We start from the raw sequence: 72089 nt of genomic DNA, 5'->3' as shown, positions 1-72089 counted from the left end.
TTGGGCTCTAAAGTGTGCCTGTACACTGCCTTAATCTTCTACTTCCTACTGATTTTGTAATACAGACTTGTTAAAGCTGTAAAAAAGAGAAATATAGGGTCGTTGTCCCTTATCCAAAATGGTAGAGAAAAAAGCATTCCAATTTCAGATTTTCTCTGATTCTGAAATATTTTCATAAATATAATGATATATCTTGGGGAAGGAACCCAAGTCTAAACATGAAATTCGTTATGTTTCATATACACCTTATACACATAGCCTGAAGGAAATTTTTTACAATAGTTTTGGTGTATCTGCATTTTGACTGTGACCTGTCTTATAAGTTAGGTGTGGAATTTTCCACTTGTGGTATTCTTGTCAGCACTCAAAAGAGTTTCAGAGCCAGATGTGGTGGCGCACGCTTGTAATCCCCACGCTTGGGAGGCTGAGACAGGAGGATCGTGCAGGTTCGAAGCCAGCCTCAGCTACTTAGTAAGGCTCTCAGCAACTCAGTGAGACCCTGTTTCCAAATAAAGTATAAAACAGGTTTGGGAGCATAGCTCGGAGGTCGAAAACCCCTGGGTTCCACCCCCAGTACCACCAAAAAAAAAAAAGTTTCAGATTTTTAAACATTTCAAATTTCAGATATTCAGATTAAAGATGTTCAAACTGTAATATGGAGAAGGCCCTTTTACTGAAAGACAAGATAATGTTAACATAAATATATAAAAACTGACAATGGTCACATTACATCCCAGAGACCATTCAGCCAGGTTTCTGCAAATACTACCTGGAAGACTATTTTTTTTAGAGGCAAAGAGTAGGAAGTTGGTTAAATTTTGACACCCTCCACCCTGATTCAGAATTCACATTTCCATAGCATTATACCAGCACTATACAAACGGAATATTTGATATTCCTCTATGATTTTTAAATGTATTTGTATGTTTCAAGCCATACAGTTGGGAGTTTCCTTAATTAGCTTTTCTTTAACTAAAGATCGAATCCAGGGACATTCTACCTCCGAGCTACATTCCCAGCCCTTTTTTTTTAAACAGGGTCTCTCTAGGTTGTTGAGACTGGTCTAGATCCGGTGATCTTCCTGTCTCAGACTCCCAAGTACTGGGATTAGAGGCATGCACCACTAGGCTCAGCATAATTAGTTCTTAAAGAAACCTAACGTTCCAGGAGGCCTATGTATTTTTTCTAGTGCTCGGAAGTGAATCTCTTGACAATCACTATGAGAGACAGGCAACCATCTTCAGGATGAGGAAACCACAGCACAGAGAAGCTAGATGGTATGTTCAAAGCCTCACCCTGAACATGGAGTGGGGACTCAGCTCCAGACTCTGACGCCCTACAGACCCCTACCTTTATTAACATCATTCATGAGTTATAGGCCTCTACGATATCTGAGTCCTCTTCTTTTCAAATCAAAAAGTGAATTCTGTTTTCCTGTAATTATTTTAATTCTCGGGTCCCACTGTACCTTTTTTATTATTATTATTATTTAGAGAAGTGGCCTGGTGGAAATGCATTGTAACTTTTTTTTTTTTTTTTTGGTGGCACTGGGGTTCCTGGAAGCCCTTCTACCTCCGGGCTACACTCCCAGACCTATTTTTACATTTTTATTTGGAAACAGGGTCTCCTAAGCCATCGCGCGCGGCTGGCTTCGAACCTGCGCGATCCTCCTGTCTCTGCCTCCCAAGCGCAGGGATTACAAGCGTGCACCACCACGCCCGGCTTGCACTGTAACTTTGATAAGAATAAAAAAATATTTACCACGCTGGGCATAGTGGCACACGCTATAATCCCAGCATTTAGGAGGCTGAGATAGAAGGATCGAGGTTCGCACACAACCTGAGGTACTTAGTGAGGCCCTTTGCAACTCAGTGAGACCCTGTTTCAAAATAAAGAATAAAAAAAAAAAAAAATAGGTCTGGAGGTGTAGCTTAGAGGTAGAATGTCCCTGGGTTCCATCCCCAGTACCGATATATATATATATATATATATATATATATATATATATATATATATATATTTACCATTATGTTTCCAATGCCCAATAAGATGATATTTTATGGCAGCAGCTATAATAGGTTACCGTGACTTTGAAGTCCTTAATCCCATATATAACCAAGAATCTAAAACCTAAAAATTTTGACTTTTTTTAAGAAATAAACAAAGAGAGGCTGAGCATGGTAGTGCCCACCTGCAATCCCAATACTTGGGAGGCTGAGACAGGAGGATGGGAGGTTCCACGCCAGCCTAAGTAACTCAGCAAAACCCTCAGCAACTTAGGGCAACTTGGTTTCAAAATAAAAAATAAAAAAGGACAGGGTGTAGCTCAGAGATGCCACAGGTATGTAGTTCAGAGTGTGCCCAGGTTCAATCCCAAGTACCACACAAAAAATAAATAAATAAATAAAAGAGAACTACTAAAGGATCCTTTAAAGAGAAAAGTAGTATTTCAAAAATACCTATCAGGAAGTATGATGGAGCGAACCAAAGCTAGAAATGAAAGTGTCAAGTAGGTCGGCTAGAAAATTACCGTCCAAATAAATGGGTTGAGATGATGGCAATGAACTTTTTCAAAGACTTACCAAAGAGCCCAATATTTCATTAACCCACACCCTTTTTAAAAAACATACTTTGGATGATAACATATGAACTGCCACAACACTATCAGTAATTCTGACAGAAGGCATAATTGTATTGCTTAACTGGCAACCAGACACACGCCTTCTTATTAGAACTTGGCAGTTTCAGGAAGTAGCCAAATATTCAACCCAAATCTGAAGCTTTCTTGTTGAGCTTAAACTCAGTCCAACTAATAACTGTGAGACGCACCCTACTTTAATAGGTACAGATTAGTTTAAAATAATCTCCCCAGGGGCAGGCTAAATCGGGGGTTAGCATTATTAAAATCTGTGTGAACAACCGGGTGCAGGTGTTCACATTACCAACAGGAGAGTTCACTCTTAACCCATCTATTAACAAGTGCAGCAGGGGTTTTGTGAGCTACTGGGGGTGTTTGTTTGTTTGTTTGTTTTAAGGGTTACATATTTATGGGGACACTAATGATTAAAACAGTAACATCATTACTGTTTAAAATTGTTTTTCAGCCGGGCGTGGTGGCGCACGCTTGTAATCCCGGCGCCTGGGAGGGAGAGACAGGAGGATCGCGCAGGTTCGAAGCCAGCAGCGCACACTGGCTTAGGAGACCCTGTTTCCAAATAAAAATGTAAAAATAGGTCTGGGAGTGTAGCCCGGAGGTAGAAGGGCTTCCAGGAACCCCAGTGCCACCATAAATAAATAAATAAATAAATAAATAAATAAATAAATAAATAAATAAAATTGTTTTTCAAACTGGTTGAAAAATAATTTGTTCTCCTTTATAAAAAGAAAGTGCCTTTGATCATTCATCAGAGAAGCCACAGTCAAAAGTCAAATAACTACTATGTTGCAAGCCACACCATGCTACCTATCCTACTGTTCCAGAATATAATCTCTCAGAGGAAAATCAAGACTGGGTGCTAAGAATTAAGTAATCAATAAATTAGAGACAACACTCTAGCTCTGAACAAACACAAGTGGCACATATCTGTTCAATGTGTCCCTTCATTTTGCATAAAAACTAAAAGGCAAATCATGCTGCAACATCTCATAAAAAGACATTCAGTTTAAATAGTAATTATCATTACATTGGTTTGTGACTTGCCTTAAGATGAATGTTTAGAAAGTTTAAGTCTATTTTGGCAGATTTTTCTGCAATAAAACATTAAGTTTGTGTGTAAGGAAAAAAACCTTAACATCAAGCAGGACACATGCTTATAATCCCAGCTACTCTAGAGACTGAGGCAGGAAGATTACAAGTTCAAGGCCACCCTGGGCAACTTTCCAATACTGTCTCAACATGAAATAAAAGGGGAGTGGGGCTAGAGCTCAGTGGTAGAGCACTTGCCTCGCATGCTCCAGGCCCTCAGTTCAATCTCCAGTACAAAATAAAAAACAAAAAAACAAAAAAGAAAATGAGCACTATAGTGATCCTGTCTTTTCTTTCTTTCCTTTCTTTCTTTCTTTCTTTTTTTTCCCCCCTCTTGCAGTGCTAAAGATCAAACCTAAGGTCTTTTTTTGGTGGTACTGGGGGTGGAACCCAGAGGCTTTCTACCTCTGGGCTATACTCCCAGACCTATTTTATATTTTATTTGGAAACAGGGTCTCACTAAGTTGCTGACAGCCTCACTCAGTAGCTGAGTCTGGCTTCCAACCTGTGCGATCTCCTGTCTCAGCCTCCCAAGCACGAGGATTTCAAGCGTGCGCCACCACGCCCAGCTAAACCTAGGGTCTTGAGCATGCTAGACAAACAAGTCCTCTACCACTGAGCTATACCCGTAGCCCAAAGTTCTACTTTTATTTTTTTAGGCACTGTGTCTCACTATGCTGCCCAGGTTGAACTCTTGCGCTCAAGGGATCCTCTGTCCTGGCCTCCCATTATACCTGGGATTACAGGCCTGGGCCATCACATCACCTCTTGACCTTTTTAAATAATTTCACCAGCTACTGTAAGAGAGAGGGAGAGGAAAATTCTTTGCAATAACCAAAAGTTAGTTTGAACAAATATGTTATCCCCAAGCCAAACAAACAATATCCCAGGAGAACTGCCACAGGAAGTGAAATTCAAAGTTTAAGATGCTCAACTGAGACTAGCTCCATTCCTCAGGGAGTTCAAACCCAGACACAGAATATTCTCAAACACAACTGCCTGCAAGATAGCAGCACGGAGTTCACAAAAGGTTCACCAAAAGCTACATGAGGAGCTGCCTTAGAAAATCCAATGTGCTGGAAATGAATGAGCAGCTGGGAACAGCACTGTATGAAACAAAACGGGAAACATAATCTTTTTTTTTTTTTTTGCGGGAAATGTAATCTTTTTTTTTTTTTTTGTGGTACTGTGAATTGAACACTGAGGCATTCTGTCTCTGAGCTACACCCAAGCCTGATTTTTTTTTATTCTTTATTTTGAAACAGGGTCTCACTAAGTTGCAGGTCTCATGAAGTAGCTGAGGCTAGCCGTGAACCCACGATCCTCCTGTCTCAGCCTCCCCAGTACCGGGATTTCAAATGTGTGCCACCACACCCAGCTATTTTACTTATTTTGAAGCAGCTTCTCTCACTAAATTGTGAGGGCCTTGATAAATTGCTGAGGCTGGCCAAACACTGTTGGCAAGGCCATAGAATCCCAGTATTTGGAAGGCTGGGCAGGAGGATGGTAGGATCCAGACTAGACTCAGCAACCTAGCAAAATCCTGTTTCCAAACAAACAAAGGCTGGAGGTAGAGCTTAGAGGTAGAACGCCCAGGTTCCATCTCCAGTACCCTCCCCACCCACCACACACACTGCTGACACTGGCTCCAAACCTGTGATCCTCCTCTCTGAAATTACAGGCTTGCACCACCCGCCCAGCTAGCCTTTCATTTTTTAGCCACAACAACTTTCATAGCTTAAATCAAATATTTAAAGATGGCAGAATACAAATTTATATTCTTAAAATAAGCTTTCCGTTTTATAACTTGAGATTTCAAGATGAGTGCTGTTGGATCAAGTGAAAAAATAAACTCTTAACGTAATACCACTTTCTTTTTTAAATGAGGAGGTGAAATCAACTTAGTAAAACTATTTGCCCATAAAAATATGTCCAGAAGCTGAAAAGATACTTCAGAGGTACAGAGAGCCTGTCTACAGACGCTCCAAGACCTGGGTTCAATTCCCAACACACTAAAGAAGTTCATATTTACACACTGTATCAGCAATAACCATGCTTGTGTATAAAATTGTGCATACTACTTAGGTCCACTTAAAAGTATTCACAGTTCATAATGTATGTACATATATATATGTATATTTTCCCAGAGGAATGACAAAAGGAATATCCTTTGTACCATTATGACAATGGATACATGGCTGACAACTGGCTCCAACACTCAAATACATTTCCTGAAATTCAACTGGCCCATAAACACAGCCCTCCAAACACTGACTGTAACATGTTTATATTCTCTTCCACAAATGGAATGTTTATATGAAAACTTAGTACATTTGTTAATAAAATAATTCCACTGAGCTGGGCGTGGTGGCGGGACGCTTATAATCCCAGCATTTGATAGGCTGAAACAGGAGGATGGAGGTTCACAGACAGCCTCAGCTACTTAGTGAGGCCCTTCTCGACTCAGTGAGACCCTGTTTCAAAATAAACAATAAAAAGAGGACTGGGGGTGTAGCTCAGGAGGTGGAATACGCCTGGGTTCCATCCCTAGTACCATAAAAAAAGATAATGCCACTGATATCAATAGCCACAGGCAATTTCCTGAGCTTACCATGTCATATAAACTAAGGACATGACATGACCACAGGATTGCAAGATTACATTATGGTGAAAAACCTTGAAGCATTTCAACCAGATATCTCAGCCTTGGCCCTGGAGACATTTGGGGGCAGGTGACTTGACTGCAGGTACTATCCTTTGTATTACAGAACAGAGCATCTCTGGTCCCTAGCCACTATAAGCCCTCCCTAGGTGTGAGAAGCATGAATGTCTCCAGACACGTCAAATGTCCCCTGGGGGTTGGAGGGGGGGGGCAAATGCTGGTCTAGGCGTCTAAACAACTTAGGACAGAATTTCTGTTGTCAAAAGAGAATGTTTTGCAACACCAGGGAGTTTCAACAAAACTTCAAGGATTCCAAATGGCTACTTGAGATGAAACTTTGCTGGATGCCACAAAGTAACTGAAACCTTGTTCCTGTGCATGGCTAATTCTTCCACATGTACATGATTAAACAACTCTGGTGATGATGAATCTGGGACAGGCTGGGACAGGAGCCAACCGTGACTAGGTTTTATAGTTTCGATGAATTACACCTTCTTTTAACCCTTCAATGGACTAACCATCCCTGCCAGAGTAACTCTTCAGAAACCATTTTTCTCTGGGCGATGCCTTCTCCCTTCAGAAACCACCTCTCACTACTCTTCTCTCACCCAAGGGTTCCCGACACCTTCCCCTACCAGGCCAGCCTGTCCTAGCCACGTACCCTCGGGGACCCCTGGCGTCATCTTGGCATCCCCCGGCCCGGGACAGCTCTTGACCTTTGACCCCGGCCTGACCCCGCCACCTCCCTCCCCCGCCCCCAAGGAGGTACCTGAAGTAGTAGACATCGCTCTTGCCGGCACTGAGCCCAGATTTTCGGATCACTTCCTCCTTCTTCCATCCGGGGGGGAGGGCCGGGCAGTCCATCCTCTTCCCGCTCTCCGTCGCCCGGGGTCCCCTGGGCCCCGGCCCCGCGCTCCCCGACGGGAAAGGGACCGGCTCCCGCCGGGGGGCGCCGCCGCCACCGCCGCCGCCGCCGCAGCCGCCGCTGCCGCCGCCGTCGCCGCCAAGGCCGCTGCCGCCGCTCGGGGGACGGCCGCGGCCCCGGCCCCGGCCCCGGCCCCGTCCCCGGCCACGGCCCCGGCCCCGGCCACGGCCACAGACGCCGCCGCCCCGGCCCACCTGCTTCCACCGCCCCCGGCCACGGCCGCCGCCCCGAGCGCCTTCCCTGCGCACGCCGCTCACCGGGGACGGGGCGAGCGCGCTGCCCTGGCCCCCCTGCTCTATGGCGGAGTCGCCGCCAGCGCCGCTGCCGCCCGCCGCGCTCTCCCCCTCCTCCTGCTCCGGGCAGCAGCGGCCTCCCCCCGGGTGCGCGCGCATCCAGCCCCCTCCCCAGCCGGCGCTGCGCTTCTTCCGTAACCGAGCCCTTGGAATCCCGGAGACCCGCCCCGCCCGCAGCGCGGCGCGCGGGGGACGCGCGCAAGCATCATAGAGCGGGCGCGCGCAGAGCGGCCCTCCCGCCGGGGCGTGGCCCGGCCGCCGCCTCTTAGGTCCTCCAAGCGCGCGGGGCGGCCATCTTGGCCCCGCCTCCAGGGCCACGCCCCGGGCACGCCCCCGACGTCGCCACGCCCCTTTCTCCGCCGCGCCCTTCCGGCCCCGCCCCGCCGACCTCAGAGCCCGGAAGATCCGCGGGCCAGTGACGCAGTGACCGAGTGAGGGCGGTGACTTGGCTTCCAACCGGGTCAGCCTCCCCTCCCCCCCGGTGTTTGATAGGACCTGAGTTTGCTGCCCAAATGAACAACAAGCAAAGCAGATCTCATGGTCATTAAGTCATTTTTTCATTCGACGGGATAGTAGATGACCCCTTTTTTGCCCCAACGCCAGGGCCTCTCAGGGAGATCCGATGGGAGGAATGAGATAAAGTGCCCCATGACATGAAAATCTGCGTCCTGCAGGGCTTGGCTCAGGGCCTTGGACTAAGGGAAATAACTTGTAATATTCCCTCCAATACTATGGGAGGTTGACTCTAGATTCTTATTAGAATCACTGGAATCTGCAGTAGTGGCGCACACCTGTAATCCTAGGACTCGAGAAAGGAGGAATGCAGGTTTGAAGCAGCGTCAGAAATCAGACTCGGAGCCAGTCGTGGTGGCGCACGCTTGTAATCCCAGCATTCGGGAGGCTGAGACCAGAGGATCACGGTTTGCGGACAGCCTCAGCTACTTAGTGAGGCCCTCTGCAACTCAGTGAGACCTGGTTTCAAAATAAAGAATAAAAAATAGGGCAGGGGGTGTAGCTCGGAGGTCCAATGCCCCTGGGTTCCATCCATTTACCCGCAAAAAAAGAAAAAAGAAAAAATCAGACTTGGGGTGTAGCTTGGGGTAATATGTTCCTGGTTCCTCAGTACTACAAAGAAAAGAGAAAAACAAGAATGACTAGATCTCCTGGGCCCATTAAGGATTTTACGAAATTTCATGGTTTTGGGGGTGAGGGTTTGTTGGGGTGGTTTTGTTTGTTTGTTGTACTGAGGGCTGTACCCAGAAGCACTTCTACTTCTGAGCTATAGTTCCAAGCCTTTTATGTTTGTGTTTCCAACAGGTTGGCACCAAGTTGCTGAAGGCCTTGCTAAATTGTTGAGGCTGTCCTGTGATCCTCCTGTCTCAGCCTTCCAAGTAGTGGAATTACAGGCATGCACCACCATGCTGGCTTCATGGGATCTAAACTTCCTTGTCTAAAAAGCAATGGCCTTTGACTTGCTAAATACTCCCTTAGGTTGAAAGTTCAGCCTAAGCTGCTATCTCAAGCCTTAAGAATCTGTGGAACTCCTCAGTGTCCAACTCACTCCAGAGTAATTTGAGAACATAATGGCAAATTGATTAAAGAAACTACATTTTAGAGAAGAACTTTAAAATTTTATAAGTGTTTAGTATTTATGGAAATGTATTGTTGAGATTCAGGATGATATGAACTATGGAAGACTGAAAAGTATAAAGCACATCGTATCAGATTAATGATGACGAGAGTTTCAGTACACCTAGGGATCAAAATTGAACACCAAGTTTAATGAAGAGAAAAATTTGAGTAATATGATAGAATGGGGAATTGAAATTTTATTTGTCTCAATGTGTAAACATTAATTCATAAACACAAACTGTCTCAGAGCAAGGACATTCTTTTCATGTATTTGATTAGAGATATACTGGGTTGGAGACATAGCTCAGTGGCTTGTATCAGAGTTAATGGGCAGATCCACACCTATGTGGAGTCGGGAAGACTATTGGTTAAGCAAGATGGAAGATAATAAATCTTTATAAAAACTGTCCTATATTCAAAACCTCAGTGTCTCACCTTCAAGACACTCCACTACATCCCTCTGATGTAGTGCTTTAATGCTCTGTCCCTTCTTTCTATCTTTGTAATAATAAAAATTGCTTAAGCTTATAGCAGAATAGTTCTGGCTATTTTTTTTTCTAAAATTACTAGAACAAGAACCCACGACTCCTCCATCTCATACCGTTACACTTATTAGAAATATACTAAGTTATGCCGGGCGTGGTGGCGCACGCTTGCAATCCCCGCGCTTGGAAGGCTGAGGCAGGAGGATTGCGCAGGTTCGAAGCTAGCCTCTGCTACTTAGTGAGGCTCTCAGCAACTTAGTGAGACCCTGTTTCCAAATAAAATATAATGATGATAATAATAATAATAATAATAATAAGAAGAAGAAGAAGAAGAAGAAGAAGAAGTCGTCTGGGAGTATAGCCCGGAGGTAGAATGCCTCTGGGTTCTACCCTCAGTACCACCAAAAAAAAGAAAAAAGAAAGAGATATACTAAGTTAGAGCTTCCTACAAGAAATTTATCTAGAAATTTTGCCAGCAAAGAGTTGGATGTTCAAGTCAAATTCTCAGAGAAAGATTAGTACTGGAAATGTGTGCATTTAGAAGTCATGTGTGAAAATGAAAACTGTAGGGAAACCTTGCAAGTAATATCTCCAAGGAAGAGCTCACATGGCTAGTAAGAAAAAGAGGAGTAAAAAACGGAATTTAAAGAATACCACCATTCAAAGCTCAAGTGAAGAAGTAAAGTCAAAGGAAAGGATATCAAAGATTGGGTGAGACTCTATAGCCATGTTTCTCATTTCACACCTAATTAAAATGATAGGATAGCTGGCTGTGGTGGCGCATGCCTATAACCCCAGTATTTGGGAGGCTGAGACAAGAGGATTGCAGGTTCAAGACCAGCCAGAGCCACTTAGTGAGACCCTGTTTCAAAATAAAAAAGGCTAGGGGTGTGGCTCAGGAGCAGAATGGCCCCAGGTTCAATCTCCAGCACCACACATGCGCGCGTGCACGCACACACACACACACACACACAAAAACAGGATGAACGTGAACAAAAAATCAGTAGAAACAGTAGTTGAGACAACAGATAGGAAAAGACCTATTTTTAAGCCAGATGTTATGTTACCCTTTTGTATTTCCAGGACTTGGGAGACTGAAACAGAAGTATCACAGGATAAGGGCCAGCCTCAACTACTTAGTGAGCCTCTTAGCCACTTAGTGAGACCCTGTTTCAAAATAAAAAATAAAAATTAGGTCTGGAGGTATAGCTCAGAGGTAGAAGGTCCCTCAGTCCATCCCCAGTTCCTTAAAAATATATATAAATTTTTGAAAATTTTTGCCTTTCTGGGTTATATCTAACCAGGCTTTATGTCAAATATAGAACAATATAAAAGCATACTTAAAGGAATGTCACATAAGCTTAAAGTTATCGTTTTGACTTCTACTTGCTAAATCCAGTACACAAAGTTTAGTGTCCTTTTATTAAGAAAAATCTTATTTAGGCATTTCAAAAGCTGTTTGGTCACACTTAAATTTTTCAGCTACAATATAATGTGGCGCAAAGTACAATTTTTTAAAAGGCACTCATTTATTCTCCCATTAGAGAGGGGGAAAAAAACATGTCAATTAAAGAAACAAAATAAATTCCCATAAGGATAGATTGAGACCCTGAAACTATTGAGAATAGACACTAAATACCTAAGAGACAGAACTTTTTGTTTCCCTTAAAATAAACAAATCTTTTATAGTTCTCGGAAAAATGGATTTTTATATCACTCCTCGAAAAGGCAGAACAACATTGTAAAGTTGCAGCCAAATTTTTTCAACTTTACCTCACTTCCATGGAAAAGTTCTTGCTGGCTCATTTTATGGGAAAAAAAAAAATGAAAGACAAAAACAAGTCAGGATTATGCATGCAATCTGGTCCTCTCCGTGAACAATAGAGATTTAACCTGATCGCTCCTCCCAGACAGAAAGACAGGTGCAAAACACCAACTGTCACCCCAGAAGGCTATCCATTCTTTCAGATATTTTCCCCTTATCATTCACCACAAAAAGCTGAGATTAAAGTATTAACCAAAAAAAGCAGCTTTCAAGAAAAACTGGCGTTAATTCGGATTTTTATTGTGAAATATAGAAAAGATTCAGGGAATAAAACTTAAAAACATTTAGGAGGCATTGACTGCTCTTGAGATCTGTACGTTTTATTTTATTATTTTTTAATTTTTATTTTTTATTATTTATTTATTTAGTGGTCCTAGGGATGGAACCCAGGGGCATTGCCTATCTCTGAGCTACATCCCCAGCTCTATTTTTTTATTCTTTATTTTGAAACAGGGTCTCATTGAGTTGCAAAGGACCTCACTAAATAGCTGAGGTTGTCCTCGAGCCGCGATCCTCCTGTCTCAGCTTCCCAAATGCTGGGATTATAAGCGTGCGACACCACGCCCGGCTCTGTAGCTTTTATTGACAAATGAACCTAGATTTGAATCGGAGCATTATTAAATATTCCATCAAAGAACCTGTAAAGAGAATATGATGTCTAGGTTTTAGAGCCCAGAGATACCACTTCATATGCTAAACAGTGCTTTTAAAACATAATCCTGCCTCCCAAAACCCCAGAATACTAAGACACATGATCTGAGAGAATAAGGGCTGATTCTGGCTGCTGTGCACAGCTGGGAGGAGGTGAATGAGAAAATCAGGAAGCACTTCTCACCATGGAGACTTTTGTTACCTATCCGTGACTTTATCAACGCCTCGGTGTCTCACAAGGGGCAGGACTCAGTCCAGAACCATCTCCTGATCCCAAGTGCAGAACTGTATTTGCTGGGCTGCTTGAAACTGACTAACTTTCTTTGGTTTCTTCACCCTCATAAGTCCAGCCACCTGTAATAAAGTTTGACGGTTTCAAGCCCACCCATCCCAGCACCCTTCATTTGCATAATTCCTACTTCTATCATTCTACCATTTCTCCTTAGACATTCCCATCCAAGGAACCTTTGCTAAACTCCCAGGCCCCTCACTCCGGGACCAACAATGGGTATATTTGTGGCACACTACTGTTAGGTATTTCTGCCATCCATTTTTTTTGTTTTATTTTGTTTTGTTTTGGGTGGTACTGGAGTTCCTGGAAGCCCTTCTACCTCCGGGCTACATTCCCAGACCTATTTTTACATTTTTATTTGGAAACAGGGTCTCCTAAGCCAGCGCATGAGGCTGGCTTCGAACCTGCACAATCCTCCTGTCTCCGCCTCCCAAATGCGGGGATTACAAGCGTGCGCCACCATGCCCAGCTATTATACTTTGGTATCATCATTTATCTTTTTTCCCCTTCCAGCCCACAAGACCCTTCTTGGTTTTGTTTTTGTTTTTGTTTTGCTTTGTTTTGTTTTGTTTTGCAGTACTAGGGATGGAACCCAGGGACATTCTACCTTCAAGCTACACTCCTAACCCTATTTTTTTTTTTTATTCTTTATTGTGAAACAGGGTCTCACTGAGTTGCTAAAGTCCTCACTAAGTAGCTGAGGCTGTCCTCAAACTGTTATCCTCCTGTCTAAGCCTCCCAAATGCTGGGATTACAAGCATGTGCCACCATACCCGGCTCCCCAGGCACCTATTTTAAATATCACAAATTTTCTGTGCAGTTGAGAGACCTGTCTTCTGAGCCCAGTGTGGTGGCATAGGCCTGTAATCCCAAGCTGAGATGGTAGGATTGCAAGTTTGAGGCCAGGTTAGCAATTTAGTGAGGCCCTTGGCAACTTAGTGAGACCCTGTTTCAAAATAAAAAATAAAATAAGGCTGTGGTTGTAGCCCAAAGGCAGAATTTCCCTAGGTTCAATCCCTAGTCCAAAAAATAAATAAATAAAAATCTGTCCTCTGAGGTGAAAGATGGACACGACAGTGATTCAGCAACTTCCGTCTGCAGCAGACGAGATAGATTGGCACAACCCAGTACCCACTGCCAGTCTGTTTCCTTTGTCTCCTCCCCCACTACAGAGTCTAGCAAATAGGAATACTCTCCCAGCTAGCGTTGATAAGAACAGAGGAGTGTCAGAGATGAGAATACAAAAGCATTAGGTTAGTTTTAGATTTCTCAAAAAAAAAGAAAGAAAGAAAGGCCTGATTGACACTATCTTCTACCTTCCTTTGAGCCTAACGAAACATGGACTTGATCTCTGAAAGCTGTGACAATCATCTTGCCACTATGAAATAAAGAATACAAAGATAAAGCCGGGCGTGGTGGCGCACGCTTGTAATCCCCGCGCTTGGGAGGCGGAGACAGGAGGATCGCGCAGGTTCGAAGCCAGCCGCGCTGACTTAAGAGACCCTGTTTCCAAATAAAAAGTAAAGTGTAGCCCCAAGATAGAAGGGTTCAATCCTCAGTACCACCAAAAAAAAAAAAAAAAATACCAAGATAAAGGTCGCTGGACGTGGTAGCACTTGCAGTACTTGGGAGGGTGAGACAGGATGATCACAGGTTTGAGGACAAACTCTGCAAATAGACTTTTATCAACCTAGGGAGACCCTGTTTCAAAATAAAAATAAAAAATGTGGCTAGAGGTGTAGCTTAGAGATAGAATGCCTTTGAGTTCAATCCCCAGAACCAAATACACACACACAGACACACACACACACACACAGACACACACACACACACACACACACACACACACACACACACATCAACATCCTAAGCATAGCAAAGGCCAGAGAGGAAGAGACTGTATGACATTATTGTGCACAACTGAACAGAGTCTTGTAACCATTTATCTCCAGACGTCTTATTAGATGAGAAAATAGACTGCGAATTAAATCACTGGTGGGTTTTTTGTACACTTGCAGCAGAAAGCCTTTGCTGAGATACAGTTCTTTCCCTCATTGAATTCTATCACTCTTGCTCAAATTCTGGCAGCTGTCTAGCTGGAGACCCCCGTGTGAGAGAGGGCAGAGTAAAGCAGGAAGCGAGGAAACAGAGGTGGACGAGGGCTTTCCCCTGGCAGTAGCTGTCCTAGGAGAGGTCTCCCTTCCAAGAGACCACCTCTGTGTGCACTCTAATCCCCTCGCTTGGCAGGTCAATGGTCCAGCTCCAAAGAGCATGGTCCAAGAAATTATCTTTAGCTTGATGGTTTCACAACATCTTCTTTGAGTGATAGATATGGGGAAAGAGAATGTTGGTCATTGTTCCTACAACTGAGATACACGGATGTGTTCAGTTTGCTAATTCTCTACCCCAAAACTAAGAGGAAATTTTCATTTCAGTGATCATCATCATCATCCGATTTTGTTCCACAGCCCTAACACAAGCACATAATGGACTGTCTGCCTTACCATCTGCTGTCTGACTCATGCCACCTGATTTCACCGCCCAGTTTGCTCTGGTTAATAACAAACTGTGCTACGTTAAATGATATTGACACATGACAAAGGAATAGATACCAATATAATATGTAAATAAGAAAGTTGGGCCATGTGAAGCTCAAAAACCTTTAAGGCACATTGAACGAAGGTTTTGCAATGACTCGATCACAGAAAGGTAGTGGGAAAATGTATACCTGTAGAGTTCAGCAGAATCTACAAGCCGGAACCCACTATCTGATTACTGGCAATTTGTAACACATTCACCTTGGGATCAATAATTTGGTATCTAGGGTATAGGAGGAGGACGCCTTCATAATATAAAATCTATTTAATTTGAGTACTATTTGATAATTTTATTTGTACTTGGGAATTTGTTCAGCCTTTGTAACTACATAAAAGCCATAACCATAATGAGATTAAAACCAGTGTTATGTTTTCATATACTTAAGTAACATCAGAACAATCATTTAGCTCAGTACTGGGATACAGAGATTGTATATATACATATTTTGTATATATATTATACATATATTTTGTGATGCTGGGTGCAATGGTGCACACCTATAATCCCACAGTGCCACAGTAGGGTGATCTCACCAATGCTGCCTAAGCCATGTTGTCACTGGAAGGCTGGAGCCAGTTCTACAGCTAGAGCTGGTGAGGAGGTGATATCGCTCAGGAATTACAGAAAAATGAGAAGGCAAGAGCCGTAAAGATGGAGCTTGGGCCGGCATCCTCAGCTGATGAACTATCCCAGAAAGACGGTATACCAAAGACAGCAAAAAGGAATGGAGAGCCGGGCATGGTGGCACACACTTGTAATCCCAGCATTTGGGAGGCTGAGACAGGAGGATCCCGGTTCGCAGACAACGTCAGCTACTTAGTGAGGCCCTCTGCAACTCAGTGAGACCCTGTTTCAAAACAAAGAATAAAAAAAAGGGCTGGGGGTGTAGCTTGGAGGTAGAATGTCCCTGGGTTCCTTCCCTAGTACTGCAAAATAAAAAAGAAGAAAGGAAGGAAGGGAGGGAGGGAGGGAGGGAGGGAAGGAGGGAGGGAGACATCCAAAATAACTCCCAGGTAATCCCGGCATTCGGGAGGCAGAGACCGGAGGGCCACGGTTTGCAGACAGCCTCAGCTACTTAGCGAGGCCCTTTGCAACTCAGTGAGATCCTGTTTCAAAAATTGTAAACTCTAAAAAATAGGACCGGGGGTAGAGCTCCGAGGTAGATGCCCTTGGGTTCCATCCCCAGTACCGAAAAAAATAAATAAATAAATAAAATAACAAAATAACTTTCTCATCATTGAGAAAGGCTAGGTTAGAGGATGTAAGAGAGATCTGAAACAGTTAGTCATTAAATTTATATATATATGTATATTATATATGCATGTATATAGAGAATAAGTATATGTGTATATACATATAACAATACATGTTATTTTTTATTTACTTATTTATTGCTATGGGAGAATGGTACTGAGATTAAATCCAGGGACATATTGCCGCTAAGCTAAATTCCCCATCCTATTTATTTATTTATTTATTTATTTTGTTTTGAAATAGGTCTCACTAAGTTATTGCGAATCTTGGCAAATGGCCGAGACTGTCCTGGATCCTGGGATCCTCCCATCTCAGCCTCCCAAGTGCTAGGATTATAGGATGTTCCACCACGCCTGATATATATATATATATATATATATATATATATATATAGCTAACCTGAGTTTGAGAGACTGTTCTCAGCTATAACTCTAAATTTAAGGACAAAAAAAACCTTCTGAGCACAGAATAATAGCCTTAAATTGTTCACGATACTGAATTATAAGTCTGATGGGTAGGGAAAAGAAAAGTGCTAGTCAAAAAAGGTGACAGATGACTTTTAGCTTCTGTAGGCTCAGTGACTAATAAGCCGAGCATTAGATCTGCAGCTTCAGAAGAGAGAGAACAAAGCATACTTTTTTTAGCAAGAATCACGCCCTCGTTCCTTTCCCATGCTCATTTTCTCCCTTTAATAATCAGGGAATAATTTTTTCAGTAGAGAAGTTTTAGGAGGATAACAATAAATGAAAAGAATAATATCTAAAAATTTCATGGAAAGCATTTTTTCTTTAAAAGACAAATAAACAAGCTGGGCATGGTGGCACACACCTGTAATTCCAGGACTTGGGAAACACGGACAGGAGGATCAAAGTTCCTAGGCCAGTCTCAGCAATTTAGGAAGACCTTGTTTAAAAATAAAAAGGGCAGCCAGGCTTGGTGGCGCACGCTTGTAATCCCTGCTCATGGGAGGCGGAGACAGGAGGATCCTGCTGGTTTGGAGCCAGCCTCGCTGGCTTAAGAGACCCTGTTTCCAAATAAAAAATATAAAAATAGTGTAGCCCAGAGGTAGAAGGGCTTCCAGGAACTCCAGTACCACCAAAAAAAAAAAAAAAAAAAAAAAAAAGCCGGGCGTGGTGGCGCATGCTTGTAATCCCCGTGCTTGGGAGGCTGAGACAGGAGGATTGCATGGGTTCGAAGCCAGCCTCAGCTACTTAGTGAGACTTTCAGCAACTTAGTGAGACCGTTTCCAAATAAAATATAAAAAAGGTCTGGGAGTATAGCCCGGAGGTAGAAAGCCTCTGGGTTCCACCCCCAGTGCCACCAAAAATAAATAAATAAATAAATAAATAAATAAATAAATAAATAAATAAATAAAAAGGGCTAGGGGTATAGCTTTTTAGCAAAATACCCCTGGGTTCAATACCTGATACCAAACAGTAAAGAAAAAAGACATCCAATCACAAATGTTTACAAATGTTTACAAACATTTAATTTGTCTATAATGATTATGTGTGTGTATGTATGAATAAAATACTTTTAAGAAGCCAGGCGTGGTGGCGCACGCTTGTAATCCCAGCATTTGGGAGGCTGAGACAGGACGATCGCGCTTCCCTGACAGCCTCAGCTACTTAGTGAGGCCCTCCGCAATTTAGTGAGACCCTGTTTCAAAATAAAGAATAAAGGTGGTGCACGCTTGTAATCCCCGTGCTTGGGAGGCTGAGACAGGAGGATTGCACAGGTTCGAAGCCAGCCTCAGCTACTTAGTGAGGCTCTCAGCAACTTAGTGAGACCCTGTTTCCAAATAAAATATAAAAAAGGTCTGGGAGTATAGCCCGGAGGTAGAAAGCTTCTGGGTTCCACCCCCAGTACCACCAAAATAAATAAATAAATAAATAAATAAATAAATAAATAAATAAATAAATAACAGGGCAGGGGGTGTAGCTCAGAGGTCAAATGCCCCTGGGTTCTATCCCCAGATCCGCAAAAACAAAAAACAAAAAACAAAAACACCTTTTAAGAATATCATATGATACAAATAAATTAGGATTATAAACTGAAGTTTTAACATCTAAATTATATCAAGAAGAAATGGTTTCAAATTATATTTTTATAGTTTACACTAAAGTAACATTGGTATATGATAGATTTGCTACTAACCCTTATGACTTGTAGAATACTGTAATTAATAAATAGCATTGAAGAATGCAGAGGAACCAGGCATGGTAGGGCACGCCTGTAATCGCAGTACTTGGGAGGCTGAGACAGGAGGATTGCAGTTCATGGCCAGCCACGCCATGGCTATTTAGACCCTTCACAACTTAGTGAGACCCTGTTTCAAAATAAAGAATAAAATCGAGCTGGGGATATAGCTCAAAGATAATATGCCCCTGGGTTCAGGTCCCCAGTAACACACACACACACACACACACACACACACACACACACACACACGAATGCGGAGGAAAAATATTAAACTAATTTTAGACAGAAATGTAGAATTAATGGATGCGTGAAATTATATAGAAAAGAGTAATTTGTACTTTTTAGCAAATATTTTCTGCAAACATTTTTTTGGAACTAGAGGTTAAATCCAGAAACATTCTACCTCTGAGCTATACCCCCAGCCCCTTTTATTTTTGTTTTTGAAAGAGTGTCTCAGTAGGTTGCCGACAGTCTTTTTGCTAAGGCTATATGCTTGAACCTGAGAGCCTCCTGTCTTCTTCTCTCAAGTACTATAATTACAGGCTAGCACTAGCATACTCAGCTTCTGGAAACTTTTAAAAGCATGATTATCCAAATCAAAATCTGTTACAAAAGAAAAAGTAAATGATTAGTGAAACCCAAAATTTAAAATGATAAATTTTAAGCCAGGTGTGGTGGCACACGCTTGTAATCCCCGCGCTTGGGAGGCTGAGACAGGAGGATCACACAGGTTTGAAGCCAGCCTCAGCTACTTAGTGAGGCTCTCAGCAACTTAGTAAGACTCTGTTTCCAAATAAAGTATAAAATAGGTCTGGGAGTATAGCCCAGAGGTAGAATGCCCCTGGGTTCCACCCTCAGCACCACACACACAGAAAAAGACGAATTTTTAGTTTTCAAATGGAAATGAAAAAATTATAATTGCCATATAAATAAGATAAATTTCTTTGCATTGCCATATATTATGAGAAAAAGAAAAAGCAGAGACTTTGATAACAGTGCATCATGGAAATTACTTTAGAAGTTTCCCAAATGCATAATTTTTTTAAAGCCCAAGCTTTCACTTTTGCTTATTTTATTTTATTATTTTATTTTTATTTTTTGCAGTAGTGGGGATTGAACCTAGAGGCATTCTGCCTCCAAGATATACCTCCAGCCTATTTTTATTCTTTATTTTTGAAACAGGGTCGGTACTGTGGAGGGTGGCCTCACTAAGTCCTTGAGACTGGCCATGAACCTTACGATCTTTCTGTCTCAGACTCCCAAGCACTGGGATCACAAGCACACACCACCACTCCCAGCAGTTATTGCTTATTTTTTTTATTTTAAAACAATCTCAAACTTCCAAAAAGATTGCAAGAGCACCCTTTTCTTTACCATTTTATTATTTGCGCGCGCGCGTGCGTGCGTGCGTGCGTGCGTGCGCGCGTGTGTGTGTGTGTGTGTGTGTGTGATACTGGCGGGTGGAACCCAGGGGCTTTCTACCTCTGGGCTATATCCTCAGCCCTATTTTATAATTTTTTTGGAAACAGGATCTCACTAAGCCTAAGTAGCTGAGGCTGGCTTCGAACCTGTGCGAGCCTCCTGTCTCAGCCTCCCAAGCGCTGAGATTACAAGCGTGCACCACCAGGCCCAGTCCTTCTTTACCGTTTTAAAATGAAATTGCCAACATGATGTTTTATACCTACAAATACTTTAATATGTAATTCTTACAAGGACAATCTCCCATTTGTGGTGGAATTATTATATAGCTCTCAAAATCAAGAAATTCACATTGATGTATACCACAAACCTCAGACCTCATTCAGGTTCTGCCGACTGCCCCAGCAATGTCCTTTATAGCAAAAGATGCTAGTTTAGAACCAGACAGTAGCCAGGCGTGGTGGCGCACGCTTGTAATCCCCGCGCTTGGGAGGCTGAGACAGGAGGATCACACAGGTTCGAAGCCAGCCTTGGCTACTTAGTAAGACCCTGTTTCCAAATAAAATATAAAATAGGTCTGGGAGTGTAGCCCAGAGGTAGAAAGGCTCTGTGTTCCACCCCTAGTACCACCAAAAAAAAAAAAAAAAAAAAAAAAATATATATATATATATATATATATATATATATATATATAACCAGACAGTACATTTAGTTGTCTTGTCTTTCAGTCCACATTAATTATGAAACAGATTTGTTTGTTGGTTGGTTGGTTGGTTTTGTATGTGGTACTGTGTTGAACCCAGGGGGATTCTACCTCTGAGCTATACCCCCAGCCTTTTTATTTATTTATTTATTTATTTATTTATTTATTTATTTACTTATTTGCAGTACTGGGGACTGAACCTAGAGGCGTTCTACCTCCAAGGAAGCCCCAGCCCTATTTTTTATTCTTTATTTGGAAACAGAGTCTCACTGAGTTGCAAAGGGCTTCAATAGCTGAGGCTGGACGTAGACTGCAATCCTCCTGTCTCAGCCTCCTAATTCCTGGGATTACAAGTGTGCACCACCACGCCTGGCTTATTTTTTATGCAAAGGGCCTCACTAAGTAGCTGAAGTTGGCCACAAACCTTTGACCTCCCATCTCAGCCTCCCAAGTACTCGGATTACAAGCCCGCGTAGCTGTGGAACAGTTTTTAAGTGTTTTCTTGCCTTTCATGTCCTTCAAATTTTCAAGAGATTATAGGTGGATTATCCTGTACAGTGTTCTTCAATCCGGGTTCTCCTGATGTCTCTTTGTGATTATTGGCAGATAATATACATTTTTGACAGGAACAACACAGAAGCAATACTGGTTTTCTTTCATTTAATACATTATTTTAATTCTTTCCATTACTGATGATGTTAACACTGTTTTTGTTTTTGTGGTAGTGGGGATTGGACCCTGGGGCACTCTACTGTTGAGATACACCCCCAGCACTTTTTTTTTAAATTTTGAGACGGGGCTGGTTTCACTAAATTACCAAGGCTGGTAATCTTCCTCTCTCTGTCTCCTAAGTACTAGAATTACAGGTGTGTACCACCATGCCCGGCCACCAGTGACGTTAACTTTGATCAACTGATCCAGGTAGTGTCTGACAAGTGTAACCGTAATGTTACATTTGTCACCTCTGAAATGCATTAGTATTTATATTCTTTTAAGAAGAGAAGTGATTAAAAATACATAAAAGTATGCTTAAAAGTATAAATCAACTCTTAAGCCATTTGATGCTGCAGGTTTGACCATGTTTGCATAGAGCCTAGCAAGCAGTTTGTTATTTTCCTCAGATTCCTAGTGTTTAATGTTGAATGGCTCTCTTTATTGTTCTTTTCTCTATCTGGCCGGAATTTCAGAGAATGCGCTCAGCTATCATTCTGAGCTTAAAGAAATTTTAACTCTCAGTGATGACCCTGCACCAGTCGCAGTGTTCACTTGCCTGGGAAGAGAACATCTGTGTTAGTTTTCTATTGTTGGATAACAAACTGCCACCACTTAAAGCAGCGCACAGATTTATTATCACGCAATTTCTATGAGCCAGGAGTGTGGGAGTGGCTTAGTTGGGTCCCTCGCTAAGGGTCTCACTTCTGGGTCTTCTGCTCTCCGGTATATTCAAGGTATTGATGGTGCCAGAATCTCTTCTGAGACTCAGGGTCCTCTAAGTTCATGAGGTTGTTATCACTATTCGTTACTGGTCTCATGGTAGACTCTTGGTAGTTTATTTCTTCAAGACTGGCAAGAGAGTCTCTGGTTTTTTATAGATATTTTATTATTATTATTATTATTATTATTATTAATTATTTATTTATTTTGGTGGTACTAGAGGTGGAACCCAGGGGCTTTCTATCTCTGGGCTACCCTCCCAGGCCTATTTTATATTTTATTTGGAAACAGGGTCTCACTAAGTTGCTGAGAGCCTCACTAGGTAGCTGAGGCTGGCTTCGAACCCGTGCGATCCTCCTGTCTCAGCCTCCCAAGTGTGGGGATTACAAGCGTGCGCCACCACATCCAGCTTATTTCATTTTTTGTACTGGGGATTGAACTCAGGAGCATTCTATTACTGAGCTACCACTCCAACATACATTTATTTATTTATTTATTTATTTATTTATTTATTATTGCAGAGTGAACCCAGGGGCATTCTTCTTTTGAGCTATAATGCCCAACTCACTTTATTTATTTGTTTGTTTGTTTGTTTTTGCAGGTCTGGGGATGTAACCCCAGGGCCATTCAACCTTCGAGCTACACCCCCTGCCCTATTTTTTAATCTTTATTTTGAAACAGAGTCTCTCTAAGTTGCAGAGGGCCTCACTAAATAGCTGAGGGCTCTCCACAAACCATGATCCTCCGGCCTCAGCCTCCCAAATGCTGGGATTACAAGCGTGTGCCACCACGCCCGGCTTCTCTTTATTTTTTATTTTGAAACAGAGTCTCACTAAGTTGCTGAGGAGCTCACTAAATTGCTGATGCTGGCCTCGAACCTGTGATCCTTCTGTCTCAGTCTCCCAAAGTACTGGGACTACAAACTGGAGCCACTGCACCCAGCTTCTATCGACTCTTAAATAGGTCATTCGGTTCAGTTAGGCTCATTAAGAATAACCTTTATTTTGGTTAAATTAACTAATCAGAACCTTAATTATATCTGCACCTTTACCATCTGATATAACAAAATTACCCAAGTGATTGCCCATATCCTTTGCTTTATTCTACTGATTAAAAGTATTCTAGATCCGGGTGTAGTGGCACACACTTGTAATCCCAGCATTCAGGAGACTGAGACCAGAGGATCGCAGTTTGCAGACAGTCTCAGCTACTTAGGTCCTTTGTAACTCAGTGAAAGCCTGTTTCAAAAATAAAAAGACTAGAAAATAGGGTTGGGGGTGTAGCTAGGAGTTACAATATCCCTGGGTTCCACCCCTAGTATCGCAAAAAAAAAAAAAAAAAAAGTATTTTTCCCCTATTCAAAGGGGGAATCATACAGCCGGGCATGGTGGTGCACGCTTGCAATCCCCACGCTTTAGGAGGTTGAGACAGGAGGATCGCATGGGTTCGAAGCCAGCCTCAGGTACTTAGTGAGGCTCTCAGCAACCTAGTGAGACCCTGTTTCTATAAAAAAAAAAAGGGTCTGGGAGTATAGCCCAGAGGTAGAAAGCCTCTGGGTTCCACCCCCAGTACCACCAAAGGGGGAATCATACAATGTCATAGATCTTAAGAGGTCATGTTATAGATTCTGACTACTACAACTTTTCTGCCAGCTGGCTTAGTATAGTCAAACTTCTTTCCCACCCCCCCCTCCTCCTTCTCCTCCTTCCAGCTACACCCCAGGCCTACTTTTATTTTTATTTGGAAGCAGGATCTCAATGCAAATAAAAAAAGGTGGTATCACATCCAAAATACTAGTGGCTATTTCTTTTTCCAGTGACTGTGGGCAGAGGCCGGGAGAGGAGGGAGCATCAGACTCCTGCTCGTTAACATTTTAACAACAAAGGGGAATTCTGCTTTCTTTTTTTCTCCCGGGTGCTACCTCATCACTGACTTTCTTTCCCTGTCTCCACCTGCTCTTTGTTCTTCCCCCAAGGCAGGAACAGATATTTGTTTAAAGAGTGAGAAGAGGAGCGCAGGGCAATCAAGAGGCAGGCGGTGTGGGTTAAAGGCGCTGTGGCCTCCAGAATCCTCCCTGCCCGGCCTCCCCCAGGGCACACCCGCTCTCATCGGGAGCTGGCAGGTGTGCTTAGCCTCCCGCAGGCCCCAACAGGTCTCGGTTCTCTGGAGGCTACTTCTTACCCACTGCTGGCTGGGAAAGGCAGGCTGGCTGTTCACGAGGGCTATTTATATTCAATTCACAGTGGGCAGGGCTGGGAGGGAACAAGAGAGGGAAGAGGCCTCCAGAGAGTGTTTCATTTCCCGCCCGATAACTTTGACTGCTAATAAAGTTGCGAATCAAATATCTTCTATTTCCTTGGATTTGGAAAGGGATTTGCAATTTTAAAAAATTATTATTATTATTATTATTATTGTTGTTATTATTTTGCGGTACTGGGGATCAAACCCAGGGGCATTCTACCCCCAAGCTACACTCCCAGCCCTATTTTTACTCTATCTTGAAACAGGGACTCTCTTTGAGTCGCAAAGGGCCTCACTAAGTAGCTGAGGCTGTTCATGAACTATGATCCTCCTGTCTCAGCTTCCTACATTCTGGGATTACAAGCTTGCGCCATCATGCCCAGCTCTTATTTTTTTCTTTAATTACTTAATTTATTTATTTATTGCGGGTCTGGGGATGGAACCCAGGGGCATTTGACCTCTGAACTACATCCCCTGCCCTATTTTCTATTCTTTATTTTGAAATCAGGCCTCACTGAGTTGCAGAGGGCCTCACTAAGTAGCTGAGGCTGTCCGCGAACTGTGATCCTCAGGTCTCAACCTCCTGAATGCTGGGATTACAAGCCTGCGTCACCACGCCCGGCTTTTATTTCAAAATAGGGTCATGGAGGTTTGTAATACCCCCCACACCCCCCCACCCCCACTTGGGAGGCGGAGACAGGAGGATTGCCCAGGTTCAAAGCTTAAGAGACCCTGTTCCCAAAATTAAAAAAGCATAAAATAGGTCTGGGAGTGTAGCCCAAGGTAGAAGGGCTTCCAGGAACCCCAGTACCACCACCAAAAAATACATTAAAAAAAAAATAATAAATAAATAAATAAATAAATAAATAAATAAATAAAAACAGGGTCTCACTAAATTGCTGAGGCTGCCCTTGAAGCTGTGATCCTCCTGTCTCAGCCTCCCAAGTACTGGGGTTACAGGTGTGTATTTTTGAATCTTGAGATTTTAAGTTTGTGATTTTTTTTTTTTTAATCCCCAAAGCAAAGTTAAGGTTGAGATGTACAAGCAGAAACTTCATTCTGTTTTCTTTGTGGAAACGCTGTCCAGCTCAGAAGAAACATGGCTAGGGTTTTTGCCCCACCCTTGCTGTACAAGCCTTCCAGCCCAGCCTCCCTTCTCTTCCTTCCAATACCTAAGTATTGAAATACCTTGGAAAAAGCGGGGTGTTCCAGGAGCCTTTTCTGAGACCTTTAAGAATCAGAAGAAGGCATATGTAAATGGGACAGTACAATTCAAGGTAGAAAGGGCAGATTCAAAAGCAGTAGTATTACTACTGTCTCAGGACATGGTGCTAACGTGAGAAGCTGCCTCAGCTCTTTCCCCGAAAAACTGATGAAGGTGACCAGGAGCCGTATTAGAGCAGGGTTGTTTCACAAAACAGATGACCTCTACTTTTATCTACTGAGTTAAAAACACAATACTTAGCCAGTGTGGTGACACTGTCATTGTCATCCGAGCGTTTGGGAGGCTGAGAGAGGAGGATTGCAGTTCGTGGACAGCCTCAGCTACTTAGTGAGTCTCTTTGCAATTCAGTGAGACCCTGTTTCAAAATAAAGAATAAAAAATAGGGCTAGGGGTGTAGCTCAGAGGTTGAATGACCCTGGGTTCAATCCCCGGTACCACAAAAATACAAAAACAAACAAACAAAAAAACCTTTTTTGTTTTGTCTGGGATTACAGGCATGCACCACCACACCCAGTTAAAAACAAAATACTTATAGGAAATGCATTTTAATCTTAAATCTGGATTTTATGGGGTGTGATGATAATCTTAACCATAGTAATTTTGCTAACCATATGTTTAGGAATATAACATCTAATCAATGAAGAATTATTATATTACTTTTACACTTGAAAGAAAAGTTACTAAATAGAAATAAAAAATCAAATGTTCTGACTGAAAATTACAATCTTCAGATCATATTGCTTCTTTAATAAAAGTTGCCTTGGATATCTGTAAACAAATTCACATCCATCTAAAACTGAGTTTTCTTCATGTTTAAAATTTCATATTTGGGCTGAGCATGTGGCATACCCCTGTAATCCCAGTACTTGGGAGGCTGAGACAAAATAATCTGAGGTTGAAGGCCAGCCTCAGCAACTTAACAAGAATCTTAGCAACTTATTGAGACCCTGTTTCAAAAATAAAAATAAGGCCGGGCGTGGTGGTGCACGCTTGTAATCCCCGCGCTTGGGAGGCAGAGACAGGAGGATCGCTCAGGTTCGAAGCCAGCCGCGCGCTGGCTTAGGAGACCCTGTTTCCAAATAAAAATGTAAAAATAGGTCTGGGAGTGTAGCCCAGAGGTAGAAGGGCTTCCAGGAACCCCAGTGGCACCAAAAAAATAAAAATAAAAATAAAAATAAGGCGTGCATGCTTGTAATCCCATTTGGGAAGCTGAGACAGGGGGATCACAGTTCGTGTACAGCCTCAGCTACTTCCTGAGAGCTTCTGCAACTTAGTGAGACCCTGTTTCCAAATAAAGAATAAAAAATGGGCCTGCGAGTGTAGCTCGGAGGTAGAATGCCCCTGGGTTCCATCTCCAGTACCAAAAAATAAAAAATAAAAATAAGGCTAGGGGTGTAGTTCAGAGGTGGAATGCCCCTGGATTCAATTTCCAGGGCCCAAAATATGTATGTACATGTGTGTATGTATATATATATATATATATATATATATATATATATACACACACACACACACACACACACACACATACATACATACAATTCAATGACTGGTCAGATAACGGTGTAAACTGAGATAAGGCTATCTGGAAGCTCAATAATCTGTAGTTTAATCATAAATGGATCTGGCCATTCAAACCTTCACTGAGGCCCATAGGCTAGCTCTGATTATGAAGGTCCTAAAATTGGCAGAACTTCAGAAACCAGTTTCATTCTATTGTTTTAGGATAACTGCCCTAAACTTTGTAGACTATAATCTTTTCTCTATTTCAAATCTAATAGTATGTCCTCATATAATTCCCTTGATCCAAAAGTTTGAATCAAACAGGGTACACAGTGAAGATTTTGATATCAGAACAGTTGCAAAACCTTTTTTTAAATCTGTCAGGTCTGAGCCAGGTGTGGTGGCCCATGCCTGTAGTCTCAGTTCTTGGGAGGCTGAAACGGGAGGAAGGCAGGTTTGAGGCCTACCTTGACAACTTAGTGAGCTCCCCCATTTCAAAATAGAGACTAAAATAGGCCTAGCAGTGTAGCTCAGAGGTAGAATGCGCCTGGGCTCAATCCCAGTATCCAGAAAAAAAAAAAAGAGTGCATTCCAAGCTTTGCCAATCTTTTTTCCTTCTTGTGTTTCAACAGTGACTTGTCTGATGAATAGCTTCTAACTGATAAAGGGGGCATTCTTCTAACTCCCCACATTATAGACCAATGAATTTGTTGCTTACTTACTTGAAGATATCTTCTTTGTGAATTGCAAGTCTTAATTTTCAGATCAATACTGAATTGGACTTTAGGTAGGATGGTTCCACTATTGACCTGTTACATCATTTTTACATCTCAAAATTAAAATAGTTGAATGATAAGATTATTGGCAATTTTTATTGGCCATTTCTTGACCTTGCACTAGGAGCTCATCGAAAGAAGCTTGATACAGATCCTGGCTGCTGACACTTTTACAAAATCTGGTAACCAGGTGTGGTGGCCCATGACTATAATCCCAATACTTGGGAGATTGCATATTTAAAGACAGCCTTAGCGATTTAGCAAGTCTCTCAGCAACTCAGCAAGACCCTGTTTCAAAATAAGATAGTGTCAGGGATGTGGCTCTGAGGTAGAATGCCCCTGGGTTCCATACCTAGTGAAAAAAAAAAATCATACCTGGGTGGGCAAGAATGATTTCCTGACAGTTTTCAATAATGTCAATGCTAGCCAGGTGTGGTGGCGCACGCTTGTAATCCCCACGCTTGCGAGGCTGAGACAGGAGGGTCGTACAAGTTCGAAGCCAGCCTCAGCTACTTAGTGAGGCTCTCAGCAACTTAGTGAGACCCTGTTTCCAAATAAAATATAAAAAAGGTCTGGGAGTATAGCCCGGAGGTATAAAGCCTCTGGGTTCCACTCCCAGTACCACCACCAAATAAATAAATAAAATAATAATAATGTCAATGCTATTCTAAATCATTCAAAATCTTTCAGTCCTGTGCATTCTCTTTACATTGTTTACATCTTCTAAATTTTTATATTTATTCAGGTTCTGCACAGTTGCCTCTTGTGACGGCGTTGCTCCCAGCACCATACTGTGACTTGGGAAAATAAATTTGAAAAATGTGAGAGAAGCCGTCTCTGTCTAGGAGGACAGTGTGCTGAGGCTAAGAATGCGCTGATCTAGGAGCCAGGAAACCTGGCTCCGCCAAATGGTTCAGTGACCGCGAACAAATAATTTAATCTTTCTGGTTTTTAGTTACCCTGTCTGTAAAATAACCCAGCTAGACTGGAAATCTGTGATCCTTTTTACTCTGTGAATACTTGAATTTCTACTGTTTCTAAATACTTTGGCATTGGTTATAAAGCCCTTTCACAAGTGCTTTTTAATTTTATCCTTATAAGAATCCCCAAACTAGAAAAGGCATAACTTTAGAGGATAGATAAGTTATATATCATTTTAGACATGGTTACCCAGTTGAGGGGAGATTAAGTGATTGGCAAAGATTATCTGATAAATAGCAGAACTGGACTGTGAACTCAGGACTTCTCCTCCCCCTCCTCCCCCTCCTCCCCCTCCTCCCCCTCCCCCCCTCCTCCTGTATCAGAGTTTGAACACAGCAACATTCTACCTCTGAGCTACACCTCCAGCCCTATTTTATTTTTTTGTTTGGAAACAGGGTCTCACTAGGTTGTGGAGGGCCTTGCTAAGTTGTTGAGGCTGGCCTTGAACCTGAGATCCTCTGGAATCAGCCCTCTAAGCACTGGGATTACAAATGTGTGTGTCACCAGCCCTATTTTATTTTATTTTTTTTATTTTATGACATTGGAGATTGAACCCAGGGGCATTCTACCTCTGACCTACAACTCTAGCCTTTTTGAATTTTTATTTTGAAATAGGGTTTCGCTAACTCTGGTCTTCTGACAAGAGCAAATCCATGTGTAAACTACAGAGACACACACAAGAGGAAACATAATTGTTTGGAATAATTAGCTATATGCAGGGATTACTTTTGCTAGTGATTCTTCCCTTAGTTACTCAAACCACACTAAACTCAAACTCAAAGTAAAAAAACAGAAATAAAAATGATGAAATGAGCTGGGCGTGGTGGCACATGCTTGTAATCCCCGCGCTTGGGAGGCGGAGACAGGAGGATCGTGCAGGTTCGAAGCCTGCCGTGCTGGCTTAAGAGACCCTGTTTCCAAATAAAATATAAAATATAGGTCTGGGAGTGTAGCCCGGAGGTGAAAGGGTTCCAATCCCAGTACCACCAAAAAAAAAAAAAAAAAAAAATCATGAAATGACGAGCGCTCTATTGTAACACATATAAGGGGGTAACTATAAAGAATTGATATGTAACACAAATAAGGGGGTAACTATAAAGAATTGATAAATAACAGCTGAGCACAATTTTGTTTTAAATTGGAAGGCTCAATGTGGAACAAAGTTATAGCTCAGTTATGGTCCCTCCTTATCAGAATTATAGAGATAAGATATGAGGAGGGGTGGAAAAAGAAAGCTTCCTCCATGATGATAAAGGAGGAGTTGGGATAAATCAAAGGAAAAACTCATAGCTGAAACATACTTTGAAAAGCAGTAGCATATGAAAAGCTTATTACTGTCAACTGTGTTGGAGAAAAATTGAGACTGGCAAAGAATAGCAACTTGCTGTTTAGATTGCAATTTCTTGGCTGGGCATGGCGGCACACACCTGGAATCTCAGTACGTGGGAAGCTGAGACAGGAGGTTCTCAGGCCAGCCCCAGCAATTTAGAGAGATTGTTTCAAGATAAAAAATAAAATAGGTCTGGGGGTGTAGCTCAAAGGTAGAATGCCCCTGAGATCAATCCCCAGTACTGCAAAAATAAATAAATAGCTGTTTATGTATTTATGTATTAATTAATTTATTTACTCTTTTTTTGGCACTGGAGATCCAACCCAGGGGTATTCTACCTCTGAGCTACAACCCCAGCCCTATTTTATTTTATTCTTTTTAATCTTGTGGCATTGGGGATCAAACCCAGGGGCATTCTACCTCTGAGCTGTAACTCTAACCTTTTTGATTTTTTATTTTGAAATAGGGTTTTGCTAAATTGCTGGCCTAGGGTCTCATTATAAATTGCAGAGGCTGGTTTCAAACCTGTGATTCTCCTGTCTCAGCTGCCCAAGCACTGCAATTACAGGCATGTACCACCATGTCCAGTTTTATTTTGTATTTTGAAACAGTGTCTTTGTACTGGTATTGGGAAGAGAGTTTAAAAAGTATTAATGTATCAGTCCTGGGAAAGATGTCCAACCTTGAAACATATCGTCTTTACTAAGAAAGCCAGGGTTAGCCAACATGTCCTTGCATTCCTAAGAACAATTTAACACATTGTGGGGGAAAAGACGAAATGTAAAAGCCTGTGTTTGAAGACAGAGATGCCTCCCCCTCCGGCCATAAATCTGGGTCTGTGTTTGAAGATAGAGATGTTTCCCCCTTTCAGGCCATAAACCCAGCTGGAGAGATAACAGAAGCAGAGCAGGGGCTGGCGATAAGGTGTAACATGATCTCCAAAAATCAATGGGACCTGCTGGACTTAAACAGGATAAAAATTCAGTGAACTGGAGTTCGTTGGCATTTTCGTTCGAATTGCCCCCCTGTGCCTGCTCCGGCACAGGGCTGTAACTATCTCTATATTTCTATCTTTTTAATAAACCTCTTTAAATCTGCAGCAGCTGTCCAAGCGATGAATACTTATTCTTAGCTTAGGACAAGAATCCACGGTTTTTCTGTTTGTCTCTGTGTGTCTGGTGGTAGGGGGGGATTATTTCACACCACACACCTTTCCCCCCCCCCCCAACTTATCCCCCGCAACATCTTGCTGAGTTCTTGAGGATCTTGCCAAATTGCTGAGGTTGGCCTTGAATCTGCATCCTTCTGTCTTTGCCTCCTAAATACATGAAAGAAAATTCATTTTCCCAACTTCAAACATGTTTCATTTCTGCTGCTGAATCAACCTCTTTCCTTCTCTCTCTCTCTCTCTCTCTCTCTCTCTCTCTCTCTCTCTCTCTCTCTCTCTCCTCCTCCTCCTCCTCCTCCTCCTCCTCCTCCTCTCCTCTCCTCTCCTTTTTTGGTATTGGGGCTTGAACCCAGTATGTATTGCGTGGGGGTGTGTGTCCTCTGAGCTACACCCCCAGCCCTATTTTTATTCTTTACTTTGAAACCGAGTCTAAGTTGTAGAAGGCCTCATTAAGTAGCTGAGCTGGCCATGAACCTGCCATTCTCCTGTTTCAGCCTCTGAAGTACTAAGATCACAAGCATGTGCCACCATGCCCAGCTTTTAATTTGTATTTTTAAACAGAGTCTAAGTTGCTGAAGGTCTCACAAAATGGCTGAGGCTGAGCCGGGCATGGTGGCACATGTTTGTAATCCCCGCGCTTGGGAGGCTGAGACAGGAGGATGGCACAGATTCGAAGCCAGCCTCAGCTACTTAGTGAGGCTCCCAGCAACTTAGTGAGACCCTGTTTCCAAATAAAGTATAAAATAGATCTTATAGTCCGGAGGTAGAAAAGCTCCTGGATTCCACCCCCAGTACCAAAATCAATCAATCAATCAATCAATGGCTGAGGCTGGCCTCTGAATCTAAATGGAGAAAGGGAATAGATATTCTTGCCATTCATAATACTGCAAAGGGTATGCAGTGAATTCAAGCATTTACCCAACTTGGTGTCCAGTTTTTCAATATGCACATCTTTCCCCCAAGGATTTAGGAACAATTTTCTGCAAGACCAGTAAAAAATGGGAGAGGTGTGGCTGTGGATGAAGCCAAGCTGCTGGCTTAGCTATAGAATATAGAACAAGCCAAAGACCCTGAGGGTAAGTGTTCACTAGTGTTAAGGGAAAATCAGAATATTCAGTTGAGGCCGGGTGTGATGGCGCATGCTTGTAATCCCAGCATTCAGGAGGCTGAGACTGGAAGATCGCAGTTCGCAGACAGCCTCAACTGCTTAGTGAGGCCCTTTCCCACTCAGTGAGACTCTGTTGCAAAATAAAGAATAAAAGCCGGGAGTGGTGGCACACGCTTGTAATCCCAGCATTCGGGAGGCTGAGACTGGAGGATCATGGTTCACGGACAGCCTCAGCTACTGAGTGAAGCCCTGTGCAACTCAGTGAGACCTGGTTTCAAAATAAAGAAAAAAAAAAAAAAAAAAAAAACAGGGCAGGGCGTATAGCTTGGAGGTTGAATGCCCCTGGGTTCCATCCCCAGACCCACAAAAAAAAAAAAAAAGAAATACAAAGTCTGGCCGGGTGGGCGTGGTGGCACATGCTTGTAATCCCAGCATTCAGGAGGCTGAGACCCGAGGATTGCGGTTCACAGACAGCCTCAGCTACTTAGTGAGGCCCTGTGCAACTCAGTGAGACCTGGTTTCAAAATAAAGAATAAAAAAATAGAGCAGGGGGTGTAGCTCGGAGGTCAAATGCCCCTGAGTTCCATCCCCAAACCTACAAAAAAAAAAAAAAAAGGTCTTTAAGAAGCTTTTTTTTCCTATGGCAAAAATGTCATTAAATCCAAGAATTAACCCATTTATTTATTTTAAAACATAAAACTAAATTTGTTATTTTAATAAAAACCTTCCCGCCAAAATATTAATTGTAGCCCCAATCTTTTCCCTTGCTCCTGGAATATACTCTAAATTTAAAATATAATCTTCTCTTTTATGTGTCATGTATTAACATGCGTTGTACATCTAAACGCCGGCAATTACTGAAAATGTCTTTGATGCAGTAAGACAGGTTCTACCTAATTCTCCTCCTCTAACTCCTCCAAGTTCTATGATGAACTCTGAAGATTAAAAACAGAAAAAAGGAAAGCCCAAAACCTTTTTATGAAGCCTCCCCTAATTTTTTTTCAAGCAGCGACCAGTTTAATTATTAGCTGTAGGCCTGCTCTGCTAGCAATAATTGCTAAATGGTATGCAAGCTTCGTAGGAAACTGTCATCGAAGCACATGGAAGAAGCTTCAAAACCATATTTAAGGAAAAAAAAAAAGTCTGTAAAATGATTGCTGTCAGCTTCGTGCCCGCAGGAAGGTTCACGAGCCAAGGTCTGAGTGTAAAATCCCCAGAATTACCTTGTGTGGGAGTCTGATTTTGCAGCCCACGCATTTGTTTATTTATATGAACGCCGCTCCCAGTGCGAGAGCTCAAAATGTACCTGATGGGCTTAGATCAACAGTGAGTGGTGATGACAGATGCTGAGCCCCAGCTGAACTGAAGTGTTGGTCCAAGGATCATGCAGACAAGGAAAGACGCCTGCATTTCCTGAACACGTGGCCATGAGGACAGCCTCTCTCCAACTTCAATGTGCTTGTGAATCGTAGGGGGACGCGTTCCCACAAGCAGATTTCCACTCGCCAGGTCTGGGAAAAGACGTGAGATTCTGCATTATATTAACAAGTTTTCGGGGACTGCTAGCTGCTGATTTCCAGACCACACTTTGTAAAGATAGAGCTGAGGTCTTTCATATCTAGTCTTTGTAATAAATTTAATAAATATTATCATCTCTTAACACAGACACTACAGTAGACTTTTAATGATTTGTCAGTAGGGGAAAGTTGAGGTTTGCCTAATAGCAAAATTTCTTCTCTTTCTAGTGCCCTAATAACACTCCACAGGAGTGACAGTGGCTTTGTCTCATTTTATTTTATACAACTCAAGGCCAAAGTGGCTCAAACATGCCTATTTGGCATCTGTCTAAAATTCATATTCTTGGACTAGAGATGTAGTTCAGTGGTAGAGTGCTTTTTTTTTTTTTAGCAGGTGGGAGACCATGGATTTGATTCCTAACACTGCATTAATTAATTAACTAATTAATTAAAAATTTAATTAATTCCAGAACCCTAAACCCCACTTCAGTCTACCAACTCAGAATTTCAAGATGAGGTGACTCAAGAAAGGTATTTTGAACTGGTAACCAAGAGATTCATGTGATCATAAATATTCAAGAAACAATGATCATAGAGGTTACGGTGTTTTGAAAAGTCAGGTGCGTACTAGTGGGGTCTTGTGTGTGTATATGTATGTTTAAGAGAGGATTTTTTAATCTTTTTCTTTGATTTTAGAGAGCTTGGCGACAACATTGTCTGCTCTGGCAAAGAGGATATGAGAACCCCTTTAATACACTTCAGCTTTACCGAGAAAGGTTGCTGGGGCCCATGGACTGAAGCTTGTTGGTTTCATGGTGTCAGGGATAAGTTTAAACCTGTATCTTATAACAGGGTGCTGAAGTACAGCATCTAATTATATCACTTTTAATTGTAAGGTGAAAACAACAATAGCTACAAGATTTTCTTTCCCTCTTTATCAGGTAAATGATCTTTATATTCCATTATAGAAAGTCTGTATTGTAGAATAAAAGCTCAACTGAAAAATATTTCCCATAACCAAGTCCATAGTTAAATTTTTATTAGAAACTCTTAATAAGATCCGAGTAAGGGTAATTATTTATCTCTGCTTTGAAAGGGTAGCTTTCAGCCAAGAAGGTTACCAATAAATTTTTCATTACTGTACTGAATGGTAAAAGACCAACGAAGTATACTTTTTAAATAAACCTTAAGAGTTAGTTCTAGCCAGGCACAGTGACTCATGCCTGTAATCTTAGTACTTGGGAGGCTGAAACAAGATGATTTTAAGTTTTAGATCAGTCTCAGCAACTTAGTAAGACTCTGTTTCAAAATTTAAAAATAAAATAGGGCTAGGGTATCTAGCTTAGAGGTAGAATGCCCCTGGGTTTAATTCCCAGTACCAAGAGAGAAAAAAAAAAAAAAAGAAAAAAAATGTTACTTCTTGTTGGTCATTAATTTTTAAAAACTTCTTCTATATTTGAAAAAACACACTTATTGAATCTTGGTATAAAGTCAATTACTGATAAAATATATAATTTATTAACTTAATATATTTTGCTACTTATTAATAGAACCCAATGGTTCAATTAAATAATTAGAAGGCCTTATATTTTTTATCTATTTCTATATATTAAAGAAAATCTAAACTGGGCCTGGTGGCACACACTTGTAATCCCAGTACTTGGGGAAATTGAGACCAGAAGATTACAGATTTGCAGCCAGCCTCAGATACTTAAGTGAAGCCCTCTACAACTTAGTGAGATCCTGTTTCAAAAGAAAGAATAATAATAAAAAAGAAACAGGGCTGAGGGTGTAGCTTGGAGGTAGAATGTCCCTGGGTTCAATCCCCAGTTCCAAAAAAAAATTTTAAAAAGAAGGAAAGAGCCGGGCGTGGTGGCGCACGCTTGTAATCCCCGCCCTTGGCAGGCAGAGACAGGAGGATTGCAGAGGTTCGAAGCCAGCCTTGCTAGCTTAAGAGACCCTGTTTCCAAATTTTAAAAAATACATAAAATATGTCTGGGAATGTAGCCTGGAAGTAGAAGGGTTTCCAGGAACCTTAGTACCAGCAAAAAAAAAAAAAAAAAAAAAAAAAGGAAAGAAAATCTAATAGTATATGATTTTCTCCTAAAATACACGTTTAAAATTAAAATTAGTATTTTTCATGAACATTAAAAGATGTACATACTGAAATCCCACTATGCCACAGCTGACTAAGGGGAGAATTTGTTGAAGATTAGGTCACTCACTACAGATGTTTAGATATGTGGAGACAACCTAATCGAGTTTGAAGCTAGATTAGGCCACTAAACTTTTCTGAACCTCCATTCCTCACCTGTAAGAATATGGGATATTTTATTGCTGAGTTTTACATTAGACTAGAGATAGAGCAAGCCTGTGGTAAGTTAAAACAGGCTATAACTGCTAAACTGTAAACAGCCCCAAAGAGAACCTCTTCCTCCCTCCCTCCCTCCCTTCCTCCCTTCCTTCCTTCCTTCTTTCCTTTCTTCCTCTCTCTCTCTCTCTCTCTCTCTCTCTCTCTCTCTCTCTCTCTCTCTCTCTCGTTTTTGATAGTAGGGATTGAACCTAGGAGTATTCTACTTCTGAGCTACACTCTCGGCCCTATTTTACTTTTTATTTTGAAACAGAGTCTTGCTAAACTGTTGAGGGCCTTGGTAAATTGCTGAAGCTGGCTTCAAACTTGCAATCCTCCCTTCTTGCCTCCCAAATACAGGGATTACAGGTGTGCATCACCACGCCCAGCAGAAACTCCCCTTTTTTATTTTTATTTTTTTGCTGTACTGGGGATGGAACCCAGGTTTATTCTACCTCAATGCTACCATGCTACACCCCAACCCTAATTTTTTTTTTTTTTTTTTTTTTTTTTTTTTGTGGGTCTGGGGATGGAACCCAGAGGCATTCAACCTCCGAACTACACCCCCTGCCCTATTTGTTTATTCTTTATTTTGAAACAAGATCTCATTAAGCTGCGGAGGGCCTCACTAAGTAGCTGAGGCTGCCTGTGAACCGTGATCCTCCAGTCTCAGCCTCCTGAATGCTGGGATTACAAACGTGCGCCCGGCTCCTAGTACCTCCTTTGAATGGCCGTTACTTACAAGGTGATTTCAAAAAGTGACTCTCCCATTGCTCATTTATCAAAATTCCTGTGTATTTATTTCCTCCGTTGATTGCAGTGGTCACGTGGTCTTTACATTTAAACGTATCCAAATTCAACTAAATGCACTTGACAAGAAGAAATAGGGATAATTTAAAATTATCTAGGCAATTCGGTTTGGTATTGTACTCAAAGAAATGCTGTAGCATAAATATTAGGAGAAATATGAATCATTCCACGGGCCTCAAAGTATGTACCAAGTACAATTCTCATCTTTTGAAATGTGTTATTTTGTACAAATTACTCCCAAAGAACATGTCAACCACCATACTGTATCTGCTGCCTCACTGAAAAAACAATGTTATGTTTCCAGGCTGGAGGGAATACTGGGTCTACTGGAAACATTGAGAAATAGCATGTCTCACTCTGAAGTAACAGCTTCCTGAGGAATTTTCCAATGTAATTCTCTTACCTTTTTATTTTGAAATAACTTTATACTTAGAGAAGTTACGAGAAAACTGCCAAAATAGTTCAGAAAGTTATCTACGACTTGATTTAGTTTTCTCTAGTATAGTCAGTTTAACTAATCATGTAATAATGATCAAAACCAGTAGATGAACATTGGTACAAAACCACGACATAAACTACAGACCTTTTTCATATCTCACTGGTTTTTCTTCTAATGTTTTTATTTTTTCTATTTTTAAATCTGACCTAAGATCCCCCCCCCCCTATTTTTTAAATTTTTTTTTTTTTTTTTTTGTGTGTGTGTGGTGGAGATTGAACCCAAGGGCATTCTACCCCTGGGCTATACCTCCAGCCCTGTTTATTATTATTATTATTGTTATTATTATTATTATTATTATTATTATTATTGTTATTTGCAGTACTAGGGATGGAACTAGGGCATTCTACCTCTGAGATACACCCCCAGCCCTATTTTTTTATTCTTTATTTTGAAACAGTGTCTCACTGAGTTGCAAAGGACCTTGCTAAGTAGCTGAGGCTGTCCTCGAACACTGACCCTCCTGTCTCAGCCTTCCAAATGCTGGGATTACAAGCATGTGCCACCACGCCTGGTAGTTTTTTTTTTTTTTTTTTTTTTTAAACAGACATTTGCTAAGTTACTGAGACTTGCTAAATCTTGCTACGTCGCTGAGACTGGCCTTGAACATGCCATCCTCCTGTCTCAGCCTTCCAAATGCTGGGATTCACACACGGTCATCTCTGTACCTGGCCACTTGGCCCATCTTTCATCTGTTACCGTTTCTTAATCTGTTCTCATCTGTGACAGCTCTTCAATCTTTCCTTGTCTTATGACTTTTATTCCTGAATCCATGAAAGAAAAGTGAATTAACTCAATATAATTTATTTTTTGTGTGGTACTGAGGGGGTTAAACCCAGGGCCATTATACCTCTGAGTTACACCGCCAGCCCTATTTTATTTTTTTTTTGAAACAGAGTCTTGCTAGTGTGATGAAATTCTTACTACTTGCTGAGGCTGTCCTAGAACATGAAATCCTCCTGTCTCAGTCTCTTAAGTACTAGGATTGCAAGCGTGCACCACCACGCTGGGCTCTCAGTATAATTTTTAAGTAGCTTACGTGTTTATTTCCCAGGTAATTCTGTGTAAATTCAAAACTAGAATTAATTATTTAGTTAATTAGTTAGTTTTGTGGTACCGGGAATTGAACCTAGTGACATTCTACCTCTGAGCTATACCTTCAGCCCTATTTTTATTTTTTGTAAGTTGCTGAGGCTGGCCACACATCTGATTCTCCTGTCTTAGTCTAGCAAGCACTGGGGTTACAGGCATGTGCAAACATATCTAGTCAAAACCAGAACATTTTCTGCAGCGGATTATTTATTAATTTGTCATTATACAATAAAGATAGCAGAGAGCATTATCCAATTGAATTTAACTGCAAGAGTGGTAACAAAAAGAATAAATTACTCCTATTTTTTAATAGTTACTATCTTCTAGAAAGAGCCCTTTCAGACTGGGAGAATTTATGAAAGAACCATTTCATACTGGCAGAATTTATTATTAGTAGCTTTTGATTTCTAATACCTTGGATAGATAGAAGATTCAGCAATTCTGACTTCAGGTACTTTTTTTTTTTTTTTCTTGGGTGGTATTGGGGTTTCTGGAAACCTTTATACCTCCAGGCTACACTCCCAGACCTATTTTATATTTTTATTTGGAAACAGGGTCTCCTAAGCCAGCGCGTGCGGCTGGCTTCGAACCTGCGACATCCTCCTGTCTCCGCCTCCCAAGCGCGGGGATTACAAGCATGCGCCACCACGCCCGGCTGACTTCAGGTACTTTTATTTATTTTTAGTTTTTCTATTTTTTGTGATACCGGGGGTGGAACCCAGAGGCTTTCTAACTCCGGGCTATACTCCCAGACCTATTTTATAATTTATTTGGAAACAGGGTCTCAGTTGCTGAGAGCCTTACTAAGTAAATGAGGCTGGTTTCGAACCTGTGTGATCCTCCTGTCTCAGCCTCCCAAGTGCAGGGATTGCAAGCGTGCGCCACCACACCCGGCTGACTTCAGGTACTTTTAATAGTAATTTCTTAATAGTCTTTGTGGTTTATATGTAAATATAAATGAGTTAAGCTTATAGAAAAGTAAAAAAAATTTTATATAGAAACATTTTCTTCTTTCTTTCTTTCTTTCTTTTCTTTTTTTCTTTCTTTCCTTCCTTTCTTTTGTGGTACTGGGGATGGAACCCAGAGGCATTCTATCTCTGAGCTACATACATCCCAGCCCTATTTTTTTATTCTTTATTTTGAAACAGGCTCTCACTGAGTTGCAAAGGTCCTCACTAAGTAACTGAGGCTGTCCTTGAACCATTATCCTCCGGTCTCAGCCTCCCAAGTATTAGGATTACAAGCCTGTGCCACCACGCCCAGCTAGTCCAGTAAGTTAAAAAAAAAAAAAAAAAAAGCTTCCCTGGGTACAGTGGCACCTATTTATAATCCCAGGACTCAGGAGGCTGAGACTTCAGGGCCAGTCTCAGCAATTTAGGGTGACCCTCAGCAAATTAGAACGACCTTGTTTTAAAGTAAAAGATAAAAGAGGGCTGAGGGTCTAGCTCCTAGGTAGAGAACACCCTTGAGTTCAATCCCAAGTACCCCAACTCCAGAATCTCTCAACTATTAACATTACATGGACATTAACTGTAAGGATAGCATCTGTTAAGGATTTTTTTTTTTTTTTTTTTTTTTTTGCGGGTCTGGGGATAGAACCCAGGGGGCATTCGACCTCTGAGCTACACCCCCTGCCCAATTTTTTATTCTTTATTTTGAAACAGGGTCTCACTAACTTGCAGAGGGCCTCACTAAGTAGTAGCTGAGGCTGTCCGGGAACCGTGATCCTCCAGTCTCAGCCTCCCGAATTCTGGGATTACAAGCGTGTGCCACCATGCCCAGCTGCAAAGAATCTCTTTCAATAACTGAAACTTTATGAATTTTATTCACAATCCAGGACCACATGATTTTTTTTTATCATGATCACATTAATCCCCAGGTCTCTTTATCCAAAATGAAGATGCAAGGTCCACAGAGCACACGTTGGCAAGCAGTACTAAAAATATCATTGCCATTTTCTGGGCATGGTGGTCCACACTTGTAATCCCTGTACTTGGGATTGAAGGTTGAAAGAGGAGACTTGCAGGTTCAAAGCCAGCCTCAGCAACTTAGCGAGGCTCTCAGCAACCTAGTAAGACCCTGTTTCCAAATAAGAAATAAAGTTAGGCTGGAGGTATAGCTTGGAGGTAGAATGTCTCTGGGTTCCATCGCCAGTACAAAAAAAAAAAAAAAGTCATTACCAAAATGACTATGCAGTCTTTTCACCAGATTTCAAAAGAACCACAAAGAAAGGTCAAGGCAAGAAGCTATTAGAAAATGCCCAGCCTCTTTACACCTTCTCTTAGCTCCAAACCCACGGCCTGCAGCAAAGACTTTCAGGTTACCTAGAAAAAGATCGAAACTGCCAACTGCAGCTATTGCGTGCAATGTGATGGTAAAAAAAAAAAAAAAAAAAGAAAGGAGGTTTTCTTTATGACAACTGAAAATTTTGTGCCAAGAGTGGGAGACCTCGGGTGAAAATTCCTGATACTGCACGACAAGCCCTCAGCACAGCAGCCAGGGTGGCAGAATTCTAGTTTGCTTCTAGTCACCTGCGTTTTCTGGTCTGGGCTTCTCAGCCTTTGAGATAATTCCAACTCCTTAGCCTTTTACTGTAGGGGCAATGCACGCTCTATCAGCATGACTGTTTTTCTTAACTATGCTTTAGAACCAAAATACTCTTTTAAGCCAGAGAATTAAATTTCCACAGTAAAAGTGACTAAATATTTGTTTCCTTTTTTTGGGGTGTGTGTAGTACTGCGGATGGAACCCAGGGTCATTCTACCTCCGAGCGACAGCCCCACCCCTATTTTTTATTCTTTCAAAATGAAACAGGATCAGGCCAGGCGTGGTGGCGCATGCTTGTAATCCCCGCGCTTGGGAGGCTGAGACAGGAGGATCGCACAGGTTCGAAGCCAGCCTCAGCTACTTAGTGAGGCTCTCAGCAATTTAGTGAGACCCTGTTTCCAAAAAAAAAAAAAAAAAAAAAAGGTCTGGAAGTATAGCCCGGAGATAGAAAGCCTCTGGGTTCCACCCTCAGTACCACCAAAAAATAAAAATAAATAAAAAATGAAACAGGATCTCACTGGGTTGCAAAGGGCCTCACTAAGTAGCTGAGGTTGTCCAAGAACTGCCCTTCTCCTTTCTCAGCCTCCCAGATGCTGGGATTACAAGCGTGCGCCACCAAGCCCGGCTTGTTTCTCTTTTTATATCTTCCTTCCTCTAAAGAATATCTGATTAATAACAAAATAAAACTTTGAAAGTGCCATTGATAATGAAATGCACGTACCTGCAGGCTGGCTCTTCATTACCGTGTCAGAGCCTAATCTGAAGGGGGCGGCTGGGAAGCGGACGCGCGGGGTTGAATCATTCTTTGCTGTGAGGGTCGGTCGAGTGCACGGTGGGCTGCTCCTCAGCGCTCCTGGTCTCTGCCCGCCAGATGCCAGTCGCACAGGATGCTCAAGTCGCAGAAGTGATCTCCAGAACACTCCAGATGCGGTAAACATCCCCGAGGAAACAAGATCAGCTTTGCCTGAGAACCACTGTCCTGGGCCAAGAACCTTCAAAGCCAAGCCTTCGTCTCCACCGGCGCTAATTGTTCCTTTTACTTCATGGTCAACCCAGCTCCTCGCCCGCCCACCAGCAGAGAACTCACAATGCCCTCACATCCTTCACGGGAAAGCCTTTCAGTACCATCTAGGTCACCCCGTCAGTCACACGAGGCCAGTTTGGCTAAGAGGAGAAGTCGTCACTGGTGCCGGTCCCCACCCATCGCTGGAGTGAATGACCCCGCTCATCACTTTTGCTTTATGGCACTGGGACTGAACCCAGGGGTGTTTTACCTCTGAGCTACACCCCCAGTCCTATTTTATTTTATTTTAAATTTTGAGATGGGGTCTCATTACATTTCTGAGGATCTACCTTGCTGAGGCTGGCCTCCAACCTGCGGTCCTCCTTTCTCAGACTCCCAAGTGTTGGAATTACAGGCCTGAGCCACCATGTTCCCAGCATTCTCATCACTTTTAAGTTCACAATGTCATGATTTCTGGAGTTCTTTTTTTTTTTTTTGGTGGTACTGGGGGTGAAACCCAGGGAATTCCTACCTCCGGGCTATATTCCCAGATCTATTGTCTATTTTATTTGGAAACAGGGTCTCACTAAGTTGCTGAGAGCCTCACTAAGTAGCTGAGGCTGGCTTCGAGCCTGCTCCATCCTCCTGTCTCAGCCTCCCAAGCGCGGGGATTACAAGCGTGCGCCACCACGCCCGGCTCCTTTTGCCGTATTTAAAAAAGCTGTAAGAATTAAGCTGGCCTGGTGGCACATGCTTGTAATCGCAATACTTGGAGGCAGAGACAGGAGGATTGCAAGTTCAGGACTAGCCCAACATTTGAGGCCTTCAGCAACTTAGTGCCACCACGCCTGGCTCTGATTTCTGGAGTTCTAAAATGTCTCTAGTTTCTTTTTCTCCTCCTCCTCCTCCTCCTCCTTCTTCTCTTTGCAGTCTGGGATGGAACGCAGGGGCATTCTGCCTCTGAGCTACAATTTTTTATTCTGTATTTTGAAACAGGATCTCACTGAGTTGCAAAGGGCCTCACTATGTAGCTGAGGCTGTCCTCAAACCTGGATCCTCCCGTCTCAGCCTCCCGGATGCTGGGATTCCACGCGTGCGCCACCACGCCCGGCTCCACTTGGCCCTCCTCAACCTTTTACCCAGCAGCCATACTCTGCAGCCCCGTGCTTCCCCATGAATACTGTTGCGAGCATAATTTTATTTAATTGCTGATATTCATTCTGCCTCGCAGTTGTTTTTCTGATTTGGCACTTAAATATACAATTATGATGCAAGCTCAAGATATTAATTTCTCAAAATTATCCTAGGTTAGAACCTATTAATTAAAACCAGGGGGAAGGACTTATAGAATTAAAAAAAAAAGATCTCACAACAAAGCGACACATATTAGCTCATATATAATTTATTTTTAGGCATCCTAGCATATTTGAGGAGTGTTTATTCTCCCTCCTCCAAGTCATCTGGCCAAGTGAATTGATTTCTTTAGAGAACTGTGATGAACTCATCACTTGGGGAAAATTCTGGAAAGTGGGCCATTACTAGATTCATAACCACAGCAAGTCTCTTGGTTTCTGCCAGCCTGTTTCATCTTTGGTAAAATAAGAATGATGCTGTCTACCTACCCCCAGCTCTATTTTTTATTCTTTATTTTGCTACAGGTCTACTAAATTGTCGAAGGCCTCACTAAGTAGTTGAGGCTGTGCATGAACTGTGATCCTCCTGTCTCAGCCTCTCAAGTACTGGGATTACAAGTGTGTGTCACCATGCCCAGCTGTGGTGATAGCTATTTTTAAGAGCTCTTGTATCGAATAAAATGGCTCATTCAAGCTCTCAATCCTGTGCCTGACATACAGGTACTGTATGTCTCTTCCTCCTCCTCCTCCTCCTCCTCCTTCTCCTTTTTTTTTTTTTTTGTATTGGGCATGGAACCCAGAGGCATGGTACCTCTGAGCTACACCCCGGTCCTATTTTTTTAGTCTTTTTATTTTTGAAACAGGGTCTCACTGAATTTGCAAATTGCCTCTCTAAAGTAGCTGAGGCTGTCTGAGAACCGTGATCCTCTGGTCTCCATCTCCCGAATGCTGGGATTACAGGCACGTGCCACCATGCCCAGCTCTGTAAATGTCATTTTCTATCTAGCTTTTTTCCCTTGTTCCCAGCACTGGCTACATTGGCTAAATAATTTGTAAATCTCAGTGCAGATTAAAAATGCAAGCTTTCTTGTTCAAAAAGTATTAATAATTTCAAGATAACAGTAGAACTTTAAACCAAACATGAAGCCTTTTAAAGCATGGGGCCCTGTGTACCTGCTTGGGTTACACACTCATAAAACCAGCCCGCCAACTCCGAGCGTTTCCTAGAGCCCACTTGTCTATCTTTCCGCTAAATTAAATGCTACTTTTAAAATCTGACAACTCTCAAGGAGACAAATGCCACCGATTAAAGAGAGCACAATTGTGTGCTGTGTGTGTGTGTGTGTGTGTGTGTGTGTGTGTGTGTGTGTGTGTGTTGTACTGAGGATGGAACCTAGGGGCATTCTACCTTCAACTTATACCCCAGCCCTATTGTTTATTCTTTATTTTGAAACAGGGTCTCACTGAGTTGCGAAGGGCCTCACTAAGTAGCTGAGGCTGTCCCCGAACCTCGATTCTCCTGTCTCAGCCTCCCGTATGCTGGGATTACAAGCGTGCACCACCACGCCCGGCTCATGTTTGTGAACCTAGGCCTCTTCTAAAGGGACTGTTTCACCGGGCGTGGTGGCGCACGCTTGTAATCCCCGCGCTTGGGAGACAGGAGGATCGTGCTGGATCAGAGCCAGCCTCGCGGGCTTAGGAGACCCTGTTTCCAAATAAAAATATAAAAATAGGTCTGGGAGTGTAGCCCGGAGGTAGAAGGGCTTCCAGGAACCCCAGTACCACCACCACAAAAAAAAAAAAAAAAAAAAGGACTGTTTCCATCTACTGAGTGTTTTGGTTGTTTGCATCATCCTAAACCTCAAATAATAATAATTAATAAAAATTAAAATAATAATAATAATAAAGCCACCCTTAGTTGCTTACAACGAATTGGACCCTTGATTTACTGCCCTAGAAAAAGGTCAAAAAGCACCTGATTGTAGAGCTCTCTATTTAGATTTAACAAACAGTATTTACTAAGAATGCGGCATAGATCTAAGCAGGTGATTTAGATCCCACAGTGCCTTTTAAGGAACGTTCCAGATGTCTAAGAATTAAATATACAAAGCAGAAGGCGGGGTCTCCAAACCACAGAGCCTCCGCTCTGCTTGCTATTCCTTCTTCTTTATGGCTGCATCTGCATGTCCTTTAAAGGACGTTTCAAAGTTCTTCCGTCCTACTTGATAAAAACACAATCATGTGAAGAATCAAAATGTATGTTTGAATGTACATATAGGTATATCAACATACACATATATGAACACATACATGTGTCTCTCTCTATATACACACACATATACATACACACACAAAAACATATACATTGCTGACATCAAATAAGAACTCCGTTTTATGTAGTTTGCTGGGTTTAATCCACGGGGAGGTGGCGGGAGTACTGTGCTTTAAAAAAATAGATAAGAGAATAATTTATTATCCAGTGACTCTGAATGATGTGTTCCAAAGTCAAAGAGGTTACATGGCCTTTAATAGCTAAAGAAAAAAAGAGAGTTAAAAAAAACCCACAAAAAACAGTACACTTAACAGGTACACTGGTGGGGTTATTAGGTGGGCGGACCCCATCAGAGCATGCAAATCTTTCTATAGGTTCTGATGTCCTTCATTCAGTGGAGGCTGGAACTGCTAAATTTAGCAGTACATTCCGAGAGGGCTCCCTAACAGTCATGGGAATGTTGGTCAGATACAGAGGTTAAAAGTAAATCGTTATTTTTCTAGGGGACCTAAGATAGCTAGAAAGAATTTTGGCTCTTGACCTGCGGCATTCCAGCTCACCACAATTACCATGTTCTACTCAGCCAAGGTCGAGAGAGAGAGAGAGAGAGAGAGAGAGAGAGAGAGAGAGAGAGAGAGAGAGGAGAGAGAAAGAATTTTCTGTTTTGGAAGAAACACACACATATGGCATCCTAATAGAACACAAAGAGAGGTACTACTTATTGAGCCCAACTCCAGCTCCTATGTGCTTTCTATACACTGGGATATTTAAGTACATTTTTTTTTTTTTTTTGCGGTACTGGGGATGAAACCTGGGGGCACTGTAGGCCTGAGCTACACCCCCAACCCTATTTTTTAGTCTATTTATTTATTTATTTATTTATTTATTTATTTATTTTGCGGTACTGGGGATGGAACCCAGCGGCATTCTTCCTTTGAGCTACGCCCCTCCAGCCCGATTTTTTATTCTTTATTTTGAAACAGGGTCTCGCTGAGTTGCAAAGGGCCTCCCCAAGTAGTAGCTGAGGCTGTCTGTGAACTGCGATCCTCCTGTCTCTGCCTCTTAAATGCATGGATTACAAGCATGCCCCGCCACACCCGGCTGGTATGTTGTTGTTGTTGTTGTTGTTGTTGTTGTTGTTGTTGTTGTTGATGTGGAGCAACTGAGTGTCTAGATTTGTAATGCAACCTACCCAAGTTCCACAGTTAGCAAGATGCGGGGTAGTATGGGTTGGAGCTTTGATCTGACTCCAAAATTTGTGTATCAAAATCCTATTAAGCCCGGGCGTGGTGGCGCACGCTTGTAATCCCCGCGCTTGGGAGGCAGAGACAGGAGGATCACGCAGGTTCGAAGCCAGCAGCGCTGGCTTAAGAGACCCTGTTTCCAAAATTAAAAAGTATAAAAAGAGGTCTGGGAGTGTAGCCCGAAGGTAGAAGGGTTTCCAGGAACCCCAGTACCACACACACACACACACACACACACACACACACACACAAACCCCACAAAACAACAAAAAAACCCCACCCCAAATCCTATTAAGATTTGACGTAAAAAATTCAGAGAAACAAAGTATTGTGGTCTCTTAAAGCAAAGAAAACTCAAAAACCTTGACCTACTTTGCTAATCATATTAGTAGTTTACGGGTCACCCTGCTCTTAATCAGGACTTGTAGTCTTTTCTCACCCTCATCACCACAAACCGTGCAGGGTAGGGAGGAAAACTTTTGTTGAACAGTGGATCAACAAATCAACAAAAGTTCTCAGGGCGGAAGTGGCAGAGAAAAGAGAATAAAAGGTGAAAATTTGCGGTGTGGAGAAAGAAAAAACGAGAGAGAGAGAGAGAGAGAGAGAGAGAGAGAGAGAGAGAGAGAGAGAGAGAGGGAATGAATGAGAATGGAAGGAAGGAAGAAAAGAGAAAGAGAGAAGGAAGCAAGTCAGCCTTCCACATGGAAGCTGAGACACAGGATCGGAGTTTTGTGGCCAGCCTCAAACACCTAGCAAGTCTGTTTCAAAAATAAATAAGTCGGGAGCCCGGCGTGGTGGCACACGCTTGTAATCCCAGCATTTGGGAGGCTGAGACAGGAAAGGTTTGCACACAGCCTCAGCTTAGTGAGGCCCTTTGCAACTCAATGAGACCCTGTTTCAAAATAAAAAAAATAAAAAATAGGGCTGGGGTTGGGAGGTAGAATGACCCGGGTTCCATCCCCGGTACAATGAATGAATGAATGAATGAATGAATGAATGAATGAATGAATGAATGAATAAACCAAGAATGGTGGTGCACGCTTGTAATCCCAGCATTTGGGAGGCTGAGACAGAATGATCCCGGTTCGAGGACAGCCTCAGCTACTTAATGACGACTTTTGCAACTCAGTGAGACCCTGTTTCAAAATAAAGAATTAAAAAATAGGGCTGAGGGTGTAGCTGGGAGGTAGAATGTCCCTGGGTTCCATCCCCAGTACCAAAAAAAAAAAAAAAAAAAAAAGAATGAAAATAGTGCAGTAGCTCAGGGGCAGCTGGCCCCTGGGTCCAATCCCCGTGGAGCTCTCGTCCCCCCCACTTCCGGGCTCGTCCTCTGCGCCTGCGCCCTCTCGCGGCGGGCGCGGTTTCCCTGGAGACGGGCGGAAGCGGCGGGAGCGGCGGCGAGCTGCGCTGAGTTCGCGGTTCGGCATGGCGACGCTGGGGGTGGAGCCCGAGGAGGAAAGCGGTGGCAGCGAGGAAGAGGACTGGGCTCGGGCGGTGGAGCCGCAGGGGGCGGGCGGCGGCTCGCAGGGTGCGCTGCGGCCTCGCCCGGGTGAATCGGGAAGGTTAGGGCGGGCGGAGGCCGTGGGGACGTCCTGTCCCGGGCCTGCTCGGTTCCTTTCGAGGGTGTGACCTCCGCCTTGCTTTGGGCCGCCAGCACCTCGGGAGGATGGCTTCCCACAGGAGGTGTAGGGCTGGGCGTTTCGGTTCTTCAGATGCATGTCCAGGGTGCATCTCAGGCTTCCTCTGCACCCCAGTCAGGAAGGAAAGGATGGCTGGGAATCCGTCTGCTGCGACCGCCGCCGCAGTGACCCACGCCCAGCCTCTGGACCCCATCGTCTGCCTCCAAACTCCAGCATCTGAGGGCAGAGGCACTAGTTTCCCTACCTTTTTTTTTTTGAGGGGGGGGGGTGAGGTTTTAGATTTACAGAAAAGTTGTGGCTGAAATAGATTTCACTAGAGTTAATATTTTACATCACTTTGGTACATTTGTCAAAACTAAGAAGTTAACAACAACACTACATTCAGATTTTGCCAGATTTTTCACTGTTCTTTTTCTGTTCGAAATTTTCATAATTGAACTTTAGTTAATAGGAATCACCTGTTACCTACTACCCCACCCATGCCATGAGCTAGTCTGTGTATAAATAACAGGATGCCCTCCACATCTGAGCTAGTTTTATTTTTGATGTGTGTGTGTGTGTGTGTGTGTGTGTGTGTGTGTGTTTTGGCGGGTCTGGGCTGGAACCCAGGGGCATTCGACCTCTGAGCTACTCCCTGCCCTATTTTTTTTTTTTTTTTTTTTTGTGGTACTGGGGTTCCTGGAAGCCCTTCTACCTCTGGGCTACACTCCCAGACCTATTTTATATTTTTGAAACATGGCCTCTTACGCCAGCGCGGCTGGCTTCGAACCTGCGCGATCCCAAGCGCGGGGATTACAAGCGTGCACCACCACGCCGGCTGCCCTATTTTTTTTTTTAATTATTCTTTATTTTATTTTTTGTGGTATTGGGGATGGAACCCAGAGACATTCTACCTCCTGGCTGTACTTCCAGACCTATTTTATACTTTATTTGGAAACAGGGTCTCACTAAGTTGCAGAGCCTCACTAAGTAGCTGAGGCTGGCTTCGAACTGTGGTCCTCCTGTCTCACCCTCCCAAATGCTGGGATTACAAGCGTGTGCTACCACTCCGAGCCTGACCTAGTTCGTAAAATCTAGAGAATGTTCAGTGTTTCACTTTAGTGAATCTGCAACAGTTGTGTGTTATACAGGGGCACTGTATAACAGTGCCTTCACTAGGGCCCTCACTAAACCAGAATTCTGTTCTCCTGGGGGAACTAAATATAGTTCATTGGAACCCACTGGTTATATTTTGTCATTTTGTATTTCAGATCTTTTTAAAATATAGGGATAGGACATTTAGAGTAATTTTCAAATTGGTTGAAAACTCAGCATTGTTTCCATCACGAAACAATTTTGTCTCTTTTGTGATTTACTGTAAATGTGACCTTTTACATCCAAAGGATAGTATTCGTCTTTACATCATCCACCACTGATCAACTTTTTTTTTTCCCTCTCAAGTTATTGTCTTGAGATAAAGGTAGTACTCAAAGATGTGTTAAGTAAACAGAACTGAAGACCCTATTATAGTGTTCCATGTCTTTGTAATTTGTGGGTGCTTTGACATCAGATCCAGGGGGGGAAAAAATGTAAAACTGCCCTGCATTCTCTTCCAGGTAAAATATTTTAAGGATCTGGCAGTTGCTGAAAGATTATGAGCAGCCTGAATACCTGTCTGTGTTTTTCTGTTTGTTATGTAGCAGTTCATCGTGAAATGGTACCAACACGTTCTCCATCCAGAGTCATAGTACACGTGGATCTGGATTGCTTTTATGCACAAGTAGAAATGATCTCAAACCCTGAATTAAAGGGCAAGCCTTTAGGTAATTCTTCACGCTGATGGTATTTTGGTTGTAGAATAATAGAATTAGATACTCATGCTCAGTGTATTCTGACTTAATGACCATATTCAGAAAGATTTTGGAAGCCGGGTGTGGTGGCGTATGCTTGTAATCCCAGCATTTGAGAGGCTGAGACCAGAGGATCGTGGTTCGTGGACAGCTTCAGCTACTTAGTGAGGCCCTCCGCAACTCAATGAGACCCTGTTTCAAAATTGAAGAATAAAAAATTGGGCAGGGGGTGTAGCTTGGAGGTGGAATGCCTCTGGGTTCCATCCCCAGACCTGCAAAAAAAAAAAAAAAAAAAAGATTTTGGAAGCTGTTTTTAAGGTGCTTTATAGGCAGGCATGTAATGTACATTTTAAAAGCCTCATTTAAAAGCTGGTAAATCTGAAACGGAGTACCATAATGCATGCTTGTAATCTCAGGACTTGGAAGGCGGAGACTGGAGGATCACAGGTTTCTGGCCATTCTCAGCTATTTAGTAGAGCCCTCAACAACTTAGCGAGACCCTATTTTCAAAATAAAAAGTAGAAAAAGGTCGGGGAGTACAGCTTGGAAGTAAAATGTCCCTAGGTTCAATCATTCATATATATATGAATATTTTTGAATATATATATATATATGAATATATATATATATATATGAATATATATGAACGATTTTGGTTTTCTTGCTGCTGTTATGGAACACGTATAATAGGGTCTTCAGTTGTTTCCTTAACACATCTTTGAACACTACCTTTTTCTCAGGACAGTAACTTGGTTTAATAAATCCCAATCTAGCTTCCTTTACTTTAAAAAGAAAAAGGGAAAGGCCGGGAGTGGCGGCACACGCTTGTAATCCCAGCTTTCCAGAGGCTGAGACAGGAGGATTGCTTTTCACAGACACTCTCAGCTACTTAGTGAGGCCCTCTGCAACTTAGTGAGACTCTGTTTCAAAATAAAAAAATAGGGCAGTGAGTGTAGCTCTGAGGTCATATGCCCCTGAGTTCCATCTCCACACCAGAAAAAAAAGGGGGGGATAATTAGTTTTTTGGTATGCCAGCCAGAGGCTAGGATCTTTAAAACTTCTCTAGGTGTGTGGAGGGTTAGGGAACCTAAAAGACATTTCTAGCTAGTAGCATTGTAATGCAAGATGCTCTGAATATAAAAGGTATCATGAGATTAAGTACAAGGAAATGATTTCTTAAAGTGAGGGTTATAAATGTTGCAAATTTGGAGAAAAAAAATAGTCTTATATACACTCAGCAAATATATGGCCAACTCAGACTGTGATTACACCGGAGAGTCCATATAGTGTAATTCTGCATTTAAGAATTTGATTAAAGTATTTACATGTGATTTATATAGTTCACTGATGAATCTTTGACCTGGTAATATATTTGGGGGCATAATTTGATTAGAAAAAAACTATGTATAAATATGGTATATTGACTTTTTTCGTTTTTTTCTTTTTTTGTAGTACTGGAGGTTGAAGCGTGGGGCATTCTACCTCCATGCTAAATCCCCAGCCCAATTTTTTATTCTGTATTTTGAAACAGGGTCTCACTAAATTGCAGAGGGCCTCACTAAGTAGCTGAGGCTGGCCACGAACCCCTGATCCTCCTGTCTTAGCCTTCCAAGTACTGGGATTACAAGCGTGCTCCCCTATGCCCGCCTGGCTTAACTTTTGTTTTTGAAACAAGGTGTCCGTAGGTTGCTAAGAGTCTCTCTTTGTTGCTGAGGTTGTCCTTGAACCTGGGATCGTCCTATCTCAGCCTCCCAAGTACTAGGATTACAGCTGTGTACCACCATTGCCAAGCTTCTTCGTCTTTACAAAACCAAAAATTTAAAAAGAATTGTGTAAGAGGTGAATGGATATAATTTTTTCTTCTGCATGTTTGTATTTTATATATTGTAGAGGAACATTACTTTTATAGTGGCATTGAGTAGTCGACTTGCATAAAAAGAGAAAAGCAAACCATTTTAGCAATCAGTCACCGATAAAAATTCTTATGCAGTCTGTAGATGATAATATTGCAGTTATTTTTTATAGGGAGCTCTTAAACTCTTAAAGCCTCCTTACTATCAAATCATTAGCAGATTATTATTTAAAAATTTCAGTAATTTGGGTATTTATTTGGGGGAGATTCCTAACAGTTGCTGTAGTTTGGCACTTGTAACAAGACATTGTTTATGCTCACTAGCAGTTTACTCAGAAGATAAATGAGTTTTTCTAACAGCAACCAGTATCTAATTGTACCCAATTTTCATCTGGTTTATTTTTTGATATAATCTATATGCATTGCAGTATAAATTAATCATATTTTGTATGGTCTGAAAAAATAACCCTAGAAAGATTTGAATTCTGTCTTATCACTGAGAATTCTACCGACTATATTTATGGTAATTTTTGCTAAATTTGAGAAGTATACACAGCTTGTTTTCTTTTGTGTGTGTATAATTGATCCACGTTCTAGCATGTAATTTCTACTATTGTTATTCAGTGCTTTATTACTTAATGATAACTTTCTTTTTTCCAAAGTAGACAAAACAACCAAAGGTTTAAAGTAGGATATGGGGAAAGAATATATTGGATCTTATCATTCATGAATAGGAAATAGCTCAAAAACCTGATTCTTGGGGCTGGGGTTCTAATAGTTCAGAAGCAGAGCACTTGCCTATCATGAGTGAGTCTCTGGGTTCACTCCCCAGCACCGCAAAAACAAAGCATTAACAACACAAAACACTCTGATTCTTTGTAGAAGTTTGATAAATGGAGGCTACATGTTTTAATTGAGACAGCTTTTTATTCTTATCCAAACACCTCATTATATTATATAGTTATCATGTGGAATTGATAAGTAATATCTTAATATATTTCTTTAAGCCTGCTTGATTTTTCTCATATTTATCTCTTATAGGTGTTCAGCAGAAGTATTTGGTGGTTACTTGCAACTACGAAGCTAGAAAACTTGGAGTTAAAAAACTTATGAATGTCAGAGATGCAAAAGAAAAGTGTCCACAGCTGGTATTGGTTAATGGAGAAGATTTGACCCGTTACAGAGAGATGTCTTATAAGGTTACAGGTACAAATGATAGGCAATATACTTAATAATTTTTACGTAGGATGCCTATTAAGTATATAAATATTAATATAATTCTATGAATCAAGTTTCTTTTTCCTAATAGTTTTACTTTGGGTATTGTTCACTTTAAAAATTATATGAGCCAGGGATGGTGGCGCATGCTTGCAATTTCAGCATTTGGGAGGCTGAAACAGGAGAATCACGGTTCGAGGACCGCCTCAGCTATTGAGGCCCTTCGCAACTCAGTAAGACCCTGCTTCAACATAAAAAAGACTAAAAAATAGCTCAGAGGTCCAGTTATCCTGGGTTCCATGCCTGGTACTGCAAAAAAATTTTAAAAAGTAAAAGTAAAAAGACTAAAAAATAGGGCTGGGGTGTTACTTGGAGGTAAAATGCCCCTGAGTTCTATCCCAATACTGCAAAAATAAATAAATAAAAAATAAATAAATAAGTAAGTAAATAAATAAATAAATAAAATAATTTTTTAAAAGACTAAAAAATAAGATTGGGAGTGTAGCTCGGAGGTAGAATGACCTGGGCTCCTTCCCTAGTACCACACACACACACAAAAGTAATGAACATACTCATCTCTCCCCGAATTTTATGTATCTACTAAATATTACATTGTAGCTGAACTATTTTATGCTAAGGTTTGGGCTTGAAACTTACTCTTTTAGTAAATTAGAGGGATTACAGGCGTGTACCACCATGCCTGGGTCCTGCAATATTACCGTTATTGTTTTTCTATTATTATAATGTTAGCATCAGTAAAACAGAAAATAATTTTTAGTATTTTTGTAAAAGATGATCAGCGCAGAATGATTTAGTTCTTTTATTTCTGAGGCTTCATCTCATAGGACTTTAAGGACCAATAAGTGTTCTTGTTTTCTAAGAGAGATACTCTTGACCCTGCATGGGTTCCCTATCCACAGATTTGACATATGGATTGAAATTTAAAAAAAATTTCCTCTTACTGAAAGTTACAGACTTTTAAAATAATTATTTCCCAAGTAATACAATACAACAGCTATTAACTATTTACTTTGTAGAGTAAATACAATAAAATTTACAATATATGGGAGAATATGCATAGGTTATATGCAAATACTATGCCATAAGGGACTTGAGCATCTGCCATTTTGGTGTCCATTGAAGGGTGGTCATTTGAACACTCTTAAGGAATATGCTTTGGAATGGACAGTCAAAATACTGTGTTGTATTTTGAAAGTTAAGTGGCTTTTCTGTTTGACTCAGTATCAAGTAGAAATTTCAAATGTTATTTTGTTTTACCTAAGTTATTGTGAAAAATATAGCTATATCATTTTTACTCTTCTAAGCGGACTGTAACTTTTTTTTTTTTTTTAGTACTGGGGATGGAACCAAGGGGCATGGTACCTCCAAGCTATACCCCCAGCCTTATTTTTTTAGTCTTTTTATTTTTTGAAACAGGGTCTCACTGAGTTGCGAGGGGCTTGGCTAAGTAGCTGAGTCTGTCTGCGAACTGTGATCCTCCGGTCTCCACCTCCTGAATGCTGGGATTACAAGCATGTGCCACCGTGCCTGGCTTATAACTTTTTCTTTAATACATTGCTTTAAGATTATAGTTAACTATAAGCATTATTTAATAGACTACAGATATAGAAATAACAAGTATAGAAGATTGATCTAAAATATATTTGTAGACAGGCATGGTGGCACATGCTTGTAATCCCAGCATTTAGTAGGCTGAGACAGGGGGATCGTGGTTCGTGGACAGCCTAAGCTACTTAGGTCCTTTGCAACTCAGTGAGACCCTGTTTCAAAATAAAGAGTTGAAAATAAGGGCTAGGGGTATAGCTCAGAGGCAGAATGCCCCTGGGTTCCATCCCCAGTACTGAAAAAAAAGTATATATATACATATATATATATATATATATATACACACACATATACATACACACACACGCTCATATATACATATATACATATACATTTTTCATAAATATATATATACATTTTTCATAAATATATATACATATATATTTGTGATTTGTGATGAGTAATTGCCTTGGGAATATTATTTCTTTACTTGTTTTTTTGAAAAATATTGCCTTTATTCAAAATATGATGTAGAAAAAAATCACAGTTCACTGAGACCTTTCATTAAAGATATTGTGGAAATGTGAATATATGTAAAATTTTGTGTGTGGCACTGGAGATTGAACCCAAGGGCATTCTACCTGCAAGCTATACCTCAAGACCTAATTTGTTTTTTTTATTTGAAAATGGTCTCCCTAAGTTGCTGAGAGCCTGAGTTGCTGAGACTAACCTCAAACCTGCAATCCTCCTGTCTTAGCCTCCCAAGTACTAGGATTGCAGGCATGTGCCACCATACTCAGCTTATATAAAACCTTTAATGATAGAGTTGATGTATTTATAAAGCTTTAAGTAGATAGATCTGTTCTAGTTACAACTTCTATCTGTGCTCTAATATTATTTCAATTTAGAATTGTTGGAAGAATTTAGTCCAGTTGTGGAGAGACTTGGATTTGATGAAAATTTTGTGGATCTAACAGAGACGGTCGGGAGGAGACTCCAGCAGCTTCCAAATGATGAACTTTCTGCAGTGACTGTGTGCGGTCACGTGTACAATAACCAGTGTAAGTGGGTGCTTATTTATTCCACTTAGTAACTAAAAATACACATTTGTCTTAATATTCAGTGATTGCACTGTGAGTTCTGTTATTTAGTTAGTAATCTGAGATAACTCAGATAGAATGCTGCTATTCCATATGAAGTAGGCAGAAAGTCAGATTTTGGTGACATATAGCTCAATGCTCTATGTAGTTTTATCTCTTTGATATAATGTAAGAGCCAAATTTCTTTCAGGTCATCCTTAAATTACAGGAGTTGGCTTGTTACTGTATTTTTAAAAAATTTTATTGCTGCACTATAGTCTCACATAATAATGTGGATCATGTTGACAATGGCATATATTCACACAGTACTTGGTGCCGTTCCCTCCGTTACTCTGTGTGTGTGTGTGTGGGGGGGTACTGGGGGTGGAACCCAGTGGCATTCTACCTCCAAGCTACCCCCAGCCCTATTTTTTATTCTTTATTTTGAAACAGGGCGTCACTAAGTAGCTGAGGCTGTACGCGAATTGGGATCCGCCCGTCTCAGCCTCCCTAATGCTGGGATCACAAGCAAGTGCCACCACGCCCAGCTGGTTCACGGGAATTTTTTATGAGATCAGTTTTTGTAATCTGTTAATTATTAAACATTCCCAGTATACATGCATTATCACAAGCCCTCGGACTTCATTTGTGGTTATTTATTTACTTTATAGTATTCTTCTGAAGAAATAAAGGAGAGAGTCGAGTGAGCAGCAGGACGGTAGTAGTGCTGGTGGGAGGGTGTGGATATAAACTAAGCTGTGTACCTTTTTAAAACTCTTGTAAAGAAGAAAACTAAAAGTGTTGTGATTTTAACAACATTATTTTATAGCCATAAACCCTCATGACGTCGAGCACATCAGACTGCTTGTCGGGTCTCAGATTGCAGCAGAGATGCGGGAAGCCATGTGTAACCAGTTGGGGCTCACGGGCTGCGCTGGAGTGGCTTCTAATAAACTGTTGGCAAAATTAGTTTCTGGCATCTTTAAACCAAATCAACAAACAGTCTTATTACCTGAAAGTTGTCAAGATCTCATTCACAGTTTGAACCACATAAAAGAAATGCCTGGTAAGACAAATACATTCAGAGAATATATGCTTGTTTTGTTGTATTTTTTAATCTTAAAAAGTATAGATATAACTAATTTCTATAGGTATATGCTTAGTTATTAAAGAAAAATTATGCTCCTAATGTTTTTGGAGCAAGTCTGTATGAGGAAATATTTGGAAGTACTTTTCTTTTTTAGTTTACTTATTTTTGCGGGTCTGGGGATGGAACCCAGGGGCATTCGACCTCCAAGCTACATCCCCTACCCTATTTTTTATTTTTTATTTTGAAACAGGGTCTCACTTAGTTGAAGAGGGCCTCACTAAGTAGCTGAGGCTGTCCGTGAACCGCGATCCTCCGGTCTCAGCCTCCCGAATGCTGGGATTACAAGCGTGCGCCACCACGCCCAGCGGGAAGTACTTTTCTAATGCTGATAGTAAAAGTTATAACCTGAAAACATATGGTCCTATATTTTCAGTCTCTGGTTCATAGTCTTACATTGTGCGTTGCATCTGGAGAGGGGACTTCATCTTTTACTCTCTTTGGGGATTGTATATAAAATATTAGCTGGGCGTGGTGGTGCACGCTTGTAATCCCAGCCTTCAGGAGGCTGAGATGGTTGGATCATGGTTCGTAGACAGCCTCAGCTACTTAGGCCCTCCATAACTCAGTGAGACCCTGTTTCAAAATAAAAAGAATAAAAAAATTGGGTAGGGGTAGCTCGGAGGTCAAATGCCCCTGGGTTCCATCCCCAGACCCGCAAAAAAAAAAAAAAAACCATAAAATATTATGACCATAGTGGACCTGCCAATGCTTCGATTTGAGTGGTTCACTAACCTATTGAGATAATGGGGCAAATTTGTGTCTCTGAAGATCATAAAACTTGCATTTTTATAGACCATCAATAATGAATACATTAAATTATCAATAATGAATGCACTAAACTTCATTTCTCTTGCATTGCTGAGGAGTAGGATGTAGTAAAAGAATTCTCTCAAAATGAGAAATTTCTCTCAAAAATGAGACAACTGAAACTTAAAACTTTTAAATGTCATAACTTCCCATGTTTAAACTATGTTTGTGTGATTCCAAAATGTATTATATACTGCCTTGCCTTCCTTGGCGTTACAATTTGATGTTTTGGGTTTGGTTCTGTGTTCTGCGTTCTGAAGAACCATCTCAAATTGTGATCAGTTGAGGACGATACTTGACTACACTTCTGAGCTATTCCGTCTACTTCACAGGCTTTCTACTTTTCCCCTCATTGCCAGTTGTCAATCTTCTTTTATTTCTGCTGTAAAAATATGTCACTACACTCTAAAAATTCTCCCTACCTAGCTGTCATGATTTACTGCTTTTACTATATAAGGAAATCAGATAACTGTAGAATTATTATTTTTAAAAATTTTATTGGTACATTATATTCATACTAGAATTTTTTTTTTTTTTTTTTTTTTTTTTTTTTTTTTTGGTGGTACTGGGATTCCTGGAAGCCCTTCTATCTCCGGACTACACTCCCAGACCTATTTTTACATTTTTATTTGGAAACAGGGTCTCCTAAGCCAGCGCGCGCGGCTGGCTTCGAACCTGCGCGATCCTCCTGTCTCTGCCTCCCAAGCGCGGGGATTACAAGCGTGCGCCACCACGCCCGGCTAGAATTATTTTTTTAAGTGAGAGGAATAAAGAGGCATTATATTTCTCTTGTGAATGTGACTGAGTTTTAGTGCAAAAACTTTGTGGGAAGAGGTTTGTTGGTAAGAGATTCTTGTTTGCTTTTTTGCTCTTATATTGCAGATGGTAAACACTGCTAAGATGTGACTTGTGGATAAATGTGTGGTGTTATGTGTAAAAATCAGGTCAGCTAATAAGCACACACTTTTATTTGCTCTAGTGAGTCTTTTTTTTTAACAATAGTAGCCAAGATTCTAGAGTTTTTCCACAGTAATTGTATAACAGATGATAAAAATTTTATTTGATCAATACTGAATTATTGACTCTTTGTATACTCACTGTATTATAATACATGTTGTGAGGGCTCCAAAGAGGTGCCTATAGCTCAGGGGCCCTGAATGGAAGAGTAACCTAATTTGCAGTGGAGTTTGATCTTTGTAAAATAGGGATTATGGAAGTTAAGATATGGTTATATATTTTTAACATTTTAATTTTCTTCATTTTAGGAAGAAAGCTAGGGTAACACTGTATCATTTCTTTTTGATTAGGTATTGGCTATAAAACTGCCAAACGCCTGGAGGCCCTGGGGATCAGTAGTGTGCGTGATCTCCAAGCCTTTTCACCCAAAACATTAGAAAAGGAGTTGGGAGTTGCAGTTGCTCAGCGTATCCAGAAGCTTGGTTTTGGAGAGGATAACTCTCCTGTGACGCCCTCAGGACCACCTCAGGTACACAGTAAGATTTATTCACATTATTCGAGAGAAAGATTTCTATTTTTGGTGCCATATATTTACCATTCTCCTTTGCTTTCAGTTAGTATATGATCCTTCTATGACCGGTTTATTAGATTAAGTTTTGTTTGTTTATGGTACTGGGGATAAAACCCAGGGACATTCTTCCTCTGAGCTACACGCTCAACCCTATTTTATTTTTAGTTTGAAACAAGGTCTCGCTAAGTTGCAGGGGGTCTCACTAAGTAGCTGAGGCTGCTGTGAACCTGGGATCCTTCTGTCTTAGCCTCCCAAGTACTAGGATTTTAGGCATGTGCCACCATGCCCAGCTGTTTATATTAGATTAACAAATATTCTTAGTTGAAACTTGGGAACTGATATTTTTATTTATTGTCATTTGGGGGAGTTGAAACTTGGGAACTGATATTTTTATTTATTGTCATTTGGGGGAGGTTACTGTGGATCGAAATCAGAGCCTTATCACACATGCTAGGGAAGTTCTCTACTACTGAACTACTTTCCTAGCCCCCCTTTTGTTTTATATTTTTAGCCAAGGTCTTCCTAAATTGACCATAATAGCCTCAAACTTGTGATCATTCTGTCTCAGACTCCATAGGAGCTGGGATTATAGGGGTGTACCAGCACACCAAGTGAACCTTAATATTTTAAAGTCTCAGGTTAGCTACTTCGACTGTATATAGCTTAGTTCTAATAGCCTGTAATACACATAACGAAGCAAAATGTTTTAATTTTTAAAAAATACTGTTTTCAGAAGAGTCCCATGATTGAACAGTAAAAGGTGTAATCACTCAGTTAATATTGATTTGCTTTTCCTCTTTGACAGCACTTTACCAAGTGCTTTACAGACGTGAGTACATTTAGTCTTCACAACAACCTTTTGAGGTAGGCAGGACTATCGTTTGTTCCTCCCTTCCTTCTTTCCTTCCTTCCTTTTTCTTTTGTTAAGATGAGGATACTAAGCTAGGCATGGTGGTGAATGTCTGTAATCTCATTACTTGAGAAGCTAAGACAGGAGGATATGGGTTTGTGGCTAGGCTCAGCTACTTAGTGAGGCCTCCACAACTCAGTGACACCTTGTTTCAAAGTAAGGAAGAAAAAAAAGAAAAGTAGGGCTGGGGATGTAGCTTGGAGGTAGAATGCCCTTGGGCTTCATCTCCAGTACCGCAAAAAAAAAAAAAAAAAAAAAAGAAAAAGAAAAGAAAGAAAAAAATAGAGCTGGGAGTGTAGTGCAGAGGTAGAATGCCTCTGGGTTCCATCCACAGTAACACACACACACACACACACACACGAGATATGGTACTTGAGAAACACTAAATAATTTATCCAAGGATGTGCTCAAGTCTGAGGGACTCAAGAGCCCTGTACTCATAATAGTAAAGCACGCAGCTGGTGCTAGAGCTTTCTACTTTTCTTAACCTCCAGCACACTTTCTAGTAGAGCTTATAGATGAGAAGTTTCTATTGAACTTATAGATGAGAAGTTAATGTCACCAAGCGTATTGGAGGCCGAAACAGGAGGATTCCACATTCCATGCTAGCCTTAACAATTTACCTAGATCTTGTTTCAAAATAAAAGAAAATAGAGGGCTGAGGGTTTGGCTTGGAGGCAGGATGCTCCTGGGATTAATCTCTAGTAACACACACACACACACACACACACACACACACACACACACACACTAATGTAAAAATGAACTAAATGATTCACAACACAAGAGGTAAGTTAGTACCGTGTTGATCCAGGCTTGGTGGCTCATGTCTGTAATCCCAGTACTTGGGAGGCTGAGACGGGAGGACTGTAGGTTTGAGGCTAGCCTTATTAGTAAGCCCCTCAGTAACTTAGATTCTCAGCAACTTAGCAAGATCGTTTCGGAATTTAAAAAATTAACTAGGCATGGTGGTAGATGCCTGTAATCCTAGTATTCGGAAGGCTGGACAAGAAGATTGTATTTTTGAGATCAGACTCAGCAATTTAATGAGACTCTCAGAAATTTAGCAAGACCCTGTTTTTAAAAAAAAAGGTAGGGAGCATAGTTTAGAAGTAGAACATCCCTGAGTTCAATCCCAGTATCCCTCCCACACAAAATAGATTAAATAATTAAGTAAGTAAGTAAGTAAATAAATAAATGGTTAGGAGTGTAACTCAGAGTTAGAATGCCCCTGAGTTTAAACCCTGGTATCCTCACCCAAAAAAGGATGTGCTGAATATTTATTTGCATCTACACTGATAAATGGATATATTTATTTGAGTTTAAAATGATCCTTATTCATGGATTTGTTTTGTTTTTATTTTTTGGTAGTCCTTTAGTGAAGAAGATTCATTTAAAAAATGTTCATCAGAAGTTGAAGCTAGAAAAAAGATTGAAGAACTACTTGCTAGCCTTTTAAGCAGGTGAGTTTTAAAATCTATTTTGCAAGTCACCCAGTGTATTTATTTTGTGTGCAGTATAAGAAAAAAATGCCTGATGTTCTATCTTGGATTTTACAGCTTACTTGGAGAGTAGACGATGTTAGTCAAGACAGGTCGTTCATCACTGCACTTCTCTGCATTATAAACTATTGCAAAGACAGTAATCTGTGTTCTGAACTAATTTAACCCATCTGCTTTCATTAGTCTCAATTCTATTAACATGGTGTCTATAATGTGGATGATAAGCTATAGATACTGACATAAAGGAGTCTTATGGATATCTTTGTTATTCCTAGACCTATTTTAGTCCTTAGGTGAGAAGGAAATTTTAATTTGGTGGCAATTGCAAAGCCTTTGCTTTTTCTTTTTCCTTCTGGTACTGGGGATTGAATGCAGGGCCTTTCTACCTCTGAGCTACAACTCTGGCCCAATTTTATTTTTTTATTTTGAAGCAAGGCCTCACTAAATTGTGGAGGGCTTTGCTAAGTTGCTGAGGCTGGTTATGAACCTGTTATGCTCCCATCTCAGCTTCCCAGGTGCTGGGATTAGAGGTGTGCCCCCTTGCGCCGGCAGGCCTTTGCTCTTAATCTAATAGTTATTAGTATTTCAGTAAGAGGAAAACTGCAAAGAGGAGTAATTCTGCCACACTTCTACAACTCCTTATGTAGTAACAGGTGTAAATTTGCCATAGGATGTAATTAAAGCAGCAACAGTGAAGAAGCAGGAGAAGCCTTAGGCCTCCTCTACCTCAGACTGTGTGAGGAAAGCGGAGTCCAGGGAGGGAAGAGTTAAGTGGGGCCCGTGGGCATGCTTGCAAGTGTGTTCGGGATCCTGAACCACACGTTGGGGCAGTGTCAGCGGCACTGTGATGTGCAAATGGCACGACGTCAGCTCCACAGAAGTGTAGCGTTCTGATGCACTTTGCAGGCATCATGCATGTCTTCCTCATGTCTTCATGGATGCTACTAAGTAAGGCCTTTCCTCCAATTTCTTTCTGATGCTAGACATATCTCACATTGGGATGTCAGAGGTCTAACGGTTTAAAGTAGGTATGCTTCTGTAATGATTCTAGGTGGGCTATCTAAAGAAAATGGTTTGGGGATGACTCGAAGTCTCGGAGAACTGAGGAAGTGCTGCTTCCTGAACTGAGCTATCGCATGCAGCCGGGGCGGGAGGGAGCGCAGCCCTGCAGCTCACCGCTGGCTGCCTGCAGCTCACCGCTGGCTGCCTGCAGCTCACCGCTGGCTGCCTGCAGCTCACCGCTGGCTGCCTGCAGCTGAGGCTCCTGCCTGACACAGCTCCAGCGCTGTGACTCAGGCTGGACCGGAGTGTGCTGGCGAAACTGGGTCATCCGCTCAGCTCAGCTCGGGGTGAGACTACTCAGATGCCTAGACATCGGAAACAGTTCTATACATAGAGAAACCACATGAAGTAAGTCTTACAGGTTCTCTTACTTAAAGAATCAACCCAGAAATGAGACTAGATGCTGTAAACCAGGCAGTAAACTTTATTCACATCACTGCTTACCAGTCCCCTTACTCAGCACAGCCCTCGGTGCAGAGGAATGACAGCTCTGAGGTGGCTGGTGAAAAACACTCATTGCTTATGTCTGTCTTTCTGTCTGTCCGTCTGTCTGTGTATTGTATAATTATATTCTTCTTTAGGAGTAGATGATGATTAATTTTATAAGTTTGAAAGAAGTGTAAGACCATGTAATTTTTAATCTATCCCTTAGGCAGGAGCCTAAAATTGCTTCGGATTTAACTTTTTCTTAATGTCTTAATTAGCATATCATACTCTTTGAATTCTATAATTACTTAGAAGAACAAATTTAGCCAGGCGCGGTGGCGCACGCTTTTAATCCCAGCGCCTGGGAAGCTGAGACAGGAGGATCACACAGGTTCGAAGCCACCCTCAGCTACTTAGTGAGCCTCTCAGCAACTTAGTGAGATTCTGTTTCCAAATAAAATATAAAATAGGTCTGGTCTGGCGGTGCAGCCCGGAGGTAGAAAGCCCCTCTGGGTTCCATCCCCAACACCAAAAAAAAAAAAAAACAAATTTAGCTAGGAGATATTTAAACAAGGATACTAGTAATATACTTTACAGGACTGTTTATCCTACTTGAGAAGCTATCAAGAAGTTTTCTGATAAAACAGTAAAAAAAATTATTTGATATAAAACTGATTCTTTTTTTTTTTTTTTTTTGGTGGTTCGGGAGATTTAACCCAGGGGTGTTCTACTTCCAAGGCGTATCCTCAGCCCTATTTCATTTTTTTTTTGGAAACACAGTCTTGCTAAGTTGCTGAGAGCCTCACTAAGTTGCTGAAACTGGCTTCAAACTTGTGATTCTCCTCTCTCAGCCTCCCAAGTACTGGGATTACAAGCATGTGCCACTATGCATGGCTCAGAAATAATTTTCTAATTCAGAATTGTTTATTTAGAGTGCCTTCAATAATGTATAATATTTACATTTTATGTTTGTGGGGTTTTTTTTTTTTTTGCAGTATTGGGGATGGAACTCAGGGGCATTTTACCTCCAAGCTATACCCCCAGCCCTACTTTTTATTCTTCATCTTGAAACAGGGTCTCACTGAGTTGCAAAGAGCCTCACTAAGTAGCTAGGCTGGCCGCGAACCCGCGATCCTCCTGTCTCAGCCTCTCAAATGCTGGGATTACAAGCATGCGCCACCACACCCAGCTTATGTTTGTGATTTTATGTATATTGCTATGCAATGAAAATGTTATCCTTAATGACATTTTTTACAAAGAATTAATTTTTCTACTTTTTAAGTGAATTCTCTGTATCATTAAAAGTTTTAAATCAAACTAAGATCATTTTTATGGATTTTTTTTTTTTTTTTTTGGTGGTATGGGGGTGGAACCCAGAGGCTTTTTACCTCCAGGCTACACTCCCAGACCGATTTTATATTTTATTTGGAAACAGAGTCTAACTAAGTTGCTGAGAGCCTCACTCAGTAGCTACGGCTGGCTTCTAACCTGTGCGATCCTCTTGTCTCAGCCTCCCAAGCGCAAGGATTACAAGCATGCACCACCATGCCCAGCTAGAATATTTTTAAGGATGTGTGCACAAAAATTTATCTTTCTAAATGAGTGTTTAATTAATCTTTCAAAGTATTGCTTTAGTAAAGCATCATATATTAGTAATATTATATTACTACTGACTCTCGAATCTATTGGTGGAGCACCCTTTAATACAAATAATTTCATTTTGTAAAAATTTTTTAGTCTCATTTTGTAAAACATTTTCTCTTGTAATTTTTCACTTTTGTCTATTAGATTTCCTGCTGGTTTAAATATGTTGCTTTTAATTACATTTTAAATTTAGATTATAAAACAGTTTGACAACACTCACTTTTGAGTGAGGCCTACAAGTCTAATATTCAAATTTTAGAGCTTAGCCTGATGTGGTGGCACTTTCCTGTAATCTCATACCTGGGAGGCTGAGATAGGAGGATTACAGATTTAAGGCCAGCCTCAGCAATTTAGCAAGAACCTCAACAACCTAGCAAGACCGTGTGTGTGTGTGTGTGTGTGTGTGTGTGTGTGTGTGTGTGTGTGTGTGTCTGGTTCTGGGGATTGAACTCATCTGCAATTTACTTCTGAGCTACACCCCCAACCCTATTTTATTTTTTTTATTTTGAAATAGAGTCTCGTATTGCCAGGCTTGGTGGCACACGTTTATAATCGCAGCATTCGGGAGGCGGAGACCGGACGATCGTGGTTTGCAGACAGCCTCAGCTACTTAGCCCTTTGCAGCTCAGTGAGACCCTGTTTCAAAAAAATAAAAAAGACTAAAAAGTAGGACTATGGGTGTAGCTCGGAAGTAGAATGACCCTGGGTCCCACACCTGGTACCGAAAAAAAAAAAAAAAATAGGTCTTGCTAGGTTGATGAAAGTCTCGTTCCTTGCTGAGGCTTCCTTGAACCTGCTCTTCTCCTCCGTCAGCCTCCTACAGTACTGGGATTCCAGGCATGTGACACCGTACCTGTCTGAGGCCCTGTTTCAAAGTTAAAAAAAATTGTATATAAATTTTATTTATCACCCAATTAGCCCTTACCCAATTCCTACCCCATTCCCTCTCCTTCCGTCCTCATATTTATTTATAGTACTGAGGGTTGATTCCAGGGGCATTCTACCTCTGAGTTATGCCCCCAGCCCTATTTGTATCCTTTATTTTGGATAGGGTCTTACTAAGTTGAAGAGGGCCTCAGTAGCTGAGGCTGGCTGTGAACCCGTGACCCTCCTGTCTCAGCCTCTCAAGTACTGGGATTACAAGCGTGCACTATTATGCCTGCCTAGTAACAAATTTCAAAATGGGGATGGGGATGCATTGTAGCTCCGAGGAAAATGCCACTGGATTCAGTCTCTAGTTCCAAAAATAAAAAATTTCAGAGCTGTAGTACATGAAGCTTGATATATTTATTTGGGTGTCCTGAAACCTTTATTGCTTACTATTTAGTTATCTCTTATGTGTATAATTCGTATAGTTAATCTGACACCTCAATAAATGAGGTGCTATTTTAAACAGGATTTTATGGTTTTTTTTTTTTCTAATTCGTTTTCTCTTCTCCCTTTAGAATATGCCAAGATGGAAGGAAGCCGCACACAGTGAGATTAGTCATCCGCCGGTTTTCCTCCGAGAAGTACTGTAGTCGTGAGAGTCGTCAGTGTCCTGTCCCGCCCCATATCATTCAGAAGTTAGGGGCAGGTATGGGCCAGGTTTTAAGAATTTAAATGTTAGATTGAAAAGCAAACTGTGAATTAGAAATATTTTCAAAAATGGAGGGTCTTCATGTGAAGTTAGTAAGCAATTAAATACTCTTCTATGAGGAATTTTCACTAGAAAAGATTTTTATTTTGATAGGTAATAAAAGTAAAGACTCAGTTAAGAATGTCTCCCAAAGCATATGTGGCATATTCCTGTAATCCTAGACACCAGGGAGGCTGGAGCAGGAGGATCCCAAATTTGAGACTGGGCAAGTTAGTGGTGAGAACCTGTCTCAAAAAAGAAAAGAAAAAAAAAAATAAAAAGAAAGGAAGAAAAAAGGCTGGAGATGTAGCTCACTGGTAGAACGCTTGCCTAGCATGTACGATGCCTTCAGTTCAGTCCCTAGTACTAAGAACAGTTTCCCAAGTTCACAGGAAACACAACTGATTTCTGAAGTGTTAAGTTTAGTCAACGAGGTTAAGATGTCCAGGAATATCTATTGAGGATCCAAATTTCTTAATCTAAGCTATATAAAATTTTAGTAGGCTTAGTAAACTTATAGTAAACTCTTAACATTACGATATGTGTCTAGACAGTGTCTTTGTAAATATTCTATTTAGGGAATTATGATGTGATGACCCCAATGGTTGATATACTGATGAAACTGTTTCGCAACATGGTGAACGTGAAGATGCCGTTTCACCTGACCCTGCTGAGCGTGTGCTTCTGCAACCTCAGAGCACTAACGACCGCAAAGAAAGGGCCAATGGACGGCTACGTAACGTCATCATCATCAGCAACTTCACACTCTGGCAAGCGAAGTTTTGTAAGTATGATCTTCATTGGATTTGTGTAGCCTAATAACGAATCTGTGTTCATGGTGGAGGTTCTTTTGGGTGATTCGGACATTTACACTGTCTGTCACATGTTTGCAGCCTTACAACCATTATGGAGCATTTCTGTTTGGGAAGCGGTAATATGTTTTGTAACGGCATGCAGAAGTATGAAGAATTCAAGTTTTCTTAGTTTCTAAATTATATCAGATTCTGATAGCAGCATTGAGAGAATTTGCTAATGATTTCACAGCTATAAAAATGAATGGCCTGGGGGTAGAGAGGCAGGCATCAGTCACATTTTCAAATGACTTAAACACAGTCCCTAAATAGAGTATGCCAAGATGGAAGGAAGCCCATACAATACGATTAGTAATCTGTCCGCTGTCTTAGTAACTTTTTTCTAAGTTCTTAATGTCTAATGAACTCTTAATTTAAAAATTATTTATACATTTTAATTAGTATATTAGCAATATTTTCATTTCCGCTTGTTTAAAATGGGACCAGAATAGTGTTATGAACATAGTAGACGAATGCCCTCTTCAAATTACTTTATTCTGCAACCTTTTTATTCCATCAATTATCTGAAAGTTAAAAAGGTATTCTGGAGGCAGGCGTGGTGGCTCCTGCTTATAATCCCAGTACTTGGGAGGCTGAGACAAGAGGATCGTAGGTTTGAAGTCAGCCTCGGCCACTTAGTGAGGCCCTCCACAACTTAGTGAGACTGTTTCCAAATAAGAAGTAAAATTGGGCTGGGAGTGTAGCTCAGAGGCAGCGTGCCTCTGGGTTTAATCCTTAGTGCCCCCCACTCCCACGGTATTTTGTTTTTATATTTGAATTAGTCTGTAGAATGGGAATTAAAGGTTTCTAGTATATAATGGCATTAGAGAAGTAAATATAAGTGAAAGTACCTGGCATACAGTGTTTGCTTAATAAGAATAATGTCCTGAATCTTTTATCTATTTATTTATGTTGTGGTGCTGGGGATGGAACCCAGGGGCATTCTACCTCCGGGCCACACATACCCCCAGACCAATTACTTTTTGTTTTCAAACAAGGTCTTCCTTAGTTGCTAAGTCTGGCTTTGAACCTATGATCCTCCTGTCTCAGCCTCCCAAGTACTAGGATTACAGGCATGTGCCACCTTTGCCTGGCTTATTTTATATTCTTGAAGGTACTAAATGTTTTCTGAGCTATATTTGACTGTGTATACTTTTTAAAAAATTTTTTTGGTGGTGGTACTGGGGTTCCTGGAAACCCTTTTACCTTCGGGCTACACTCCCAAACCTATTTTTATATTTTTTAAAATTTGGAAACAGGGTCTCTTAAGCCCGCACGGCTGGCTTCGAACCTGCGCGATCTTCCTGTCTCCGCTTCCCAAGTGCGGGGATCACAAGCGTGTGCCACCACACCCAGCAACTGTGTATACTTTTTTTTTATAGTGCTTAAAACTAGAAGGGAAATTAGAGTAAAAACTTTACAGAAAAATTGTATAAATTAAAATGAAAAGTGTTTAGAATTGAAAATTTTTAATTTAATGTAAATTAAAACAGTATTATGTCCCAAAAGTAGTATTGGATTTTTGCCATAGAACTTTCTTTTCTGCTAAATGTTACTCTTTTTTTTTTTTTTTGGTGGGTCTTGGGATGGAACCCAGGGACATTCAACCTCCGAGCTACACCTCCTGCCCTATTTTTTATTTTGAAACAGGGTCTCACTAAGTTACGGAGTGCCTTCTAAGTGGCTGAGGCTCTGTGAACCACAATCCTCAGGTCTAACCCTCCCAAATGCTGGGATTACAAGAGTGTGCCACCATGCCTGGATAAATGTTACTCTTTAGGTCAGTAATTTTTTTAAAACCAGCCCTTGATGCTCTGTGAATGTGTGTGTGTGTGTGTGTGTGTGTGTGTGTGTGTGTGTGTGTATATATATATATATTTTTTTTTTTTTTGGTCTTTTTTTTGGAACTGGGGATTGAACCCAGAGCGCCACACCTGCAAAGCAGGCACTTTGCCACTGAGCAAAAAAAGTATTTAAAAAAAATACTTTTAGCTGGGCGTGGTTACGCACGCTTGTAATCCCCGCGCTTGGGAGGCAGAGACAGGAGGATCGCGCAGGTTCGAAGCCAGCGGCGTGCGCTGGCTTAGGAGACCCTGTTTCCAAATAAAAAAAATGTAAAAATAGGTCTGGTAGTGTAGCCCGGAGGTAGAAGGGCTTCCAGGAACCCCAGTACCACCAAAAAAAAAAAAAAAAAAAAAAAAAAAAAACTTTTAGGTGACTCACTTGTCTAGGCCACCATTCTTTATTTATAGCATTGGACAGTCGAATACATGCCTGTTGAGATCCTTTCCAGGTTGAGAGCCTTTCCAGGATTTTTCTCCAAATATCCTAGCGCATATTTGCCTCCGGCTCAGTGCTATCTAGGAAGGAAGCCTCTTCCTGTAGTAGTGAGTAAGATCTGCCCGATAGTGTGACTAATTTTGTGATAGCTGAATCATCTCCAGTTGTTTGAAACAAAGGATTGAAGGTGCTGAGTAGGTCTGAAACATTTTGTCCGATAATAGCTATAGGTATACCCATCTGGGCTATTTAAAAGATATCCTGTATCTAAATTAATCGGTTATCCTTGCGCTCTAGAAAATGAAAGATACTCATGTGGAAGATTCTTCCAAAGACAAAGAGACAAACTGTCATTTTCTGTCAAGTGGAAGAATTGGAAGCACAAGAACTGGGGAGTCTCCTACTGTAGATACAACAGATTCTTCTAAAGAGAATGATAAGAGTGAATTCCCACTCCACTCACTTCCAGAGGGTGTTGACCAAGAAGTCTTTAGGCAGCTTCCAAAAGATATTCAAGAAGAAATCCTCTCTGGAAAATCTACAGGAAAATGTCCAGGGAAAGGAAGTCTGAGTTGTACATTACATGCCTCCAGAGGAGTATTATCTTTCTTTTCTACAAAACACACGCAGGATATTCCCTTAAATCCTAGCGATAATTTACCTAGTAGCAAGCAGGTACTTTCTGTGTCTTCTTGTGAACCAGGAACATCAGGCTTAAATAGCAGTAGTTCTTATCAGTCTAGCTCAAAGGATTATTCATATTACATAGATAATCAATTAAAAGATGAACGAATGAGTCAAGGACCTAAAGAATCTCAAGGATTACACTTTTCCAATACCAACCCTGCTGCATCTGTTTTCCATTCATTTCCAAATTTGCAGAGTGAGCAACTTTTCTCCAAAAACCACACTACTGATAGCCGTCAGCAGACAATAGCAACAGCTGCTCAACAACAAGAACTCACAGAAAATAGAGAGCATGATTCTGCTGAGGAGAAAATTGCTTTCCCATCTGACATCGATCCTCAAGTTTTCTATGAACTACCAGAAGAGGTACAAAAAGAACTGTTGGCAGAGTGGAAGAGAACTGGGTCAAATTCTCACACTGTACAGAAATAAGCATGTTTGTAAAAAAGGTCTGAGACACAGTGGAGTTATCATTGTTCTCAGATTAGCAGTTTAGTAAGCTCCTATAAACACGAATATTTAATAATGTGGAAGCCCAGTGAGAAATGTTTCAGATAAAGCAAGAACGGTTATAGAAGTACATTTTGACAACATGAAAATGTAACAAGCAATAATGTAAAAATACGGTCTCATTTCTATGGCTCTTTTGTATTGCTTTTTAATAAAAGGAATATCATGGTTGGCATTCGTACATTTTCCATAAATAAGAGAAGAGATGCAAGCATCTGCATATAAAATATAGTTATCCTATCATTGCTGTGCTATAGTAAAGAGCAGGGTTTTGTTCTGTTTTTATCTTACGAAATATGGAAAGTCTCAGGAAATTTTGCCTACTAGGAAATAGCCAAATAGGAAATCCTAATTTCAGCAAACTTATTAAATATGTAAATATCTGTCAATAAAATACTTTGTACCACTTAATGAGTTGACTTTAAAAATAGTGCAGCAATATATATCCAACTAATGATTTTTCATACATCTAGAATGTATGAAATTCTCTGCCAAGCACAGATGGCACTCAATAAATAATGAATGAATGAATGGTGTGACCAATGCCAGGGCAGGCATTTGGGGGTGAAAGGTGTTTATGTTGGAGAGGATAGGGATAGATGGAACTCTCCATACAAGTATATTAAAGGAAAGAAAGGTGTCAGAAATGCAAGGCGATGGCCCAGTGTGATGCAGTGGTGTAGCCCCGCAGTCCCAGCTCTTCAGGCTGAGGCAGGAGGATCTCGAGCTCAAGACCAGCCAGGGCAGTTCAGTAAGACCCTGTCTCAAAATAAAAAGGGCTGAGGTGGTAGGTCAGTGGTAGAGCACTTGCCTGGCATGTGTGAGACCCAGGTTTCATCTCTACTACTTCAAAAGAAAAAAAAACAAGGAAATGCAAGGGGTGGGTGTACAAGAAAACTAGTAATGGAAGTAGTCCGTTCCCTCCAGCCACTTTTCTAGGGTCTAAAAGCAATGGGTTGGATTTTTTGTGTGCTTTTATTGCTGCGTTTTTAGTCTGACATCATGATGTTCATA

The 72089-nt window shown here is 41.3% G+C and overlaps 2 protein-coding genes across 4 annotated transcripts in view; one reads left to right on the top strand and one right to left on the bottom strand.

The window, feature by feature from the left end:
- The window catches only part of MBD2 (methyl-CpG binding domain protein 2), a gene marked incomplete at its 5' end in the record, with an annotated part of 85144 nt that extends 77420 nt beyond the window's left edge, over positions 1-7724 (bottom strand). The window contains one exon of the mRNA XM_080714752.1: positions 7177-7724. Within this exon, the coding sequence (XP_080570878.1) occupies positions 7177-7724 (548 nt within the window). The remainder of the gene's footprint in view (positions 1-7176) is intronic.
- A 42525-nt stretch (positions 7725-50249) lies between these two features.
- Positions 50250-70997, top strand: POLI (DNA polymerase iota; the record flags this gene model as incomplete). Of its 3 annotated transcripts, none has more annotated exons than XM_080714818.1 (9): positions 50250-50358; positions 53279-53443; positions 55999-56082; positions 56930-57166; positions 59365-59543; positions 61867-61958; positions 66575-66705; positions 67326-67531; positions 70176-70997. In XM_080714818.1, 9 exons carry the CDS (start codon positions 50250-50252, stop codon positions 70995-70997), a joined length of 2025 nt encoding a protein of 674 aa, XP_080570944.1. The 3 variants fall into 3 exon arrangements, with proteins under 3 accessions (XP_080570944.1, XP_080570943.1, XP_080570945.1); XM_080714817.1 differs by having other exon boundaries at positions 55930-56082; XM_080714819.1 differs by lacking the exon at positions 56930-57166 and having other exon boundaries at positions 55930-56082.
- Between the last annotated feature and the right edge of the window lie 1092 nt (positions 70998-72089).

Source organism: Muscardinus avellanarius (assembly GCF_963383645.1).
Source record: "Muscardinus avellanarius genome assembly, chromosome: 17".
Taxonomy (NCBI): Eukaryota; Metazoa; Chordata; class Mammalia; order Rodentia; family Gliridae; genus Muscardinus; species Muscardinus avellanarius.
This window is presented reverse-complemented; position numbering and strand designations above follow the sequence as displayed.